The 72,089-nt window shown below is 30.6% G+C and overlaps 5 protein-coding genes across 5 annotated transcripts in view; 1 reads left to right on the top strand and 4 right to left on the bottom strand.

Moving 5' to 3' along the window:
• Positions 1 to 2,510: 2,510 nt before the first annotated feature.
• LOC133031948 (uncharacterized) lies at positions 2,511 to 3,341 on the bottom strand. Its single transcript, XM_061105744.1, has one exon. It carries the CDS (start codon positions 3,339 to 3,341, stop codon positions 2,511 to 2,513), a length of 831 nt encoding a protein of 276 aa, XP_060961727.1.
• Positions 3,342 to 4,254: 913 nt separating this feature from the next.
• On the bottom strand, positions 4,255 to 5,769 carry LOC115707536 (zinc finger protein CONSTANS-LIKE 4). The gene is made up of 2 exons (XM_030635543.2): positions 4,829 to 5,769; positions 4,255 to 4,739 (listed from the first exon to the last, which is right to left on the bottom strand). The coding sequence occupies exons 1-2, from the start codon at positions 5,537 to 5,539 to the stop codon at positions 4,437 to 4,439; spliced, it is 1,014 nt and encodes a 337-aa protein (XP_030491403.2). The 5' UTR covers positions 5,540 to 5,769; the 3' UTR covers positions 4,255 to 4,436.
• Positions 5,770 to 27,742: 21,973 nt separating this feature from the next.
• LOC115707529 (protein GLUTAMINE DUMPER 3) lies at positions 27,743 to 28,692 on the bottom strand. The gene has a single exon (XM_030635533.2). It carries the CDS (start codon positions 28,538 to 28,540, stop codon positions 28,052 to 28,054), a length of 489 nt encoding a protein of 162 aa, XP_030491393.1. The 5' UTR covers positions 28,541 to 28,692; the 3' UTR covers positions 27,743 to 28,051.
• Positions 28,693 to 30,491: 1,799 nt separating this feature from the next.
• Positions 30,492 to 32,471, top strand: LOC115718807 (uncharacterized). The gene is made up of 4 exons (XM_030647630.1): positions 30,492 to 30,864; positions 30,986 to 31,292; positions 31,350 to 31,764; positions 31,920 to 32,471. The coding sequence occupies exons 1-4, from the start codon at positions 30,492 to 30,494 to the stop codon at positions 32,469 to 32,471; spliced, it is 1,647 nt and encodes a 548-aa protein (XP_030503490.1).
• A 36,995-nt stretch (positions 32,472 to 69,466) lies between these two features.
• The window catches only part of LOC133031949 (uncharacterized), a 2,871-nt gene continuing 248 nt past the window's right edge, over positions 69,467 to 72,089 (bottom strand). The window contains exon 2 of the mRNA XM_061105745.1: positions 69,467 to 70,676. Coding sequence (XP_060961728.1) covers positions 69,467 to 70,676 — 1,210 coding nt within the window. The remainder of the gene's footprint in view (positions 70,677 to 72,089) is intronic.

Consider the following 72,089-nt stretch of genomic DNA (forward strand, 5'->3'; position numbering starts at 1 on the left):
AAGCATTTGCTTGATGTTGATAGCTGTGGTGGGATTTGCTTGACAAAAAAGATAACTATCATCAGCAAACAACATATGAGTTATGGGAGGAGCATTTCTAGCAACACGGCAACCTTGAATAATCTGATCTTCTTCAAACTTTCTGATCAAGGAAGAGAACCCTTCAGCACAAATGATGAACAAATAAGTAGATAAAGGATCTCCTTGGCGGATTCCACGAGAGGGAACAATCGGCCCCATGAGATGGCCATCATGGAAAACAGAATACTGAACAGAAGTAACACATTTCATAATAAGGCTGACCCATTTACCAGCAAACCCCATACGATGCATGACAGCAGACAGATAATCCCATTCAACACGATCATAAGCCTTACTCATATCAAGCTTCATGGCCATGAATCCTTTTTTACCTTTTGTTTTCCTCTTGAGATAGTGCATGATTTCAAAGGCTATCAGGATATTATCAGAGATGAGCCTGCCAGGAATAAATGCACTCTGAGTAGGAGAGATGATATGATCAATTAGCACCCTCATTCTATTGGCAAGGACCTTCGAAAGAATCTTGTAAGAGACATTACAGAGAGCAATAGGACGCAAGTCTCCCATAGAGGAAAAGTACTTCTTCTTTGGAATCAACACTAGATGAGTGTCATTTAGCCCAGGCGGCATGCATTCATTATTGAAGAACTCTATAACAAGCTTAACAATATCAGCGCCAACTGTATCACAATGTTTATGATAAAAACCGGGACTCATACAATCAGGACCAGGAGCTTTATCAGGATGCATTTGAAAGAGAGCTTGTTTAACTTCATCAGGTGTGATAGGGCAAAGTAAGGCATCATTTTGTTCAACAGTTACAGTACGCCGAATGCCATTAACAACAGAGCCACATATAGCATGATCAGTAGAATAGAGAACAGAGAAATAGTCAATAATTACCTGATCAAGGCCAGAATCCCAGCCTTTCCACACGCCATTGCTATCCTGAAGCTGAACTATTTGGTTATTCCGTTTGCGAGAGCTTGCAGTAGCATGAAAGTATTTACTGTTCTTGTCTCCTCCATTTAACCAGAATTGCTTAGACCTCTGCTTCCAATAGAGTTCTTGCTGAGCCAAAATCTCAAAATAGTTGCATTGCTCAATCAAGAAGTCTTCATGAGAATCAGGATTGTCACGGGACTTAAGACACGAAAGCTTCTTCTTACTAGTAGCCAACCGCTTCTTAAACTGACCAGTAAGATCACGGCCCCATTCAAGAAGAATATCAAGACAAAGTTTAGTTTTTTCAGCAAGGGAAAGAGTAGCATTGAGCTCCCAACAACTTCGAACAATTTCACTACATAGAGGCTCACGGCTCCAAGCATTTTCATATCGAAAAATGACCACAGGTTTACTCATCACACAAGGAGCAGGTTCAAGAAAAATAGGCGTATGATCGGAGGAAGAGAAATCAAAATTTGACAAACGAGCCTCATTAAAAATAGTTAGCCAAGACTGAGTAGCAAAAGCTTTGTCTAACCTTATTTCGATGTGGTTTTGAGTCCCTTTTCCACGCTCCCAAGTGTACTTATGACCACGCAGCTGAAGTTCACACAATCGGCAATCATGGAGAGCAGTGTTGAAACCGTGGATCAAAGATTGAGGATAAGGACGACCGCCCTTCTTATCATCATGCGTGGTGATGTTGTTGAAATCTCCAAGGATACACCATGGTAATGGTGAAGAATCGGCAAGCTCACGAAGGAGATTCCAAGTTGTATGTCTTCTCGAACGGTTTGGCTCACCATAGAACCCAGTAAGACGCCAATGAACAAAGCCAGGAACATGAATCTCTAAATCAATATGGTGGGCCGAAAACTTAAGCAAATGAGCATCAGTTGCAACTTTCCATAAAAAAGCAATACCACCTTTTCTACCTTGGGCCGGCACAGAAAAACTATTCTCAAAGCCCAACCGAACCTTGAGTCTATCCACAGTGTCATTGTTGCATAAAGTTTCACAAAGGAAAATAAAGTTGGGCTTCTTTTGTACACAGAGATCAATAAGGAATTGAATAGCCCGCGGGTTCCCAAGCCCACGGCAATTCCAACTAATGGCATTCATAATGATTGGTGGGCCTGAGCACCAGGACCCACCTGTTCCACGTTTTTTGGAAGCCCATTAGCATCACTATCATGAAAACTAGTTGCTTCAGAAATACACACCACCCCTTCATCAATCATCTTGGCCGAATGTGTAGGGAGAGAATCAATTCTCTTTCTCTTCAATTCATAAAGATCCATATTATCCTCTGACATAAATGTTGATTCATTTGCATGAATATGGAAAGTTGCCTCATTTGTATTTTCCATAATTGGATGACCCAAATGCCTAGAATCAAGGAGAGGATTTTGGAAGGAAACATTAGTGACAGGGAGTTGATTACTCTGCCTTGTTGGACTCGCAATCATAGGCTGCGATTGAGGCTGTGATTGAGTGTTCATGTTGAATGCAGTTGATTGTGGTTATTTGCTACCGTCGGCCATGGAAGGTTCGGGCTTGCCGGTCCGAAGCCAAGGAGAGGCCGTGAGGAAGTTCTGACGCCGTGACGGAGCTCTCATCTCTTTACTATATGGCTTCTTGATCAATTCCGGTGGTGTATCATAGAGTTGGCTACAAAAATTCTCTGAATGGCCCAAGATGCCACAGATAAAACAAAAGGTGGGAACATACTCATACTTGAAATTTGCATAGAACACATCACCATTCTTCTTCTTGAACTTCATACGCCTTTTGAGAGGTTTTTCAATATTCAGACGAACACGAACCCGTAAATATTCACGCCAAATACCTTGAAAGTTGTTAGGATCCGATTCAAGATACAAACCAATGTAGTTCCCGGCTTGACAAATGGCCCTCTCGGTTTTGAACCCGGGTTGTAGATCATGGACTTGCACCCAAATATCAAGGTTGTTTAGAGGAATAGTTCTCGGATTTTCACCTTGTTTGAGTCGCTCGATGATGAGTTGTTTACGGTCATATGTCCACGGACTGCCCGCCAAAACACGTTTGATATCTATTTCATGGTAGAACTGAAATAGAAATCGGTTTTGCTCAAGAATCTTGATATACATGCCTTTCCCGGGTTTCCATAAATCTGCTATCATATTTTGAAATATCTGAAAATCAGATTTTTTCCCAGTCAATAAGCGCCCAACAAGACACCAACGATCATCAAATTCAATCTCTTCCTCTTCCTCTTCTTCGAAAGCCACCTCGTTTTCCTCTTCCTCTTCCAAACAAATATCCTTCCATTGTTGTTCCAAACCGGTGGTAGATCGGCTACTAGACGCCATGATGAGAATCAAACAAAAATACTTTGACACAAAATAACAAAACTCTATAGGAATAGAGACAAATCACATGTCAGAGGACATGACTCTTTTTTAATGGAGATTATATACATTAATTAATTAATTAATTAATTAATTAATTAATTAGTACATTATCATACAATTTTGAACCAACATTGAAGTGGTATCGATTTGAATCGAATTTTCAAAATTTGTTCTTTATAAAGGGGTTTTTTTTTTGAGACATGTTAGAATTAGGGATATCATAAATTAGAATGTGTTAGTTAAAAAGAAAAAAGTACAGAACATACTAAGTTAATCCTAACTTTAATATTGATCCTTAAGACTAATATTGTCCACCATTATAAAGATATTTCAAGTACATTTGATGTTTTGCTCTTCAATGCTTCAAGCATATTCTTTAGTATAAACTCTTCAGTAAAAGTAATGTCCATTGTCCCAAAAAAAAAAAAAAAACTTGGATACACATTATAAAAAGAAAAAAAAAGATTTTTTTGCTTGTAAATATTTGCAAATTAGCATTAAATAAAGCTAAAATACCCAATAATATATTATAAATAAATTAAAAAGATTGTTCAAATTAAATCAAAAATAAATAAATTAAAGAAAGACTAAATAATCATATACTTACTCCTAAAGACAGAAGTGATATGTATCCTAAAATGTTGGAGATTTTCATTTTCATGTTTTCTTAATATAGATTATATTAAATAATATTCCAACAAGAAAAACAAACATTATTTAATTACTCAGCTAATAATCTAATCCAGTTCCCATAATTTTTCATTATAAAAATACACTAAAAATCCAATAAAATAATAACCCATAAACACAACAAACTTAATATAATAATTTATATATATACTAACCTTAACTGAACCAATAAAACTTCAGATTTAGATTACAAACTAATCATATTTTATTTTAGAAAATACAAAAATACATCCAAAAAAAAAAAAAGCTTGTTAAAAGATTCATAGCTTAAAAATTTGCTCATCGTAAAAAGCAAAATTCATTACTACACATTACATAATTAAAAAAAACTATATATACAAAATTAAAAAAAGAAATTAAAACCTAAAACATCGGAACGACGCCGTATCGTTCAGCTTCGATTTCAACTTCCGTACGTTTCGCGAACCTTCCTTTGATTCTGGGCCTTGTTTCGGCATAAGCCTTTCTAGAAGCATATCGAATCGTCTTCTCAAATTTCCTATTCTTTCTTTTCTCTCTGTACCTTAAAACTCTCGCTTCTCTATCCGCCGACGAGAATTGGGCCGCCTGAGGCCCATTTGAGCCCATGGGCTTATTATTCTCACATATTTCAACACCATTCGGCCCATCTGGTACTACTCCTACGTCTAGAGAAGAAGACGATACCTGAGAAAATTAAAAAAAAAAACAATGAATACGAATTTTCTTTCTCATTTTCTCGGTAACCGAAAAGTAAAAGAAAACATAAAACTTACACTGTGGCTTAGATTGTAGAGGAAGTGTTTATTAGATCCGGAGAAATCGATTTCGTAACACTGTTCGTTCGCCATGGGAGGTTGAGATTGAGAGCTTTTATTACTGTGTACGGGTACAACTCCATCGGTACCTGAACTGTTTTGTTCTTGAGCTTCAAGTTTCGGATCTAGATGACCGTAATCCAGATCTAGATACGGAACCATATCGGGGAAGACGTACTGACCTGAGTTCAGATCTGGACTTTCCATGGCTTTAGGGTTAGGAAGAAGCCATGAAGCAGCTTCAGCCTCTTCCGTACTTACTTCGGCTGTGGTTTGATTAGGTTCAGCTGCGTCTTCGGGGAAATAACGGTCGTTAAGGAAGTTAACAGCACCGCCACTATCGCCGCCGTTTCCGCCGTTAGATTTTGCCGTGTTGACGGATTCGTATAGGGGCGTGATGGGAACGCGCTCGTGACGACGGGCGAGTGGGTTAGCAGAGTGAATATCACGATCGCACGTGACGCAGAGTGCGGCGGCGTCGGCTTTGCACGTAACGTGAGCCGGAGCTTGTTCGCATACTTCGCAAACCCAGACGCGCGCGTGGAGAGAAGCCAGTTTGTTAGCGGCGTGGACGTTTGAGTCACACGTTACGCAGAGAAACGCCGCGTCTGCTCGGCAGTAGAGTGTGGCTGTAGCCGATTTGCACGAGTCGCATAGCTTCGACGCCATAGCTGATTTCTTTTTCTTCTTCTGAAGCTTTTTTTTTTTTTTTTGGAACACTTTGTTTAGTGTTTCTCTCTCTCTTTTCTTTCTTCTCTCTCTGATTTTGATTAAGTGCACGCGTTTTATCTGGTGGGGTCGAGGAGATCCAGGGATTAGCCAATGAAAGAGTAACACGTAGGATAGGCTTAGCCAGAATCAGAGGCTTGGAGCATGTTTGGTATTGTTTTCTGTTTTTTGTTTTAAAAAATTGTTTTTAGAAATGAGAACAAAAAATAGTTTTTGAAGTTTTTAAAACACAAGTCATGTTTGGTTAGTGATTTTTAAAAACAATATTAACCAAAGGTAAATTGGTTTTTAGAACAGAAAACAACATTTTGTTGTTTTCAAAATTCTTGTTTTTTGTAACTTTGTTTTCTGAAAGCTGTTTTTAAAAAATAAGGCCAAACAAGCCAAATTGTTTTTAAAAACAATTTTCTGTTTTTAAAAACAAAAAACTGTTTTTTAGTTATGATGCCAAACATGCACTTGGATTTTGAGTTTTATTTTTTCCACTTCCCAAAGGGGTAAGGAGAACCACAATAAATAATAAATAATTTAATAAATAAATAAATAAATAAATAATTGTAATAATGATATGTGAGTGGGACCCACATAAGTGAATTGGTAGCAGTTGGCAAGTTGGTGTGTATATGTGTATGTAGGGGACCTTAATCTTTGGGCTGTGGCTTACTATTTCGACATCTCCAAAGGGTAATAAAGAAGTATTAAGTACTCTTCTATAATCTAGCTACTATATATATATTGTGTGTATAAGATGTAATTTAAAAGAAAAGAAAAAAAAAAGAAGCCTTAAATTATATAGAGGAGGAAATTTTATTGAAAACTTTATAATAATTTACAACAATAAAAATAAGTTTAAAGTGTTTTGAATATGTATGGTAAATTAGAATAATAGAAATTTTGTTTTTAGTATTATAAATTATTTAAAAATTTATAAAAGTAATACTATAACTAAAACGAATATCACTAAAAAAATAGGGTATTTTTTACTTTTACATTTTAAAATAGTTTTTTTTTTTTTTTTTTGTATTTTTATGTAATTCTACATGGAAATCCATATTACAACTAGCGCTGCAACCACTTTAGAAATCCAAACTGTAAATTTGAAAAAAAAGTTAAAAAAAAATAGTATATGAAGTAATTCTTCAAAAAAATATTCTTACATGCGAAATTAGCTTAAGAGTTAACTAAGAAATTATAATAGGAATTTGCAATTAGCATTAATTATGTCCAAGACTACATAACATGTCGTGATATTATTAGAATAATTTAATTTTAAATACTACATATTTTAAATTAAAAATAATTATTGACGATAAGAACTCATCAATTAAATAATTAGAAAAACTTAAATATAAGAAACTTAGAAATAAGATGATTATGAAAACTCTTTGAAATCTTGATCCAATAATATGAAATTGTGTTGTTCTATTGATACTCAAAATTCTTCTTACAAAAATTTTCCTATCTCTTTACAATTTTTAAAATGAGCTATTTATACTTGAGCTACTGAGTCTTTTAAATACATGTAGTTCCAAATGTTAGGGCACAAAATTTCTTTTATACCATAAAAATCAGCGTATCAGATGGGTAGTGAAAAAATGGTGGTAATGTGTCAGCCTGTACCCCGAATGAGACAAGCTATGTCTCCACCACTAGTACTTGTCGTACTTCCACTCTTCCTTCAGTGGCGTGCATGCTTTATCAGTCATTTCCCTTATTGTGTGTCATTTTGGAGTTTCTCTTTTTACATCTCGTGTTCAAGATACGAGAATGGCACTTAGAAAATTCATTTAAGTGTTTAGCCTAGCCCATGTGAATCTTTCCACTTAGATGTCGAGCATAGGAGATGAGTAGGCACGAAGGGAAGCAAGATGTCCCTGCTTGGCGTATGGCAGTAGAGAGAATAGGAGGAAACTCTCGCTGGTGCGGGCGCACAAGGGAAGCGTGCGGGGAGCTTCTCCACGGCCAGTTGCTCCTCGTGTCAAGGGGCTCTTCGTTTATTTTGATGGGGTTGACCCATACATGATTTACTTACCTTTAAAAGTGTGTATTATGAGATTTTCTTTATGTTTAATCTTAAGATCTCCAAAATTATACTTAGCAATTTTTTAGGAGTCAACAATAATCAATACACATAAGATGTCATCAGGGCAATCCCTAGATTAAGGCAGGCTAGGCTCATGCCTAGAGCCAAAAAAATATTTTTCTTTTCAAAAATACACATAAATTTTTATTAATTTTAAATACCATATTTTTTTTAGATAACGGTCCAAAAGAATTATTTTTCCTAAGGCTCACTGAAATTCGTGACGGCCCTGGATGTCATAATATTATCATGTATAATCACTAAAGAAAAAAACTCAAAATTTAATAAAATGTTTCTTCAAGTTCAAACTACAAGGCCCATCTTGTTCTTTACTAGGTAATTGTTTTGTGACTGTTCTAAAGTCGTGGTTTTAGAGCAACTTTACCTTTGTTCTTCATTTTTCAACCTAAATTTCAGTTAATAAGGGTAAAAATTGGCCAACTATTATCCTAATGTTAGTATTTTTCTTACTCAACATTCATGTAATTTACTCATATAAAAAGTGAAGAAATAGTTTAGAACTTATATTCGAAGCACAACTATCTTATAGTAAATAATTTTTTTTCGTTCTTTTCTTCATACTACTAGTTTGTGCTTTTGGACTTTGGACCATTATAAATTGGGGTAAGTTGAAAAATGTCTCTTTTATTAATCAATTAACCAAATTTGCCTCTAATTTTATATTTATTTGAAACATACCTCTTTTTATATGTATTGTACCCAAAATACCCTGACATAAGAGAGTCACATGGAGAGTATCTTGAAATGACAGGGGCAAAATCGGTACAATGTTTAAAAAAAGAGGTAAAAATGATAGACTTTAAAAAAGAGGGTAAAAATAAAAGAGGACAATATAAAAAAGGTATAGAGTGTAATTTTCTCTTATAAATTTTCAGTTTATATGTACACAATGGTAAATTTCAAATCGGTTTCAGACTTTCAGTGTCAAAGCCCATTAGTAAAATGGATCCATATGTCCTAAAAGCCCAATATAGATGTGGGGTATATTAAAAAATGGGGAAATTAGACTCTATAAATATTGTCTTATTTTATTTTTACCCTCTTTTTTAAATCCTATCATTTTTACCTATTTTTTAAACACTTTACCGATTTTACCCCTGTCACTTCAATATAGTCTCTATGTGACTCTCTTATGTCAGGGTATTTTGAGTACAATACATATAAAAAGAGGTATATTTCAATTAAATATAAAATTAGAGGTAGATTTGACTAATTGATAAATAAAAGGAGTTTTTTTTAATATACTCCTTTTATTTATCAATTAGTCAAATCTACCTCTAATTTTATATTTAATTGAAATATACCTCTTTTTATATGTATTGTACCCAAAATACCCTGACATAAGAGAGTCACATGGAGACTATATTGAAGTGACAGGGGTAAAATCGGTAAAGTGTTTAAAAAAATAGGTAAAAATGATAGGATTTAAAAAAAATGGTAAAAATAAAATAAGACAATATAAAAAAGGGATAAAGTCTAATTTCCCTATATATAGAGATATTGTCTGCTTGGTGATCCACATTTTCTAAAGCCCAATAGTAAAATAGAATCGGTAGCCCAAAAGTAAAAGCCCGATTTTGAAAGGAAACAAACTTCTATAAAAGCCAAAGCAAATAAAATGTTAAAACTATCAGAAAAGAAAATTGTTTTTAGATAATTGATTTTTTTTCAATTATATTTACAGTTTGCGAAAAATATGAAAATTATACCTATGTAAAGTTTATGAGAAAATTTTAAAGGAGGAAATTACACTCTATACCCTTTTTATATTGTCCTCTTTTATTTTTATCTTCTTTTTTAAAATCTATCATTTTTACCTCTTTTTTTAAACATTGTACCAATTTTACCCCTGTCATTTCAAGATACTCTCCATGTGATTATCTTATGTAAGGGTATTTTGGGTACAATACATATAAAAAGAGGTATGTTTCAAATAAATATAGAATTAGAGGTAAATTTGATTAATTGATGAATAAAAGAGACATTTTTCAACTTACCCCATTTTAAAAATTACGAAAATTTTCACTTACAAAATTATGATTTAAACTAAAATTTGTACAAAAATATAAGAAATTTAAAACCATAGCTTTAGAAGTTTAATTGGCCCTTGACTAGAAAGATAGGGAATGATTGGTGGAACGAGAATAAGCATCCGACCTAGAGATTCTTTCTAGCTTCTAGATTCCTGATTTGTCCGAGCGATTTTGCGTCTTGCTTTCGGCTTAGTCCACAATCAACATTTCTCTATAGTTTTTGAGGTGTACAGGCTCGGGCATTAGGTGAAGGCAAATTAGGAATGAGGTCGTTCAACCAAAAGAAAAGCGCCAGCGATTGATTTGGGACCTATATAGGACAATTAGACAAAAGGGTGTTTATCAATCCGCTTAAACCGCCCGCACCGTAAAAAATAAGGGTGCGATTTACGATTTTGAATTGTTATTATGCGGTTCAAACTGCATTGCACCGCACATTATAAAAATACCAATTTTTATATTTATTTAGGTCCAATATGTGAATGTCCAACCCAAAGTCCACTAATTATTATATTATTGAAACTTAATTTTTATTTCATATTTATTTTCAAATCTTATGGTATTTTTGATAAGTGTTGCTCAAGCTTTGTTGTATTTGTGATAGTTTAATTATTGGTAATAATCCAAATCACAAAAATCGCACTGCACCGCACCATTTTTTGCGGTGCGATTTTCGCAGTTTTTTAGTTTCGCGATGCGAGTGCAAATTAGGAATTAAAAAAACTGCATGTGCAGGTTGATTTAAAAAAATAGTCAAAAACCTCACTACTCACACCGCAAACACCCTTAGTTAGACGATAAGCAGGGGCGGACATAGGTGTGTAGTTAGGGTGGCCTTGGCCCCCTCAAAATTTCTAAAAAATAAATGTATGTGTTCTTCTTAATGAACAAAAATTATACATATGCATTAATTGATAGTTCATCATTACAAACAAAAGTCCAAGAAAAAAGGTAAAAAGTAGTATATTGAATCATTAAATTATTTTATTTTTTATTTTTATAATAATTTATATAATAATATATTATTTATAAATTAATAATAACTTGTTACTATACAGAAAAAAATAATAATTAGAGTGGAAAATAAAATTAAGTATATTAGTTTTAAATTTTGCTACAAATATACAAGTATGTTATTTAAAAAAAAGTTATAGTACATTTCAAAAGATTGTTCAAGTAAATTTTTTATCTCTTTCGATATTCAGAAGAATTTTTTAATCTAATTTTTTTTTTTATATAATCATGTATATTATAATTATTTAAAATAATTTGTAAATTTTTAGAATAGTTTACATTGTTAAAAATAAGATTTAAATATTTTGTTGCACAAGAGACTATTTTTTCTTTTCCGGTAGAGAATAAGTAATTGTTTAAATCTTATTTTTTGGCAGTACAAACTATTTGGAATCTTTTAAAAATTTATAAGCGATCTTAAATAATTATAATCTACACAATTATAAAAAAAAAAAAAAAATTAAAAACTCTCTTAAATATCAAAACAAATAGGAAGATATCAAAACACCCTTTTTAAGAGGTATACGCATTATAAATTTATTGTATTATTTTTAAATAATTAATTAAGTATCCTAATTAAGTAGAATATTCCTAATAAAAACTTTGACCTTGATTTTCCTAGTTCTTCTCTTAAAATTTTGATTATGTGTTAATTGTACTCCTTTCAAAACTCTTTCTTATTTATGTGAATATGTCTTTTATTTAAAGTATCAACTTTTATTGTTGAAATAAATGTTAATTTTTTTTATCCATACTTATTTTTTAATAATTGGTCCCCCCAAGAACTTAATCTTGACTCCGCCCCTGACGATAAGTAGACCCAATGAAAAATATTGCACTATTTTACAGTCATCCAAAACTAGAAACCTTTTATTTTATTTCGTTCTTGTTCTTCAATTCTTCGTTCTTGCATTCAAAGGAAAATTTTTGTATTCAAAATTTGGCGAAAACTTTTTTGAATGAAGCATATTTTTTTTCCTGTAAATGCAATCTCAAATTTTGTTTGCTTCCTTATGAGTAGCTATAAAATTTATATTTTGCTTTTTTGATAATAACACCTGTTAAGAGTTAGTTAAGCAACTCTAATTCTGTTATAAGTTGTTAGTAGCTTAGAGTTATGTAAGTTAATTTTGTATAGATAATCTTTGTAAGTATTTTGTAAAATTAGCCTATGAAGTTTTCTATTAGCAAAATAACTTTATAAAAAAATTTATTAGCAAAATAATTCTTTATGATCGCAAGAACAACTATGTGTTACCTGTATGACTGTAAACGACTATTATAGTGGTAAAACGACCATAAATTTATACTGCGATTGTAACGCCCGTATTTTATAATAATAATAATAAACTCGAAAAATTAATTTTTTAATAATTTATATATTAATACTCACATGGATCGGGATCCCGAGTAACAAAATACTAGTTAAAATTATTTTACTAATATGTACATATATATATTTTTTTTAAACTTTAGCGGACAAGCATCCTCAAAATACAGACTCCAATATGCTAATAAACCGAAACCCTCCAGGTTGCACTGCCGCAATATGTACAATCATGCCGAGTTCCACCTCACTGTTCTTCCAGCTTTGCTTTTCCTTTACCTACACAAGGTAGCAAACTGATGAGTCAACAGACTTAGTAAGATATGCAAGAAATATATAAAAATAACACGCTGCCAGCTTTATGATTAAGCTGCCCTGAGCTTAACAACGAAGCTCACCAAATGGTTAAGAACGTTCTTAAGGGTAGTACGACTACTATACCAAATGCACTAAAGTACCAACTCTGTACTTGTGTTGGTAGAGTCCTAACTGTACTCCCAGGAATTACTAAGTGTTGTACCACGAACACGACGTACCCTGGGTACTCGTGTTGGTAACACCGTAACCACATTAATATTCAAAATAAACATATACATTCATATATATATTCTTACGCTATCTTACCTCGTTCCTTGCTCAAGTGTGCCGGTCAGCCTGAGTGGAAGTGCAACTCGACGTTTTACAGGGCCCTAAACCATAATGTTTAAAATCCAATGAGAGACTCGCTAAAACACTTATCGGGGATTTAAAATAGAAACTAAACTTAACCCTATCGATAAAAAGGATGCCAACACCCTAAAATACTTAAAAACGGGAAAAACTAGGGTTCGGGAAAAAGCCCCAACCTAAGAAAGCCGGCTTCCCAACCGAAGTCCGGTTTCGGGACCAACTGGTCGACCGGTTGCAACAGGGCCCCAGGAACCGGAATTCCGGTTCTGAGCTGGGAACCCAAAAATCCTTCCCCTTAATTCAAAACAATCCCAAATCTTTTCAAAACTTCCAGAATACCTGTATACACTAAAATAAACCAGTTCCAAGCAACAAATCTCAACAATTCACACAAAATCCAAAAACACCATTAAAGACCTAACTTAGGTTTTCTAAGCTCTAACTTGAATAATTCATAACCTAGGGCTTAAATCTAGCTTAGAACAGTAGGAATAACCATTATTCAACTTCAACAAATGAATCCAAACTGAATATACATATACAGCCCCCCAATTCAACCTAATTTCACCTAGTTCAACTCAAAATTCAACTAAAACTTCAATAAAAAGTTAAGAGGGTTTACCTTGATTCAAAATGTTCAATATCTAGCTGAGATTAGAGAACTTTAGCAGAGAAACAATCCTCTCCTTGCTGGGATGATGGTTCGAAAGAAAGAGAGGGAGAAATGAGGATTTGCTTGAAATTTTCTAACTTATTTCACCATAAACCTTTGCTCAAGCTTAATTTTTAATTCAACATAAACCTATGGCTGCTTCTAGTGCCCACTACAAGCCAAAATAAAAGAAGAAAGGACCTAAATGCCCCTTAACCCAAATAAAATAATTATAACCCCTCAAGGGCAAAATGGTCAAATACTAATCCCCGAAAATTCTAACGCCTCTACTATTTAACGATAATACCCCGATAATAATCTAAATTATAAAATGCAACTCTCTAGGCCCAACGTCGCTTTCCACAGCTTCCGAACACAATCACAGAAATTAGGTAATTAAATATAAAATAGCATAAAAACATATATGATATATAAAATATATTTCTAAAATATGCATTCCATAATTATTAATACATAAACCTTAAATAATTAATAATACAAAGTATTATTCATAGGCGGTCTTTAAAATTATCCCCCCGTTAAAAGGATTTCGCCCCCGAAATCTACCTGAATAACTCAGGATGTTGGGCCCTCATATCAGATTCCAATTCCCAAGTGGCTTCTTCCACTTTACTGTTTCTCCAAAGTACCTTGACCAATGATATGGTTTTGGTTCGAAGAACCTTTTCCTTTTTATCCAGAATTTGCACTGGTTGTTCGTCATATGATAAATCAGGTTGCAATTCCAATGCTTCGTAACTCAGAACATGCATTGGATCAGACACGTACTTCCTCAGCATGGAAACATGAAACACGTTATGCACTGCTGATAAGGAAGGAGGTAGGGTTAACCGATAAGCAACTTGTCCAACCTTCTCCAGAATTTCAAAAGGTCCAATAAACCTAGGGCTCAATTTACCTTTCTTTCCAAAGCGTTTGATTCCCTTCATCGGGGATACTCGTAGGAAGACATGATCACCAGGTTGGAATGTAACATCCCGTCGCTTAGGATCTGCATAACTTTTCTGCCTGCTTTGAGAAGCAAGCATTCGAGCTTTGATCTGGTCTATCGCTTCATTCGTCTTCTGGACTAATTCAGGGCCCAAGTATTTCCGTTCTCCTGTTTCGTCCCAATGAATTGGGGAACGACACTTTCTTCCATAGAGTAGCTCATAGGGAGCCATTCCTATGGTACTTTGATAGCTATTATTATAGGAGAATTCAATCAGAGGCAAATACTTACTCCATGATCCTCCAAAATCCATGACACAAGCTCGTAACAAGTCTTCAAGTATCTGAATGGTTCGTTCAGATTGCCCATCTGTTTGAGGATGAAAGGCTGTGCTGAATTTCAAATTAGTTCCCATAGCCTTTTGCAAACTCATCCAAAACTTTGAGGTAAATTTAGGGTCCCTATCTGAAACGATTGACTTCGGTACTCCATGAAGACGGACAATTTCTTTCACATACAAATCAGCATACTGATCCACTGAATAGGTTACCTTAACAGGTAAGAAATGTGCTGACTTTGTAAAGCGATCCACCACAACCCAAACTGAGTCGTACATTCCTGTGGTTCTAGGCAAGCCAACCACAAAGTTCATAGCAATGTCTTCCCACTTCCATTCTGGAAGTGTTAATGGCTGAAGTAACCCCGCCGGTCGTTGATGCTCAGCTTTGATTTGTTGACAGGTTAAGCATTTGGTGACATAGTCCACTACATCCCTCTTCATCCCATACCACCAGAAATAGGGCTTCAAATCTTGATACATTTTGGTGGTTCCTGGATGTAATGAGTAAGGGGTAGTATGAGCTTCTTCTAAAATTTCCTTTTTAAGTTCACTGAAATCAGGGACACACACCCGTGCTTTAAACAACAGCATCCCATTGTCAGAAATGGAGAAGTCCTTAGCTTTGCCTGCTAAGACATCTTCTCGAATTTTTACCAATTCAGAATCTTCTAACTGGGTCATTCTGATTCTTTCCAACAAATCTGACTGAAGTGTCAGATTAAATAATCTCTCAGTCACCAACTCAATGTTTGCTCTAGTCATTTCTGAGGCTAGCTGAGAGGAAATCATAACCATATTGGATATCTGATCAGGTCCTTTTCTGCTTAAGGCATCAGCCACCACATTTGCCTTTCCAGGATGATACAAGATTTCACAGTCATAGTCTTTTACCAATTCTAACCACCTCCTCTGTCTCATATTCAAATCCTTCTGAGTGAAGAAATACTTGAGACTCTTGTGGTCAGTATAAATCTCACACCTTTCACCATACAAGTAATGTCGCCAAATTTTCAAGGCGAACACCACTGCTGCAAGTTCTAGGTCGTGAGTTGGGTAACGCTGCTCATAATCTTTCAATTGTCGAGAAGCATAAGCTATGACTTTATCTGCTTGCATTAACACACAGCCTAAACCCTGCCTAGAAGCGTCACAATATACTACAAACTTTTCTTGATCAGATGGCAAGGCCAGGACAGGAGCTGTAATCAATCGTTGCTTCAGCTCTTGAAAACTCTTTTCACATTTATCTGACCATATAAATCGCTGATTTTTCCTAGTTAACTCGGATAACGGCATCGCAATTTTGGAAAATCCTTCCACAAAACGCCGATAATAACCCGCTAAACCGAGAAAGCTTCGAATTTCAGTGACTGTCTTAGGTCTAGGCCAATTCTTCACCGCTTCAATCTTCCCTGGATCAACCATAATTCTGTCTTTTCCAACAATATGCCCTAGAAAAGACACTTGTGACAGCCAGAACTCACACTTTTTGAACTTTTCATAAAGTTTATGATCTCTAAGTCGCTGTAGAACCATTCGAAGATGTTGCTCATGTTCTGCTTCTGATCGAGAGTACACAAGAATATCATCGATAAATACAATTACAAAATTATCGAGGAAATCCTTGAATACCCTATTCATGAGATCCATAAAAGCTGCCGGTGCATTTGTTAACCCAAAAGACATAACCAGGAATTCATAGTGACCGTATCTGGTTCGGAAAGCTGTCTTCGGGATATCCTCTTCTCGAATTCTCAATTGATGATATCCAGACCTCAAGTCAATCTTAGAGAACACTGTCTTGCCCTGAAGTTGGTCAAACAAATCGTCAATTCTGGGCAGAGGATATTTATTCTTAATGGTTAACTTATTCAACTCCCGATAATCGATACACATTCGAAGAGTTCCATCTTTCTTCTTCACAAATAGCACAGGGGCTCCCCAAGGTGACACACTAGGTCGAGTGAACCCTAGATCCAACATCCCTTGGAGTTGTATTTTCAGTTCTTTTAATTCAGCAGGTGCCATTCGGTAGGGTGCCTTTGAAACAGGTTCTGCTCCAGGAATTAAATCAATGATGAAATCTATCTCCCGCTGAGGTGGTAATCCCGGCAATTCCTCTGGAAATACATCCAGGAATTCCTTAACCACTTTAACTTCTTCTGGTCCAAGTAACACAGGTTTACTGGAATCCACCACCACTGCCAGAAATCCAACACATCCATCTCGTAATAAATCCCTAGCTTTCAACGCTGAGATTCTTGGGACACGAGAACCTTGGACCGAACCAACAAAAACAAAAGGTTCCTCACTTTCCGGTTCAAAAGTCACCATTTTCCGTTTACAATCAATACTAGCAGAGTATTTAGACAAAAAGTCCATACCAAGTATAATGTCAAATTCGGCCAATGGCAACTCCACGAGATCAGCACTCAATTCTCTATCTTCAATTCTAATTATTACTGACCTAATCCACTTTCTTGAAATAATTAATTCTCCATTAGGCAACAGGGTTCCAAACCCCGTCTCGAGAATATCACTAGGTCTATCAAACTGATCAAGAAGTCTTGATGACACATAAGACCGAGTAGCACCCGAATCAAATAAAACAGTATAAGCAAAACCATTGATTAGAAGCTGAATTCGTAACTACCGAAGGACCGCGCGCAAAGCATCTGCCTGAGTTATAGCAAAAACACGAGCAGAGCAGACACGGGTTTGACCTCGGGCTTCGGTTCCTCTTTCTTCAATCGAGGACAAGCCTTTTCCTGAGATGTCCCACCGAACCACACTGAAAACAGGCTCTCCGGTTACAAGCTCCGGGATGATGCTTCTTGCAACGCGGGCACTCAGGATAAGAATAAGTCTGACGTCCTCCTCTATTCTGGTTTCCTCGAAACCTTTTCCCTTGCCCTGAACTTCCCGAAGATGGAAAAGTTCTTTTCTTCTGTTCAAAGGTAGAACCCCCACTCTCTTTCTCAGGACCCGACATAGGAAGAGTAGTGATCCCACCGACACCAGAAGACTCTCGGGTTTCTTGTAAAAATTTAACTGCTCCTTCAGCTCGAAGAGCCTTATCAACCATTTCTGCATAAGTTGTGGTATCATTCGTTGTAATAACCAGATCATGTCTGATTTTGGCATTCAGCTTGACCAAATACTTTTCTTTCTTCTTTGAAGTACGGTTGGTACAATTCCGGAGGCTAACTTGGCCAAGCGATCAAACTTGGTTGTATATTCAGTTACTGACATACCCTCGCCTTGTACCAACTCAACAAATTCCTTCCGCTTTACACTGCGGACCGCCTCGTTGTAATACTTGGCATTGAACAATTCCCGGAACTCCTCCCAGGTCATTCTGGTCACATCTCTGGTGAGGGATACCATTTCCCACCAGATCAGGGCATCCTCTTGAAATTGAAATGTGGCACATGCCACCCTATCATTTCCGGCTACTCCCATAAAGTTCAATATTTTCTCAATGACGGTCAACCACTGCTCAGCTTTTAAAACATCAGGGCCTCCCAGAAATACTGGAGGCGCTTGCTTTCTAAACCTCTCATATAAAGGCTCCATGCGGTTACCAGCAACATGTTGCTCAGCTGGCACCGCAGGGGCTGCAGGAACTGCAATGCGGCTTGCGGGAGGCTCAACAGGGGCATCCCGTTGCCTGAGTCGTCGGATCTCTTCTTCTTGTTGCTCAATTCTAGTTTGCATCTCGGCAAACCTTTGTTCCCAATCAACAGGGGCCTGAGGTGGATTCTCCTGTCCACCTCTCGGGACTCGACCGCGGCCTCTACCGCGTCCACGGGGGTTTTGAGGATTTCTACCACCCCGACCACCTCCGGTCTCAACCAATTCACCCTGCCTTCTAACGTTTCGCTGGTCGTCCATTATTTAGGACTTAGCCTGCGAACCCACAAGGCACGTAGGTCAGACAGTGGTCAAAATACTTTCAAGACCGCAATTAAAATTTAAAACATCTTTTATTTAATCATATATACAACACAACATATCTTAAAATAGTTTGCAAAAAGAAATAAAGCTTACGGAACCGTGAGTTGAACTCGACATTGTCCTTGATTGTACATATCTTGACGGTCTTCAGTGGACAACCCAGTGGCTCTGATACCAAACTGTAACGCCCGTATTTTATAATAATAATAATAAACTCGAAAAATTAATTTTTTAATAATTTATATATTAATAATCACATGGATCGGGATCCCGAGTAACAAAATACTAGTTAAAAGTATTTTACTAATATGTACATATTTTTTTTTTTTTAAACTTTAGCGGACAAGCATCCTCAAAATACAGACTCCAATATGCTAATAAACCGAAACCCTCCAGGTTGCACTGCCGCAATATGTACAATCATGCCGAGTTCCACCTCACTGTTCTTCCAGCTTTGCTTTTCCTTTACCTACACAAGGTAGCAAACTGATGAGTCAACATACTCAGTATGATATGCAAGAAATATATAAAAATAACACGCTGCCAGCTTTATGATTAAGCTGCCCTGAGCTTAACAACGAAGCTCACCAAATGGTTAAGAACGTTCTTAAGGGTAGTACGACTACTATACCAAATGCACTAAAGTACCAACTCTGTACTTGTGTTGGTAGAGTCCTAACTGTACTCCCAGGAATTACTAAGTGTTGTACCACGAACACGACGTACCCTGGGTACTCGTGTTGGTAACACCGTAACCACATTAATATTCAAAATAAACATATACATTCATATATATATATATATTCTTACGCTATCTTACCTCGTTCCTTGCTCAAGTGTGCCGGTCAGCCTGAGTGGAAGTGCAACTCGACGTTTTACAGGGCCCTAAACCATAATGTTTAAAATCCAATGAGAGACTCGCTAAAACACTTATCGGGGATTTAAAATAGAAACTAAACTTAACCCTATCGATAAAAAGGATGCCAACACCCTAAAATACTTAAAAACGGGAAAAACTAGGGTTCGGGAAAAAGCCCCAACCCATAGCCGGTTCCCAACCGAAGTCGGTTCACGGGACCAACCTCCGATCGGTTGCAACAGGGCCCTGTGAACCGAATTCGGCTCGAGCTGGGAACCCAAAAATCCTTCCCCTTAATTCAAAACAATCCCAAATCTTTTCAAAACTTCCAGAATACCTGTATACACTAAAATAAACCAGTTCCAAGCAACAAATCTCAACAATTCACACAAAATCCAAAAACACCATTAAAGACCTAACTTAGGTTTTCTAAGCTCTAACTTGAATAATTCATAACCTAGGGCTTAAATCTAGCTTAGAACAGTAGGAATAACCATTATTCAACTTCAACAAATGAATCCAAACTGAATATACATATACAACCCCCCAATTCAACCTAATTTCACCTAGTTCAACTCAAAATTCAACTAAAACTTCAATAAAAAGTTAAGAGGGTTTACCTTGATTCAAAATGTTCAATATCTAGCTGAGATTAGAGAACTTTAGCGGAGAAACAATCCTCTCCTTGCTGGGATGATGGTTCGAAAGAAAGAGAGGGAGAAATGAGGATTTGCTTGAAATTTTCTAACTTATTTCACCATAAACCTTTGCTCAAGCTTAATTTTTAATTCAACATAAACCTATGGCTGCTTCTAGTGCCCACTACAAGCCAAAATAAAAGAAGAAAGGACCTAAATGCCCCTTAACCCAAATAAAATAATTATAACCCCTCAAGGGCAAAATGGTCAAATACTGATCCCCGAAAATTCTAACGCCTCTACTATTTAACGATAATATCCCGATAATAATCTAAATTATAAAATGCAACTCTCTAGGCCCAACGTCGCTTTCCACAGCTTCCGAACACAATCACAGAAATTAGGTAATTAAATATAAAATAGCATAAAAACATATATGATATATAAAATATATTTCTAAAATATGCATTCCATAATTATTAATACATAAACCTTAAATAATTAATAATACAAAGTATTATTCATAGGCGGTCTTTACAGCGATTATCATAGTCGCATAGAATAAATTAAGTGAGGTTATTTTATAAATTTTATTATTCATATTATTAGTTTGACAAATTTTACTCTATGTAAACTAGTCCTACGTACTATTTATAGCTTGTAATCTCTTTATTTAATTAAGAGTAATTTGCGGCATAAATACTTAAGTTTAACTCCATCAGTTGTAGGTGAATATTTTAGTTTAATTTTTATGGTAATAATATCTAAGTTATATTTTTAAAACTTCCGTAATTATAATCGTTTACTTTAAGTGTCAAGTCAATGACCACGTGATAATCATTGATTAGTCTAGGTCATTAAATTTTTGTTTTTATTTAAAATTAATATACCTACAGAAGAAGATTAATAAGAAAATGACACCTAAATAATGACTTGACAATTAACGGTCAGGTACTTACCGAAATTCAAGAAATATAACTTATGTATTATTACCACAAAAAAAATAAATTTCGGTATTTATCTGCACCCAAAAGTTAAACTTAAGTATTTACGATACGCCACAATAATTTATTTTTTCAAATCTCACTCCCTAATAACACTTCCAAAATATGAATAACACTAGAGAAGTGTGAAAAACTACTATGTAACTCGAAGTGAGTGTAATTCAAAGTAATTTATTTTTAGCTGATTAATATTATTAAACTAAGTCATTACAGGCCACATTTATTTGCCAAACATGAAAATAAAAATTCATATGCAATTACTAATTGATATTTAAATACAGTATATTTACTGTGATGTCTATTACTAAGGTAAAAATTACAGTAACTAATAATTATACAGTTACTTTCAAACACACACCCTATTTAAAAAGAAATATGTTAAAGAGAACTAAACACTAATTAAAAGTATCTTATTATTATTAGTATAATTTAATATCAAATTTATGTATTTTAATTTGACAATTATTTGCCCCTTGTACAATGTTATTTTCTAATGACGTTGGACACCACTAATATTTATTAGCAATGCTCATAACATTCTTATTAGTTTCTATAATTTATAATTTCAAAATATATCACTAAAATTTTATTTTCTTTATATCATATATTAATTTTTTTTATAATACATCACAAAAATTTTATCTTTTTTAATATTAATATACACATATTTACATATAAAAAGAAATGTGATAAACCCTAATAAAATAATTAATAAAAAAATATATTTTTAAATAAATATTATTCTATGAAGATAGAATATAAATAATAAATTTTTTTAAAAAAATTAGTTATCAATTCAGTTATTCAAATATTTTTAAAAAATAATTTACAGCATAAATACTTAAATTTAACTTCCGACTATAAATAAATACCTAAATTTAATTTTTGACCGTAATAATACATAAGTTATATATCTCGAACTTCTGTTTGTATGATCTGACTGTTAAGTATCAAGTCAATGTTCACACGGCACACTACAAGAAAAATGAGTATTAATGAGGACAAATTTCGTTGGTAAAAACCCCCATTTTCGTTAGTATTACTCATCAATGAGGACATTTCGTTGGTAAAAAGTCGTTGGGAATAGTTCGTTGGTAAAAACAATTATCAACAACGACTTTTAAAGTCGTTGGTAATAAAAATTATCAACAACGACATTGTCGTTGGGAATAATATTTTATTTTATTTATTTTTTCTAAACCTGAGTACATCAACAACGACATTGTCGTTATTGATACTATTATCAATGACGACAATGTCGTTATTGAAGAACTTTTTTTAAAAAAAATTAAATAATTATATTACAATTATTTCTCATTAATTATTAATATATAATATTATATTAAAATTATTAAATTAAATAATTATTTTAAATTTATATTTTTTTAATTATATAAAAATTATTTAATTAATTAATTAATATATAAAATTATTTACAATTAAGATATGAAATCATTTAACTAAAAGTAAATATTTAGAGTCACTAATATTGCAATAAAAAGTGAGTCACAAACATTACAATACTGCATACCTAAATATAAATTAGTGTTCATAAAATATTAATAAACATTAAACCGATAGTTCGTAAAATTAAAATAAATAATCTAAAAGAAGTTTGTAGTAGCATCGTCCTCATCACTAGCATCTCCAGGAACATCCGACCCAGGAATATCCGACATCTGTGGGTAGTATGGCGGCATTTACGAATTTGTCATCATCTGAGATGTCTGCTGCCCATGTAGTGTCGGCATCATTTGAGATGTCTGCTGCCCTTGTTGTGTCGGCAACATCTGAGATGTCTGCTGCCCTTGTTGTGTCGGCATCATTTGAGAAGTCTGTTGTCCTAAATATGTCGGCATCATTTGAGATGTCTGCTCCCATGGTTGTGTCGGCATCGTCTGCGATGTATTCTGATATTGCTGCCCTTGTGTCGACGTCTGAACATTTTGCGGCATCTGAACATTATACTCTACATAATAACAATTACTCTTAAATTGCTATTATGTAGAGTATAATTATAAATATTATATTAAACATAATATTTATTTATTTTTTTTATCAAAATTAATAAAATATCTAAAATTTTGTATTAAAGATGATCTTACTTGTGATTCAAAATGGTAATGTCATATCACATGATTTAATTATAGATATGCATATTTGATTATTGTATATTAAATAAAAATAAAAATGGTAATGGATATTTATTCAAACATTTGTTTTTAAAAATAATGTAAAAAAAAATAAAGAGGCATAAGGAAATAACTATTAATTTTCAGTCATTTGATATAGTTATAAACTACATTTGACAAAAAGTGAATTGAGAAAAAAGGTCTGAATTGGTGAGATGTGTTAATTTTGAAATGCTAAAAGTAAAGATCTACATGCATTGGTTTCCTTAATGCATGTATAGCAAATGAGATCATTTGAATGAGCCACGTTTTGATGGAAATAGTAGTATTGGAGTAATAAAAGTTAAATATCACATTTTAATTGGACACAGTCGTTAATATGGCTCTATGACATACTACTAACATATATTTATAATTAAACTTGCGTAGTTAACAAAAGCCACACTATTTCAGAATCCAACTCCCAACAATAAAGTAAATATTAATATAGTGTTGCAAATAAACCTTCAAGATACAGTTAAACATAGGATATATGTAAAATATATAATAACTATATAGGTTTAGAGGAATTGCTATATTGAAAATGACATGTTTTCTGACTATTCTCCACAAGTTTTGTTCATTGTCAACTTATTTTCTTATTAATTATTAAATTCTTTATATTTATTTATTAATTATCAACTTATTTATTTTTATTTTTTAAAAAAATATAAGAAAAATATCTAATTATCAACTATTCTCCACATTATATTATAATTATATTTATGATATGATTATAAATAAAAAGATATTTAATTTTTTAAATTAATTTTATGTGATTAAATAATTATTTAATTATCTATATATTTATTATTTGCTAATTACATAAATCTTTATTATTATTTTTTAAAAAATAAACAAAATTATTTTCTTATTTACATTATTCAATGTTAAACTTTATTCATTAAAATTTTAAAATAATTACTTATTTAAAAAATAATCAATTTTAATTTTAATTATAACTTTAGAATAATTTTATTATAAAGTTAGTAGTTAATTTTAAATTATCAAATTAGCATAATTGTTTTTATCTCAAAATTTTATTAAAATTTCCAACAGATAACATTTATTTTTTTAAATACCTAAAAATATAAAAATCTCCTCTAAATATTTCAAAAATTTCCAAATACATCACACTTACTATTTTTTACATAAACAAAAATTACATCACACTTTATAAACATTTACAAAAAAAAAAAAAAATTACAAAAATTTCTTAATGCATAATCAGATTTTTAAGTTTAAAAATTATAATAAATCTGTTTTTTAAAAAAATTATATGCAAAATTATTTTTATTTGTAAAACAATTTAACATGACAAATATTTGCAAGTGAACATGATAAGTATAAGCAAAAAAAAAAAACACTTACAGTGCGATTCCGATATAGAGATATAACTTTAGTTGTTTGTAGATATTAACACAACAATATCTACAAAAACTTCAACCAAAAAATAAAAACAAAATATTAAAACAAAACATATTCAAAAAATAATATATAAATATAACTAAAAATATACATATTACACATAAAATTTTAAAAAAATAAAAAGACATTACCTGGCGGCGGGGAGGTGGTCCGGCGGAGGTGAAGTGCTCCGGCAACGTTGAAGCGACGGTCAAAGGACCCCACAAGGTGGTGGTCCGATGGTTCGGGTGGTCAAAATGTGTTATTCAGATAGATGAAAAAACTGGGTTTGATTAAATGAAAGAAGAGAAGGAGAGGGTGACTTTGAGATGTGCTCAGGCGAGAGGAGAGGAGAAAAAATTAAAATGGAAATGCATTTCTGAAATGGGGGTAGGGTTTTTTAGAGGATATAAGAATTTATTCCCAACGACATCCCCCAACGACATTGTCGTTGGGAACTGGCTGACACACTGCAACGTGTCAGCCAGTTCCCAACGACAATGTCGTTGGGGGCTGTCTTTGGGGGGAAATTTTGCCGCTCAAACAACGGTTAAAATTCAAAATTATTCCCAACGACAATGTTGTTGGTGGATCTTAAACTCCCAACGACATTGTCGTTGGGAGTAATTTTGTCGTTGTTGATTGTATTTTTGAAAAAAAATAAAAAAAATAAAAAAAGTCCCAACGACATTGTAATGTCGTTATTGATAATTGTATTTTTAGTGAGGACTTTATGTCGTTAGTAATAGGGGCGTTGGTAATGCCCCTAATTCTTGTAGTGGCAGTCTCTATTTGGTCTACGTCATTAGTTATTTTTATTTGAAATTAAATTAAATATATTTATAAGAAAAGATTATAACTGTGACCTATACATTACTACAAAAAAAAGGCTATCTTTAGTGACAAATTTTTAATCACAACATAAATTTTTTGTGACTAAATGACTTTTAGTCACAATAAAAAGTTACTTGTGACTAAAACATAATATTTAGATACAAGTTGTCAATAATTTAGTTTTAGTCACAACAAATTGTAATATTTGTGACTAATACTTTATTCACGTACTTTTAAGTCACAACGTAGGAATGATATTTATAATTAGTCACATTTTTTTTACTTTTAGTCACAAAGTCTTATTGTGACTAAAAGTAAGATTTTTTGCAGTCCATTAATGTGTTCCTGAACTTTTTAGTCTGTTAAAAATTATCATTGAATTATTCACAATATTGTAAATTGTTCTTTCTTTTAAGTTTGATCACACATGAGAAATAAAATGATGACATAGCTGCTTAGTTAGTTATCACATGAGTGTTATGTCAAAACCACATGTGTAATTAATTTTTAAATTTATTTTTACATTATTTTTTTAATCATTAATTGATTTTTAGTTTAATAATTTTTTAAAATATATAATTTTTATCCCTAATGTGACAATTGATTAAGCAATTATGTTATTATTTTATTTGTAAACTAGACAAATGATCAATTTATAATACTATGAATAGTTTAAAAACTATTTGTAATAGGTTGAAAAGTTCATGAGTAAAATAATGCATATATTATAGTTTGGGGAACAAAAATCTTAAATAGCCATAAGAAAATAAAATGTGGATAATAACTTAACAATTAACTGTGAGGTATTCACATAAATTTTAAAAATATAACTTAAATATTATTACCGTAAAAAATTTAAATTTATATATTTATTGCAATAGAGAGTTAAATTTAAATATTTATGTGATAATTTTTTTTAATATTTAAATAGTTAAATTAATAACTATTATCTTTCTATTTTTTTTTTTATGGAAGTACTCTTTGTAATTATTGGCTCAATGTTACTAAAATTTCAAATTTGAGTATACAGAGACAGCTCTGTCTCTTTATTTTTTTCTTTTTAATTTTGAATTTATATTTTTTTAATTAAAAAGTTGTACGGAAACTGAATAAAAAATAAAATAAAACACCTGAGTTACTATTATTAATTAGTAAATAGTACATAGTGAAGTACTGAAGTACACACCAACAACAAAACTTATTTCCAATGTTCACTATTTATTATTTATTTATAGTAATAAAAATTTAAAACACATACGCGGCTCCGCGTCGCCGCACACCTCGGACAACTCGACAACACGTGGCACTTACTTGCCTGCCATCCAAACCAATCATATCTTTACACGTGTCAAAATCACCACTCCCAATAAAGAAAGAAAATTGTAAAACAAGCAAAGCTACCTCTCTCTCATCTTTCTTGTTCCCCAATCTCAAATCTCAGTCATCACACAAATTACAAAAAAAAATAATAATAATAATAATTAATTAATTAGTTTTAATTTTAATTTAATTTACTCGAGAATATAAAAATGTCGTCATTTTTTTTCTCATGCTTTATTCTTTTTCTTTCTCTTTGTTTTTTTTACTCTTTTTTAGAAATGAGTGACTCGACAAAATGTCCCCCTTAGAAATGATATAATATTCCAATATTATACTTAAAGCTTTAGTTTTAGTTTTATTTATTTTTTTTTTCTCAGAAGAAACTCCAATGACTACTTTAGTAAAAAAAAGAGATAATTACATTAATAGATATAGAATAAAAAAAGAGATAAATATAATAAAATTTAATAAAATTATGTCTAAAATCTACAAGGATTAAACTCTAGTTTATTATTACATTCAAACATTCAGATTTAAAAAAACACATTTCGAAAACTCTATAAATTTACATTTTTTAAAGCTAAAATTTCTGTTATTTAAAGAGAAAAAGTACTTAAATCAACAAAGTCATAATCTTACATGTGACTCACGAACCACCATACTCAAACCACATCAAATATCACATTTTGCTATTTTACTAATTTTGTTTCGTAATTAGCTTCTTTAATTTTACGTCCATATAATCATTATTCTTAATTTTCATTTTTTTTTCTTAATTAGAGAGAATTGTGATAATATAAGCCAACTGTAAAAAACTGCATGGCACAAAGTAAAGTGCAAAAATAAATAAATAAATAAAAATTAAAAGACATAATTTTGGCTGTAAATAGCTGGAAAGAGATGTTTATCTTCTCTCATTACCATAATATTAATACATATTTAATTAATAATAATAATTAATAACTATTCTTACTCTCTCAACAAAAATTTACATTTCCCGAAAATAAAATTACCAAAAACCCCTCCAAAACCCAAAAACAACAACAAAATGAGCTAAAAGAAAGAAAAGCCCTTGATGATCAGTTAGTTCACTCACTTCACCTGATCACGTGATCAAAAAGAAAGGTGAAAAGACATAAATGCCCTTTCTCTTGAAAAAGAAAGAAAAAACTCACTCTTCTTCTCTGTTTTCATCATCATCATGATCATGGTGATCATCCAAAGCTTGATGATGATCATGATCTTGTTTAACTTTCTCATCAGAATTTTCTCTCTCTTCCATTTTCTCAGTTTTTTCTTCATTAAAAATCGAAACTTTAGCAAAAACAGGAGTAGCCAAAAAACTTGGTTTTTCATCACCAGCCATAATCACCAAAAACTTTTCTTCATAAACCTTAACCCCTTTAACGGAATCTTTCTCTCCGTCACCGGAACCGTTCTCCAAGTCTCTGTTATCATCACGTTCGCCGTCATTATTGTTTTGACCGTTAAGTCTCCAATAAGAACAAGCCAATATCAATAACGCAAAAGCAATCAATCCCAACATCGCTGCCAATCCTCCGAACAGGTACGGAACCGGCGAGTGCCACGGTGATCTCTGACCCTCCACGGTGGCCGTCGCCGGAGAAGGTGATAAACCAGTGGAACTGATTGTTCTCATTTTTTTCCGTTTTGAAAACGGGTCTTTGTTTAGTTATGGCGTTTTTGAAAACGGTTTTGGGAAAGGAGAAAATGAGAGGAGATGGAGAACAAAAAATGGTGTTGAAGTTTAATTTATAGTGAGATTTTATGGGGTCTGTTTGTTTGTTTGTTTGGTTAATTGAATTCACGTGTTTGGCTCTGTTTTATGGTTGTGAGATATAATAATCCTCTGTTTGTTTTGGGACTGTTTGGTTACGGCCAATAGGGGTTCGTTGCGTGGTTATAAAGAAAAACCCGACCCGGTTGTGTTTGGATTTTTTGACCATGTATCACGTTAAAGGCTATATTATAGGTTAAAGATTTTATTTTTGGCTAATTAATATTTTTACCTCTAAGACTTTGACATGTATCAAATCATGTTTTTTGAGCTTTTAAAGTCGTTAAAAATGTCCTCTGAACTATTGTGATTTTTGGAATTAAAATTTTTTGTCCAATTTTAGTAAAAAAAAGTCTAATATAGATGAGGTATGATTTAGTACATGTCAAAGTTCGAGAGACATGATTTGGTAGATATCAAAGTTTGGGGAGCATGATTTAGTATATAAACAATTACTGAAATAGTAAAATTAAATAAAATGAGACAAAAGTCCTTAAATTTAACAATCTCAATAGTTCAGGGAGAATTTTTAACGGCCAGAAAAGTTTAGGGGGCATGATTTAGTACATGTTAAAGTTTAGGGAATAAAAATGTTAATTATCCTTTAATTTTATTTTTTTTTGTAAAAACTTTTTTAGACTTTGTGTTTTGTAAAAATTATTGATTGGACTATTTATTTTGTTAAATGATAATTTAGCCATTGTATTTTTTAAAATGTGTACAAAATAGACTCTGAACTCAATTTTTGGTAATTTATATTTCCAGTATAATTAACCTGAAGCCAATATCTAGTACGAACAAATGTGAAAATTGCAATCAATCTAGTACTAACACCTCCAGTTCAGATTACTATTAAGTTTTAATTTTACGAAAAATTAAACTCAGGGTCTATTTTGTACCATTTGATAAACACATGGTTTGAATTGTCAAATTTAACAAAATAGCAGAGGGTCTAATCAGTAATTTTTACAAAATACAGAGTCCAAAATGGTATTTAACTTTTTTTATTTTCTCAAATTTAAAAAAGACCACCGAGTGTGTGGTGTAGTTGGTTGGATGGCTTTACACTAAGTCTGTCATTTGGTTGTCTTTGAGAATTTGAGTTCCTATGGTAGCACTTATCCTCGATCTTAAAAGTGGCGCTCATTTGGGAGTAACAAATGTTTGTGTGCCCTATTGATAGACCATAGTATCTCTACGTAGGAGGGCCTCAGTTGGCAATCATCTTAATTAAGGACAATGTATAAGCCTCAGTTGACTTATCAGTGGTCTCTGACATTGCTATTAAAATGAAAGAGTGGAGATAGGATGTGCATCACCTGATCCCATTGTTGGTAGTGATGTGATCCATACAGTTAAACATTTCCTTGCAACCGAACAAATGCCGGTAGGGCTGAATAATAGGAATATTGTGCTAATCCCCAAAAAGAAGAACCCTGAGCAAATGAGTGAGTTACGCCCAATTTCTCTCTGCAATGTCATGGCTAAAGTTATTACTAAGGTTCTTGCTAACAGAATGAAGGGATTACTGTCTGAGGTTATCTCCAAGCATCAGAGCGCTTTTATCCCTGGCAGGTTGATTACTGATAATATTATGGTCTCTTTCGAAATTCTACATTATCTTAAGCAAAAGCAAGTGGGCAAGGATGGTTTTATGGCATTGAAGTTGAATTTGAGTAAGGCTTATGATCGAGTGGATTGGCATTTCTTATGTGCTATGCTTGCTCGGTTGTGATTCGCTGATAAATGGATTCGTCTTATTTTTGGATGCTTGTCCTCGGTACAGTACCAGATTGTGAGTAGTGGCCGAACTATGGGGCCTATTGTGCCTAGTAGAGGCCTACGACAAGGTGTCCCTATATCTCCTTATCTTTTTTTGGCATGTGCTGAAGCTTTTTCTGCTCTTATTCGCAAGTTTGAAGAGAGGAAGTGGCTGCATGGTTGTAAAGTGGCTAATGGAGCGCCTAGTGTCTCTCATATGCTCTTTGTGGATGACAGCTTTTTGTATTGTAAGGCGACCAATGGTGAGATGAATCGGGTTCTTCAATTGCTTAGGATGTTTGCTACTGCAATGGGACAACATGTTAATTTTGGGAAGTCTTCTGTCTTTTTTAGCACTAATACTTCATCTCATTTGCAGCAGGCCATCTGTGCTACTCTGGGCATCCATGAAGCGACTGAGCACAGTATGTATTTTGGGGCTCCCGAGTACTGTAGGCAAGAATAAAAATGTCATCTTCGGTTATTTGCGGGACAAAGTTCAGAAGCGGATCCAGTCTTGGGACAATAAATTTCTATCTCGTGCAGGAATGGAAGTTCTTATTAAATCAGTTGTTCAATCTCTTCCGGCCTATACAATGAATGTGTTTCTCATTCCTGTTGGAATTTGTCAGGACATTGAGCGAGCTATTACCAAGTTCTGGTGGAGGTCCAATAAGAATAAAGGCATACACTGGCTAAGCTGGGACAAGCTCACAAAACACAAGAGCAATGGTGGTATGGGATTTCGAGATTTAAGGGACTTCAACTTAGCTCTACTAGCTAAGCAAGGGTGGAGACTTTTGACTTGTGGGAATAGCTTGATGGGGAAAATTTACAAGGCTAGATACTTTTCGTAAGGGTCTTTTCTCACATCGACTTTGGGGTGTAATCCGAGTTATATTTGGAGAAGTGTGTTTGAGACCAAGGAGTTCGTTCGGGCTGGGGTTCGGCGATTGGTGGGTGATGGTTCTACCGTTAATATCTTGTCTGAGCCTTGGCTTCCTAATGAGATGAACCCTTACATTGAATCTGTCCATCCGAGGCTTGTGGGAAAGTCGGTCGACTCTTTAATGAAGGTCGGGCTGGTTGAATGGGATGGGGAAGTATTAGCTGATGTGCTCACTGCTAGAGATCAAGCTTTGGTGTGGAAAATTCCGCTAAGTAGTCATATGAATTTTGATTTGTGGTACTGGTTACATGATGCGTCAGGGGTTTTCACTGTTAAGAGTGCATATTCGCTACTTCAATCAATGAAATCCAACAGAGATATCCCAGATAGCCCTGGGTTCTGGCGGCTCTTGTGGCAGTTACAGCTCCCTCCAAAGGTTCTTAATTTTCTGTGGAGAGCTTCTACCAACAGTATCCCAACTTGGTTTCATCTTTCCATAAAACATGTTCCAATTGCTGCAACATGTCCGTTCTGTCTTGCTGCTCCTGAGACGACTCTGCATGTGCTGGTGCGGTGCTCTTTTGCTCAAAGTTGCTGGAGCAAGGTTCCAATTACTGCTTGGCGCCTGATGCAATATTGTTCTCAAGTTGGTTTGAAGCGGGTTTGGGATCGTGGAATACGGCTGAGGCTCTTGAGGCCGGTATGGTTTGTTGGTCAATTTGGACTCATCGTAACGAGTTGGTCTGGAACTCCAAACACCCTGATGCGAGGGAGGTGGTGGCAATGGCTCAGTTAAATTATGTTGATTGGTTTAATGTTCAAAAACTTAATGCCACGGATGTAAGCTTAAGCGGGCCAACTGCACTACCTGTGGAGCAATGGACAACACCTGATTTCCCTTTTGTCAAAGTTAATGTGGATGGTGCACTTTTTGCCGACCAAGGGCGGTATGGTCTGGGTTTGATTGCAAGGTCTGCTGCGGCTTGGGTTTTGGGGGCCAGAAGCTTATCTAGAGAAGGTGCTTTGCAACCTCATATTGTTGAAGCCATTGGAATCAAGGAAGCTCTCTCTTGGAGTAAAGCAAATGGATGGTCACATGTTGTCGTTGAGTCAGATTGTTTAAGGGTCATTAATGATTTGTAAAAGTTCAAAATTATGGCTTCTCCTTATGGCCATATTCTTTATGATTGTATGACTTTGGTTGCTGATTTTGATATTGTTTCTTTTATTTTTGCTAAACGGTCTGCTAATAAAGTTGCGCATGTTTTGGCGCAATCTTCTCTTTCTGAGGCTGACCGTACTTTCAGTAGAGACTCCTTACCTTTTGTTTTTGCATCCTTGGTTTTGGATGAATTAGTTTAATGAAATTTAACCATTATTTAAAAAAAAAAATGTAATAATAATTATTTTTTGATTATTAAATATTATAAAAAATTACACATTGAAAATAAATATATATTTTTTTTCAACAAGCATATTAGTAAGAATTTATACCAAAAGAAAATATGCTTTAAAAATATAATTAAAATTTATGAAGAAGGATAGGAACTTGGTAAAGCTACAATTAATGGTTTTTGTTTTAATTTTCTCAATATAGAAAAAAGGGTTTAATTAATTTAACAATATTTTAGATTTTTTTTTTCACTAAGTTTTTTAGTGGGAGATAAGTTAAATAATTTTGTGTATTATATGTAACATAGACAAATAAAACTAAATAATTACATGTAAAAATAAATCATTATGATTAGGTAAAATTTATAAAAGTGTATATGACATTGAAAATTATAAATAAGAGATGTATTGAATTTTCCAATGATTTTAGATGTAAGTTTAATTTTATAACATAATTAGTAGTAGATGAAGAATATAATTCAAGTTATAATTTTTTTTTTTTATTTATTAACTCATGTAAAAAACATAATATCACGAGGAATATATATTTATTCATGTAAAGCTATTTTTTTTTTCCTTTTATTTCGAATAATATATATTTATATATAAATATTATATGGCATAAGCACTAGAGATAGCGATATATAAATGGTTTATATATTAATAGTGAAATTTGCCAAAACATATCCAATCAATCTTTCTTTTTGAGTATGGATTTAAGGCTTTCTTTATTATAATAATTATTATTGTTTCCCACTAATAAGTAATTTGTATATAATATTATTTTATTTTCTATGAGGGAATGTTTTGTATGAGTGACGTACAACAATATGTATATATATTATTAATTAATTCACCTTAATAAATTGATTAAGAATATTAAGAAAGGACTTAATCAATCTCGAAGAGACACTTTGCTCTAGGTTGCTTTTGGGTCCATCAATTAATCTTTGTATCAAAATTAATTAAGACAGTAAAAACCTACTCTTATTCTTTTAATTAATATATATAATTATAAAAAAAATTCGACAATATGTGCCCTTTTAGTAGTTTAGTGATGCATTCCTATATATTTTGACATTTAAAAATTTTTAGTTTAATTTTTTTTATGGTTGTCAACACTGTATTTATTTAAGAGATTTGTAAAATTTTATTATTTTTTTTTAAAAAAATAACACGTCAAAAATACAGTTCAAATAGTCTATTTTACACGCGTATAAATAAAAGAGTCTCATACGTACAATAAATTTTATTTGAACCCTATTTTCAACAAATTAAATTTTTTCGAATCTTTTAAAATTGTATAGAATGTTTAAATTAAATAACTCAATATAACGATTAAAAAATTAGACTAATTTTTTTTTTCCAATTACGAAATAAATAATGTAGATCGATAAACTCTTTTTAAAAGTGCATTGTAAAAGTATTCATAATTATATATAATAATTAATGGTGACTAGATTTGTGTGCTCGTAGTTAGAGAGACCATAATTATTGAGAGAAGAACACTAAATAATTTTGTATTTTTGTAAATGGACTAACTATATCTTCCAACAATTCCTCTTGTGCTTTTCTCTTCATGTAAGAATATGATGGGTCCTCCATTCCCACTAATAATTAATTAAATAATCATTCCATTTTGTTTTGTTTTATATTTATAAGTTTAGCTGTAAAAAAATAAAAATAAAAGACAGTACATCTACTCATGTCATCCATTTATAATTATAGATACGATAGGGCATAGGTACAAATCAATAGTACAATCATATTGTATGAGGCATAAATATATAATAAACTCATATATATTATTGAGTAATTTGTAGCAATTAAGGTTAACTCTTAGATGTAAATGAGTTAAAAAAAAAAAACCTTTAAGTTGTTAATAAATATGTTTAAGTTTAATTTTTTGTATTAATAATACTTAAATTATAATTTTGGTTTTTCGTAAGTACTTAACTGTTAAATATCAAATCAAATCATTATTATACGTATTATTTTTTTATTAGTATATTTAAATTAATTTTATTTAAAAAAATTTAAATTTAATAACCTAGAGCAATCAATAATTATATTATACACAATAATTTACAATTAATATTTAACAGCATGTACTTACCAAATTAAACTTATAAATATTTATATCGAAAATTAGATACTATAATATTCATTCATATATATATAAATAAAAATATATAGATGGCATTTTTATTTTTTAGATTAATATACGTATATAAATGACATAGTTTGGAGTGTACGCGTTGTGTATAGTTTCGTAAAGCCAAAGATATTACTAATAATTTCCCAAAAGCTCGTATGAACAAAAGAAAAATAACTTCTTACTAATTCACAGTTGTATGCCACTATACATATATATATATATATATTATATAATTAAATACATACTTTTATGTAGTTAATTCAAAATCAAGATAAAATCACAGCATAATATATGTCACCTACATTGTTCTTTGTTGCTTGCATGTGTGAGTTGTGATTATGTTTTCTTCAATCTCACTATTTAATTAAATAAAAATATTGCTATTCACTAAAAAAAAAAAGAACAACTATGATAATTTTTTAGTTATAATATAAATTTTTTGTGATTAAATATAATTTTTAGTCACAACAAAAAGTTACTTGTGATTAAAACATAGTATTTAAATACAAGTTGTCACTAAATTAGTTTTAATCACAACCATTATTATAACTAAAAATACATTTAGTCATAACAAATTATAGTTTTTGTGACTAATACTTTTAGTCACGGATCTTTTAGTCACAACATAAGAATAATAATTTATAATTAATCTTAGTCACAAATTTTGTTGTGACTAAAAGTAAAATTTTTTTGTAGTGATTAACCACCTGCGGTGTTTAATTCACTATATAAGATGACACTTTGAGATTAATTATATATAATGGTTTTTATAATAGTCAGGTCTGACTCTATATTATTTTGGGCCTAAAGTAAAAATTAAAATTGGAGCATTTGTATAAAATAAGGTTATTTAAAATATTTCAACTTTTAAGTTTAACTTCCAAATTATTACTCTAAACAAATTAATGCAACATATATTATTAATTCTATTTTAATATTTTTTTTTTGTCAAAATGGGGTCTATAGTGGGGGGCCTAAAACGACTATTTCACTCGTTTCACGATCTCATGATTGAATCTGATATTTTATTATACTCATAACAATTTATATATCATATTGTGATAGTACTGAATATTACTAATGGCCTCTTTACTATCCTAAACAACTTATCAATACGAGAATAAGATACTCAAATTATGTAAAATTAAAATTACTTGATATTGTAAATTTACAAATTAAATAAAAATATTAAATAAACAAGAAGATAATAATCAAAGAAGAGATACAACTCAACTCAAAGGCATAATAACCTTTTAATGGTTGTTCTAAGCTAATTAAACATGGCTTTGGGAAATTTACATAAAGTATTATTTTTGGTAAATTTTTTTATATTTTTATAGTATTATATATAAACAATATACTAAAATAATAACAAAATTGTATAAAATTTACAAAAAAATAACATCAATATAACGTAAAATATAATATACAAAAAATAAAAAATTAACAAGAAAACAATATTATAATATAAAGATACATTAAAAAATTTGTATTTTCTTTAAATAAAATTTTAAAAATTATAAAAATATTTAAAATTCGGTACATTATAATTTTTTTACTAATATTTTTTTTTTACACAATTCCTATTATTATAATTTATATGTTTAGTGCGATTTATATTATTGTTATTATCATTATTATTTGTTGTTATTTCAAAGCAGTTATGATTATGGGTTTTTGTTTGGTGGTGTAGTACTCTTGTATTATTGTATATATATATGGACCATAATGGCCAAGCACACAACAAAGGGATAGGCTTCTAATTCGTCACTAATCACTATATAAATTTATATATATACATTTATATATCTATATATATATTATGACAGTGTACTCGACTACTTCAAATAATAGTAATCCTGAAAACGACAGCAGTTTCTTGGATGATATTCTCAATAATATTTCAACGACAAGGATATATATATATATATATATATATAGTGCTGAGATGAGTAGTATATATATAGTTTGATTAATTTATAATTAATTAATTATATATGATCAATTGATCTGAGAAGCATATATAATGATGATTTAATTATAATCACTAGTCATTGGATATTTTGTTGTAAGTAATCATGGTGATAATAATATTTATATACAATTAAAGTATATATTAACACTATAGCTAGGGTTTTATTTATTTCAATAGCATATAAATTAATGCCTCACGTACGTACGTACCATAATTTTGGGGTAATAAAATACGATATATATATCATAACATTGTTATGGTATTTATCATTTTGTAATAGGTTAATAATTTTTTATAATCTTATTTATTAAACTAATTAAATGCTCAATAACATTTATATATATATATATCATGATATAGACACATTCATCATATATTTCTTTCTTTCTTTCCCTTTTTTCTTAAAAAAATAATCGTCATCATATAGTTCATTACATTATGCTCTCCAAATAATAATGATAAATGCATGCCCCCACCACTTCCTAAAACTTATATAAAGTCCAAAACATATATTATAAAGGACAAAATACAAAACCCTATTATATTATATATATAATATAAATAAAGCAATATGTATATAATATAGGAGATTGGAAACTTATTGGGAGTTGTCAAGGATCATCAAACACTAACCATCTCCACTTTAAGTATAATATTATCCGCTTTGGGCTTAAGCTGATTTTGTTTTTAAGCACCTTCTCTAAAGACCTAATGCCAATAGAAATATATCCATCCTTATATACTCATGATTCTTATTATTTCTAGCAAATGTAAGATTTTGTTTACATTCCCAACAATCCTCTCCTCAAACACGGGACTACATAGCTTCCCCTCAAACGATCTTCCATCTTGTACCTCTGTTATCACAAACTGAACACGCTGCCTGACCTTCATTGTCAAGAAGACTTTCGACACAAGGCACCAAACAAGATCTCCAATCCGTCCACTCTCTACCAACTAGTATACTTTCCTCCAATGCGTTGGAGAGCACGCCTTACATGGAGCCCCACCACTACCTCGAGAGTTTCTTGCTTATTACTAGGCCAACTCTACCGGATCAAAGCACACCACCTAACTAAGCACATCCACGAACATCATGAGAGTATACCAAGGTATATCACCTTAAGATGATTCAAAGGATTGCATGACTAATGTTGGGATTTGGCGCTGATACCAATTTGTCAAGGATCATCGGACACTACATGCCATCTCCACTAGGTATGATATTGTTCGCTTTGGGCAAGCCTTCACGGTTTTATTTTTGGGCACCTTCCCAAAAGGCCTCATACCAATAGAGATATGTACATCCTTATATACCCATGATCCTTCCCATTTTTAGCCAATATGTAGAAATTTATTTGCATTCCTAACATGAGTGTCTTAAGTTATTGGGAGTGTTTGAAAATTATTTTTAAGATTCTGAGATTTTAAAAGCACTTTTACTGGCTGGTTAGGTAACAAATTAGTTTAGTTCTTAGCTCTAAAAAGTTTGTTAGTCAATTTTAGTAACTTTTTCAGGAAAACTTCTTGAGAAACTAAAAATAGGGGTGTTCATCCGATCCAATCCGCACTTTTTTGGTCAAACAACATCCAATCCGCACTAAGTGCGGATTTCATATTTTGGATCCAATCCGATCCGCATAAGAGTTTAAATCCAATCCAATCCAATCCGCAATAGTGCGGATTGGATCGGTTATTTTTTTAATAATAAATTATTTAATATTTCATAGAAAAAAAATTAAAAAAAGACTATTGGTTCTTAATCTCCAATAATAATCCATTTCCATCTCTATTTATATACAAATCAAACCAATATACATATATATATATATCAATATATATGTACTTATCTTTAGATTTACACTAAAATATATATGTATCTCTTACTAAAATAACTAAGCTAGTATACATATATTTAAATTTATGTGTATGTGTCTATGTGAATAAGAATTATTTTTCTTGTGTTTTTTATTATAAAATAAATAAAATGCACCAACTCAATATGTTACTAAAAGAAGTTTGTGTTTTTTTTTTATTAATATATATTATATATTATAATTTTTTAAAAATATGTATAATTAAGTGCGGATTGGATTGGATCGGTTACTTTTTGAGGTCAAACAACATCCAATCCGCACAAGTGCGGATTTTGGATTTTTCAATCCAATCCAATCCGCACAAGTGCGGATATCCGCATTTTGCGGATTGGATTGGATTGGATCGTGCGGATTGGATTGGATCGGATACTTTGTGAACACCCCTAACTAAAAATAAAAAGAAGAAACGTAGCCAAACATGATTTTAGTTTTTTGAAAGCTACTTCTAGGTTTCCGAAAGCTCCAATAATACTTTTACTAATAATTGATCAGTAACTTTCACCTTTAAGCTCCTAAAAAACTCTTTTAATTAATAGAAACAAACTTTAGTAACTTTTTCAGAAAGAGTTTCTTAAAAAGCTAAAATCAGTATTAGAAATACAACCAAACAGAGGTTGGTTGGTTGGACTTTGAAAGCTGTTTGGGCGTCTAAATTTCTTTTAGCTTTAAAATATTCTATTACAAGAGAAGTCAATTTTAGTAATTTTCTCAAAAATATAGCTTCTTAAATGTAACATCCCTGCTTCAAGCTTCTATTGGGTCCTTACACTCACGAAATGAATGGCTCTTATACACGAGTACGTCACTCTGGCTGCTTCATGGACTGACGACTGACCCTACAGACCAACACGAGTGTTTCCAGCGTGCTTTATCCTCACTCGCACGCTTCCTGGAAAAACTTCCCAAGAGATCACCCATCCTGAAATTGCCCCAAGTCAAGCACGCTTAACTGTGGAGTTCTTTCGTGATGGGCTACCGAAAAACAAGATACACCTTGTTGATATAGGTAGTACCAATCAATCCATTTAAGTCCTCTTCAACTGTGTAGTCCCATACCTACACAGTCTCAGGATCATCACACTTGACCTTCCCCAGGGGATGTGAGATTGCACAGCTTGCCCAATACTTTTCCTTACGGATCACGAGTCGACTACTGATTGTCACATTAAAAAAGCCAAAATTGTCATAACTAAAAGCTCAACCAAATTGAGCCTATATATATATCAATATCATTATGATGATCATCTTCATAAAATTGTTCATCAAGATCATAATTCATATATTATCCAATTAATATCCATTTGGCTTTATATACATATGTATGGTTTGTTTGCCACCCTATTTGCCCTGCAGGCCCCATTGCCTCCGGCATTTGTCTATACAAATTTACAATAAAAAGGTCACAAAGCACAATATGGTGGATGACTATATGAACCTATATGGGAAAGTGAACTCTATGAAAGGACCTCAATCCACTCATCTCACCCTCAACTATATCTATCTATACACACACAGATATATATTTATATATAAATATCTATAATTTACAAAATATCTCTTTTTTGAAGTTGTACTTTTGGCTTAATTTTGGTATAATTTATTTTGCCAAAAAAATAAACTCTATTTAAAAATTTGATCAAATATTGATTACAAAATGTTAGAGGCCATTTTGCAAAAAATTATCGAAATTAATCCATCGTAAAAAATAACCTAATTTTGCAGAACAACTCCTTATAAAATCTTAACTTTAATTTGTGAAATTGTATGGTTGTCAACCCTAATTTGTTTGTCTTTTATTTTTTAAGAAAATAAAATAAACTTATTTATATAAATCCAAAATAAATAACATTCTTCCTCTTCTTCTTTTTTCTTTCAAATAATATTTTTATATATATAATGCATGTACTATATGTATATATATCTTTATATATTAAAAGTGCCTATCTAACGGCATTTCTTGGTTTAACATTCTTGGTTTAACAGAATATACTTAAAAATAAAAGAATATTCTGTTAAATTTAACGATTAGGTTTGATCTCCCGTTAAAAAATAAACCCAATAATTAAACCAAAAAATTAAACAATATTTTAAATAAACAATCTTTTAAATATTAATAATTTCTTTTTAAATTAAAAAAATCATCTTAGCCACATATCTCTCTAACAAACCTATCTTGGGAGAATATTAATAATTTTTTTATTTATTTTTTAAAAAAGAAAAATATAGATAAAATATTTAGAAAAGATAATATAAAAGAAGATTGATTGTGTTGGCTTAGAGATTTTTGGGCTTGGCTTAAAAAAATAATAAAAAAAAAAAATAAAATGGGCTGTAATTAGTATTTACCTTATATGTTTGTGCTTATTTTTAGTTTTTTAATTTTACCACCAAGAGGAGAAGGTTAAAAAATATTAGAATATGAAAATATTATTGGTGCTTATTAGTAATTTGCAAAGAATGTGAAAATTCTGTTAAATTTAACGATTAGGTTTCATCTCCCGTTAAAAAATAAACCCAATAATTAAACCAAAAAATTAAACAATATTTTAAATAAACAATCTTTTAAATATTAATAATTTCTTTTTAAATTAAAAAAATCATCTTAGCCACATATCTCTCTAACAAACCTATCTTGGGAGAATATTAATAATTTTTTTATTTATTTTTTAAAAAAGAAAAATATAGATAAAATATTTAGAAAAGATAATATAAAAGAAGATTGATTGTGTTGGCTTAGAGATTTTTGGGCTTGGGCTTAAAAAAATAATAAAAAAAAAAAGATAAAATGGGCTGTAATTAGTATTTACCTTATATGTTTGTGCTTATTTTTAGTTTTTTAATTTTACCACCAAGAGGAGAAGGTTAAAAAATATTAGAATATGAAAATATTATTGGTGCTTATTAGTAATTTGCAAAGAATGTGAAAGTCTATAAATATATAGTTGTGTAGCTATTATTAGATATGAAATGAGGTAATAGAACTTTTTTCAATTAGAAGATTAATGTACATTTTACTATTAATAACATACATTATTATAACACAACTATATTTTACTTACTAAATATACTGACACATATTTTATTTTTATAAAACAAATCGTTCAAATAATTATACTATTTTAATTGTTAATTCAAATAAAAAACTAAAATATTAAATAAAACTAGCACTACGTGGCTTGGCACGTAACAATCACCTAGTAGAAGAATAAGTGCCAAACAAAAGCGATGACTCATCATAAAAATTTAATGGTAGTCCTTATTATATATTGATATTGTATGTGATAATATTTATGTGTTGTACTTTCGAATCTCTTAGCCTGAAATGAATTAGCCAAATTAATTATATAACTTAATTTGTAGCTAGTTATATATAAAGAATATACACACTAATTATATATATATATAAATATTTATATATATATAGGAAACTAAAGCCTTTGATTATTTTAAAATGCTATGTGATATGACTATAATGCTATAGAGACATACTTTTTCTTAAGATGACATAATTTTTAAGATCTTCTTATCTTAAATAGGATCAATATATATATATATATATGTATATTAATTTTAAAGCAGTGTAGTTGTATGTATATAGTTTAATAATTAAGTGCAACTTTTTGTGTGTGTAAAAAACAAGGGATTAATTGAGTAATTATTTCATTAAAATTTATTAATGTTCAAACAATATTGTTTAATATCGAAAAAATTCAGAGCCCTTTATAAATTTTTATAAATTATCCATGAAGTAGAAAAATATTTTATTGAGTACTCTTAGCTAGTGTGATGTATATACAAGCTTGTTTGATTAATTTCCACTTTTTAATTTTTAATTGATATTGCTGTCAAAGCTCACTAATATAGGTTATTAGTTTTAATTAATCTAATCTTGTATATTATATAATTATATCTTAAGGAAAATAAAAATAAAATAATGAAGCTTTTTTTTTATTATGTGTTAGCTAGTAATAATTAGTTTTTGTATTTATATTATGTTAATTCCATTTTTGGCATATTTAATTGACAAAAATATTTTATTATTTAATGTATATTTCGGCTGGCATATATTGATTTGGTTTCCATATTTGTGTAAATCAAACTTGAAAGGAAAGTTGTCTAGCTTTCCTATTTTTGGAAAAAAGGTAAAAATGGTAAGTTTGGTTACCCATTTCGTTTTTTATCTAACCAGCTGTTATTCTGATCTTGTGTTGAGTTTCCCATTTTCTTAGATCAGGTTTCTTGAAGAGAAAACCGGAGCTAGACTTTCCTTTTCTATAAAAGGAAAGTTGTAGTTATCCGCCCACGATTACGTATGTACAGAAACGGAAATTCTGGATCGATTGAAGAATTATTTTAGGGAAGTTTCTAGTGGGTTGAGGTCTTGTTCAGACCGAATGTAAGCTGTCTATGAGATGTATATTCATTATAAATACATCTTATAGTAGCTAGGTTTTGCATCTCTTTCACACACTTAGAATTGCTTTCATATCTTAAGGAAAGAGTGTCTTTGTTTAGTACCTCTCTTGGTACCTCTCTTGTATCTTTGAATTTCATTCATATCTTTAGAAAAGAGAGTCTTTGATTTGTAGAGAAGAGTTGTTCTACTCTTACTCTGTTTATTTGTTGTTTGTATTGTCTTGAGTCTGTATTCAAGTCTACAACGAAGAAGAACATCAGTGCACCTTCGGGAGAAGGGTATTTACAAGCTTTCGGGAGATTGCTTTTGAAGTCTTGCATCGGGAGGATACAAGCACACAGCCTTCGGGAGATGGTTGTATAGGCTTTCGGGAGATAGCCTTTAAGCCTTGAATCGGGAGGATTCAAGCACTCTTCAAGGTGATCGAAGGGAGTTCGAGATCTTGGAGTTTTATCAAGATTCGGTTAGTAGGTGGAATACATCAAGCTTGCGGCATACAATAAGAGGGAGTCTATTTATGCATAAGTCAATTACTTTGTATTTTTGATACCGATCTAATGAATCTTATCTCTGGGCGTGGCCCCGTGGACTAGTAACAATCTGAAAGGATTGTTGAAACCACGTACAAAAATCTTGTGTGTTTTTACTTTTATGCACTCGTTTGTTTTTCTACGGGTTTCTCTGGAGTTACGAGTTGCATTCGTAACTACGTAAAATCGTTTTCAATTTAGCTTTATTATTCCGCATTTAATTAATCATTTAATTAAATAATCAAACTGGGAATATTAAAATACGGAATTTCAATTGGTATCAGAGCAAGTCACTAAATTCTTAGTGAGATCTTGAGGTTTTTCCGTTTAACTTGTTTTGTGTGAGATGTCTTTGTTTGCAGAAGGAAGTTCCATCTCTAGACCTCCTCTATTGAATGAGTCGAATTATCCTTATTGGAAGGTTAGGATGAGAGCTTTCATCAAATCGCAAGATGAGAAAGCATGGAGAGCTATTCTTACAGGGTGGTCTCAACCTACTGAAAATGATGAAAAAGGTAATACTCAGGTAAAATCTGAACTCAGTTGGACCACTGAAGATGAAAAACTCGCGGTTATAATAATAAGGCTTTACATGCTATTTTTAATGGTGTTGGTGAAGGTTTTATTAAATTAATCTCATCTTGTGAATCTGCAAAAGAAGCATGGGAAATCCTTCAAATTCAATTTGAAGGAACTGCTGATGTAAAGAGATCACGATTTACCATGCTTCAAACTAGATTTGATGAATTGAGAATGTCAGATACTGAAACTTTAAATGATTTCTATGAAAGATTATCTGATATTTCTAATGAGTTTTTTGCCTTGGGAGAAAAACTAGATGAATCTGTCTTGGTTCGAAAAATTGTTCGAGTTCTTCCTGACAGGTTTGATACAAAATTGCTTGCAATGGAAGAGGCAAAAGATTTTGGCAAAATGAAGGTTGAGGAACTCATGGGATCTTTAAGAACCTTTGAGTTGAATCAACAAATCAAGAAAAAGAGTAAGCAAAATCTCTCGAATGAGAAAAGCAAAGGTATTGCCTTTAATGCTTCTGAAAATATTGTTTCTGATGATGAAAATGATGATGAAATGGTTCTATTGGCAAAAAATTTCCAAAAATTCATGAAATCTGGTGGAAATAAAAAGTTCTTTTCAAAGAACCCAAAAGGTAACATTTCTGGTAACAATCCCTCTAAACCTTTTCCATCTAACAATAAAAAAGGGATTGAATGTTACTTGGAGTGATGATTCTGAGAGTAGTGAGGATGAAAAAGAAAAAGTTGTCCTAACAAGTGTTTTGTCAAGAAATTTGCAGGAAAAAGGAAAAAGCATTTGCTTGAACAATATCCTGATCAATGACAACAAGGAAGAATCCGCATCCGAATCGATGAGTCGAGAAATTGATGAGGATTCCATGATTGAATCCTACAAGGTAATGTTTGGTAAGTGGTTGGAAACTAGTGCTGAAAATCGCTCCCTGGTTAAAGATAATAAAATTTTGTGTAACAACATTAATGAGTTGGAAGATAAACTCAAATGTTGTGAATCTGAATTGTCTTTAAAAGAGTCAAAAATTATTTCTTTAACCAAGGAAATTGATAACATTAAAAAGAATGTTAAAATGCTAAATCCAGGTTCCACCATCTTTGAAAAAATTCAAAAATCTGGCCAAACCAATCATGCTGGGCTGGGTTATGTTCCAAATCAACCTGTGTCTAATACCACTAATAGTTTTGTTTCTGGAAGAACTGTTTCTACCTCGCAGGGTTCGTCTCGCCAAAGAAAGCACTCGTCTTTATTAAAAGAAGCAAGACGGTAAGTTTGACAATTTCAAAGGGAAAGGAAGACGTTTCATTCCTATTTGCCATTTTTGTGGAGTAAAAGGTCACATTCGACCTAAATGCATAACCATGCATAACATGTTTAAATCTAATTACATTGGAAATAAACATGTTTTACAAAAACAAAAATGGGTTGTCAAAAACAAATGCTTGGTAGGTTCTACTTGTTTTAAAACTGTTGCTTCTAACATGTGGTATTTTGATAGTGGTTGTTCCAAACACATGACAGGTGAAAAAGAATTTCTTGTGAACATAAGACCAATGCACTGTGGAGAAGTTACATTTGGTAACGGTCTTACTGGTAAAGTCATAGGAATGGGAACTCTCAAGTTCGAAGGGCTTCCTAAACTAAAAAATGTCATGTTGGTTGAAGGACTAAAAGCTAATCTACTTAGCATTAGTCAGATTTGTGATCGTGGTTATACCGTGAGCTTTGATAGCAATCATTGCTATGTATATAATATTCTTGATGAAATTGTGTTACAAGGGCTGCGATCTAGTGATAATTGTTATACTCTCACTACGCATGCCACTTGTCATTCCGTCATTGAAAATGTTACCGACCTATGGCATGAAAAACTTGGTCACATTCACTTTAAAAATCCGAAAAAATTATCTCGTTTCGGGGATTGTTCGAGGATTGCCTAAATTAGGTAAAGAGTCATTGGGAAAATGTGGTCCATGCCGGTTAGGTAAGCAATCGAAAATTTCTCACAAGAGTGTCCCAGATGTGAATACTTCTAGAGTTCTCGAACTCTTGCACATGGACTTAATGGGTCCAATCCAGGTAGAAAGCTTAAATGGTAAAAGGTATATTTTTGTTTGTGTTGATGATTTTTCACGATTCTCATGGGTGGATTTTTTGAGAGAAAAATCTCGATACTTTTGAAGCTTTCCAAACTACGTGTTTGAAATTACGAGTTGAAAAAGATTGTAACATTGGCAAAATTGTTAGGATTAGGAGTGATCATGGTAAGGAATTTGAAAATACCGTATATGATGAATTTTGTAAAGCTAACGGTATTTCTCATGAATTTTCTCGCTCCTAAAACTCCTCCACAAAATGGAGTGGTTGAAAGAAAGAATCGTACTCTAGCGAGAAATGGCTAGAGTAATGTTGAATAGCAAGAAGCTCACAAAGCGCCTTTGGGCCGAAGCCATTAACACCGCTTGCTATACCATCACCGTAGTATTCTTGCGCCTGTGTACTCACAAAACACCATATGAAATCCGGAAAGGTAAGAAACCAAATGTAAGTCACTTTCATGTGTTCGGATGTATGTGTTATATTTTACGAGATCGTGATTACATTGGTAAATTTGATTCTAAAAGTGATGAAGGTGTTTTCTTAGGATATTCCACAAATAGTAGGGCATATCGTGTGTATAACATGAGAACCCAAAATGTTATGGAATGCGCTAATGTTGTTGTTGATGATCTAAAAGATTTTTCCGAGTTTTCCACGAGAAGAACATTGAAGATTTGATTGAAAAACCCGCCGTCGAGGAAAAGGAACCCGACGAAGCTTCGTGCTAAGCCGTCGAGGTTACCGTGCAGGAATGCCGTTGCTACGTAAAATCCAACAACAAAAGAATCCGAGTATCCTTTAAATTCAATCACCGATCCAATACGAGGGAACCATCCTCCAGTGGGTTAAAAAGAATCATCCTTCGCATCTCATCCTTGGAAACTTGGATGAGAGCATGGTTACAAGAAGAAAATATGCCAATATAATTCAATTTTTATGTTTTATTTCTTCTTTAGAACCTAAATCCGTAAAAGAAGCTTTAATGGATGAAGATTGGTTTTTAGCTATGCGGGATGAGCTTCATCCGCCTTGTTCGAAACAAAGTCCGGAAAATGATTCCAAGACCACCGTTTGTGAACATCATTGGAACCAAGTGGATCTTCAAAAATAAGAGTGATGAGTTTGGCACTATCATTCGAAACAAGGCAAGGTTGGTTGCCCAAGGATACACTCAAGTTGAGGGTGTTGACTTTGATGAAACATTTGCTCCAAAGAGCTAGACTGGAATCGATCAGGTTACTTCTTTCCATAGCTTGCATTCTTGGTATTAAATTGTATCAAATGGATGTCAAATCCGCTTTTTTGAATGGGCTGTTAAAAGAAGAAGTGTATGTGGAACAACCTAAAGGGTTTGAGGATCCACATTTTCCTGATCATGTTTATAAGTTAGACAAGGCTTTGTATGGTCTAAAACAAGCACCACGTGCTTGGTATGAGCGTCTAACTGAATTCTTGCTTTCTCATGATTACAAGAGAGGAAATGTTGATAAAACACTTTTCATCAAAAACATTAATTCTGATGTGATTGTTGCTCAAATATATGTTGATGATATTGTGTTTGGCTCTACTTCTAACACTGAAGTGCAGGTTTTTGTTTCCCAAATGCAAAAGGAGTTCGAAATGAGTATGGTAGGTGAACTCACTTATTTTCTCGGTCTTCAAGTGAAGCAATCAGATGAGGGAACTTTTGTCACTCAAAGCAAGTATGCAAAGAATTTGGTGAAAAAATTTGGCCTTGAAAAAGCCAAACATACCAACACTCCCATGAGCACAACTTTGAAATTAAGCAAAGATGAACAAGGAGTAAAGGTAGATCAAACTTTGTATCGAAGTATGATAGGAAGTTTGCTTTATCTTACTGCTAGTCGTCCTGATATTTGCTATAGTGTTGGTGTTTGTGCACGTTATCAGGCTAATCCCATGGAATCCCATCTTTCTCGCCGTGAAAAGAATCATTCGCTATGTAAATAGCACTATTGATTTTGGGATTTGGTTTTCAAAAGACACTAATTCTAACCTTGTTTGCTTTAGTGATGCCGATTGGGCAAGTGTAATGCCGATGATAGAAAAAGTACTAGTGGTGGATGTTTCTATCTTGGAAACAATTTGGTTTCATGGCATAGCAAGAAGCAAAACTCAATCTCTTCCGTCCACCGCAGAGGCCGAGTACATTGCGGGTAGTTGTTGTACCCAATTGTTATGGATGAAACAAATGATGGCAGATTATGGGTTTGATTTGAAAACTTTAACCATTTTTTGTGATAACACTAGTGCTATAAACATTTCTAAGAATCCTGTTCAACACTCTCGCACTAAGCACATAGACATTCGTCATCACTTTATTAGAGAGCTTGTGGAAAATAAAATTCTTGTCTTAGAATATGTTGAAACTAGCAAACAAATTGAGTATATTTTTACTAAAGCTCTTGACTCGGTCCGATTTATTTCTCTAAGGAAATCCTTAGGGGTTTGTACTGTTTAATGCTTTTATTTTTCCATAATCCTTGATATTTGAGTTGTCTTAGAGTTCATAATGTCTTGTCCTTGTCCTAGAAGAAAATTTCAACCTTGTAAGAATTTCAGTCACTATTTTATTGCTAATGTTGTAATATTATGATGTCATACAGGTTTGTCAGGAAAATTGTCCACTCCTCACAGGAATATTCAGGTTCATCAAACAGTGTTATGTAAGCTACCATTTTCGAATTTTGTTGTTCAAAAACTGTGTATTCAAGCTCCATTGGATGAATAGAGCTACCTATCTCAATGTGTGAAAGCCATCTCTGAGTAAGTTGGAACTATGTAATTAGGAGTTATGTAGAAGATACGCTACCATTGAAAAGGGCTACCATTGAGGTAGTGTGACAGCGTCTCCTATGGGTACAATTTATCAGAAAAAGTCTTTTTGACAAATTGGGCAATGTTCCCTGCTTACACTTTCACACACTAATGCTTGACACAGTTTGTGGTAAAATTTGTTTATTCTCGAAAATGGTGTTATAAAGCTATTACATACTGTTTGATGTGCTTTAATATTCTTGGTGATGGAGTCAATTTTTCCTGTGAACCGGTATGACCTCATTCTATTACTTCATTAGTTTGATAAAATAATTTCTGATTATTCTTATGAGTTTGATTTTTTCATCAGGGACAAAGACAAATGGACATTGTGAATTCTAGTTGCAAAAATATCAAGGTTATTTTATTTTTCTGTCTTTTAATCAAAAAATGAAAAAAAAAACAATAAAAAAGGTTCGTGATCGAGTTGTCAAGTGAGCTTTGTTAAAAATTTTGTTATTTTTTTGTTATGTTTCATTATATTCTTAGACACAATTTTTGCTCTTAAGTGGTGATTAGTGCTTTTGTGTCTTGGTGTGTTCTCTTGTTCCTTATTTGCAATTTTTTTTCTTTGGGGGGCATTTTCTGAAAAAATAAAAGAAAAAGGGGGGCATATTTTTTTCGAATTCTTCTTCGAATCCTTGTATATATTTTTTCTTTTATTTTTTTTATTTTATGGAAACATGTTTTAATTGTATTTATTTATTTAGAATGTTTCCTTTATTTGTGGAGATTTGGTCTTTTTGGTGTATATAGGAAACTTGTTCTTAAATAATTAATTTTATTTTTGGTTTCCTTGTTGGTGGCATTTTCGGATTTGGTGGGGTTATTATTTCTTAGATTTTGTGGGAATAATTGGTTTCCTTTTTCCATTTAAGGAAACATTGACTATGTTTGAAAATCTTTTTTGGTTTCCTCTTTTTCTCTCCACACGTGGGTCAAAGGTAAGGAAGTTACCTTCCTTTTCAGTTTTTTTTTTTAATTTGGGCATTTAAAATTGGAAGTTATATATTCTCAACTTCCCATTATCCCACGATCACATCTCTCTCTTCTCTTTTTATTGTTTTCTCTCAAAAGTCTAACATTGTTCAAAGTAAGAGGGTTTGTGTTCTAGGGTTTCAAAGAAAAAATGGCCAAAACTAAGAATGCCCAACCATCCAAGAAGCCCATTCGTGGCTCTGCTTCTGCTTCACCGGTGTCTCCGCCTGCGCCGCCTGCTCCAAAGAACCGGAGCTTCTGGTTCGTCCTCTGCTCCGACGAAGTCTGCCAAGAAATCGAAGACCCAAGCTCGAAAATCAGTGGCAAAATTTTCATCTCCTCTTGTTGGTGCCTCGCCTATTGCTTCTCCAACACCTGGGTTGGGTGATCATGATGAATCCCATTCATCCGATCACACATTGTCGAAGTCCTCTTCTTCGAATGGTGCTCCTAATGTCGATCAAGCTTTGGTGACTTTGCCCACGGTGAGTTCTCGAACAAGGTCCAAGGTTTCCACTCCTTCAAAGCCTCAAGTGGTTAAACCTAAAATTGCTTCCAAAGGGAAAAAGGTGGTTTCTTCATCTTCAAAGGGCAAAAATCTCAAGGAGAATCCCCTTCTGCCTCTCTTCCTCGGATTACGAACCGAAGAAAGTGAGGAGGATCATGATTCGCAGGGCTTGTCCGATTCAAGTGAAGAATTTGTGCCCAAAGATCTTCCCGTTGTTGATGATTCTCGGGTCCGAGAGTGAAGAACCGTAAACCGAACCCGTCACTTCTGAGAATGCACTCCGAGTGCCTCCCGCCGTTCCAAAGAAGGACAAAGGAAAAAGGCCCATTGTCTCTAATCCTGTTCTTCCACAGAAAAGAAAGAGGCCCTCTGGTATTTCTCTTGATAACTTCAAGCCTCACTCTCATTATTTTTGTTATAATGATCATGCTAGAGATATGAAATTCTATGAGAATAGGAATTTTACTGTGGAGAAAAATTTTAATGTTATTGCTCATAAGCCTTTTGGAGTGTATAACATGTTGAAAGAAAGACAATGGGTAGATACCTTGATCGGTTTTGATGGGTATGTGGATAGAATTGTGAAGGAATTTTATGCTAACATCACTGATGAGTTTCTCGATGAGGACTCTTTCATGTTTGGCAAAGTTTTTGTCAGAGGACACTGGTATTCCTTCACTGTGAAGGATGTTGCTGAGGCTCTCAATTTGCCTATGGGAATTGAGCCAACTGATGTGGAGTTTGATCGTCAAAAGGTGTTCGGTTATCTCTCCGGTGATAATGAAATTGAACTCTCCGACACCATGCATATGTCTCAACTCACCTATCAACATGCTGCTCTCATGAGGTTTGCCCTATCCAATTGGTTTCCTTGCTCCAATCCGGTAAATGTTTCAAATGAACTTGCTTTCTTTTTATATAAAGTTTCAATTGGTGCTAAAATTGATTTGGCTGACATGATTTGGGAGCAAATTGTCTCTCTTCGAAAGGGTAAGAAACCTAGGCTCAATCTCATTTTTCCTCACTTAATCTATAAAATTTTATCTGATCAAGAGGAATTGATTCTTGAGAATGAATCAATTGAGATGCCTGCTGTTGGAACCACTTTCAAAATTCCTGAGAAGCCTCCTCAAGGAAAAGCTGCTCAAAGAAAGGCTCGTCCGCTTCCCCGGTCTTACAAATGATCCCGTCGTCGGATCTGCTTCCACTTCTGCTCCTACAGAAATGGCAGAATTCAACTTGCGTTTGGGAAGAATGGAGACAAGTCAGGCCCTGCTTCTTAGGAAAATGGACAGCATCATGAAATACTTCCGACCCAATGATGATGAATAAGTGGTTCAATCTTTTATCTTTTGCTTTTTATTAATGTTTATTTGAATTTATGACTTTGTTCTTGATTGTTTTTGTTATCTTTGGCTCCTTGATAGACAAAAAGGGGAAGTAGTCATATTTTTTTGGATTCATTGAACTCTTTGTTACAACTCTGGACCCTTGGTTTTAGGGGGAGTTGCTTGTTTGTGGTTTAACACTTTTCCATTTAAAAAGTTGTGTTCTTCGGTTTGCAAGCTTTTCCGTCCAAAAAAAGTTATTTGTTTTATGTGTTAGAGAGCTTTCATGCAGGGGGAGTATTTTCTATACTCTTGTATCTTTAAAAAGCTATTTGCTTTGGTTTCTAACACTTGATGCAGGTTTTCTCATAATAAAATGTTTTGTCAATCAAAGTGCCAAAGGGGGAGATTGTTAATTCCATTTTTGGCATATTTAATTGACAAAAATATTTTATTATTTAATGTATATTTCGGCTGGCATATATTGATTTGGTTTCCATATTTGTGTAAATCAAACTTGAAAGGAAAGTTGTCTACCTTTCCTATTTTTGGAAAAAAGGTAAAAATGGTAAGTTTGGTTACCCATTTCGTTTTTTATCTAACCAGCTGTTATTCTGATCTTGTGTTGAGTTTCCCATTTTCTTAGATCAGGTTTCTTGAAGAGAAAACCGGAGCTAGACTTTCCTTTTCTATAAAAGGAAAGTTGTAGTTACTGCCCACGATTCTGTATGTACAGAAACGGAAATTCCTGGACTGATTGAAAAATTATTTTAGGGAAGTTTCTAGTGGGTTGAGGTCTTGTTCAGACCGAATGTAAGCTGTCTATGAGATGTATATTCATTATAAATACATCTTATAGTAGCTAGGTTTTGCATCTCTTTCACACACTTAGAATTGCTTTCATATCTTAAGGAAAGAGTGTCTTTGTTTAGTACCTCTCTTGGTACCTCTCTTGTATCTTTGAATTTCATTCATATCTTTAGAAAAGAGAGTCTTTGATTTGTAGAGAAGAGTTGTTCTACTCTTACTCTGTTTATTTGTTGTTTGTATTGTCTTGAGTCTGTATTCAAGTCTACAACGAAGAAGAACATCAGTGCACCTTCGGGAGAAGGGTATTTACAAGCTTTCGGGAGATTGCTTTTGAAGTCTTGCATCGGGAGGATACAAGCACACAGCCTTCGGGAGATGGTTGTATAGGCTTTCGGGAGATAGCCTTTAAGCCTTGAATCGGGAGGATTCAAGCACTCTTCAAGGTGATCGAAGGGAGTTCGAGATCTTGGAGTTTTATCAAGATTCGGTTAGTAGGTGGAATACATCAAGCTTGCGGCATACAATAAGAGGGAGTCTATTTATGCATAAGTCAATTACTTTGTATTTTTGATACCGATCTAATGAATCTTATCTCTGGGCGTGGCCCCGTGGACTAGTAACAATCTGAAAGGATTGTTGAAACCACGTACAAAAATCTTGTGTGTTTTTACTTTTATGCACTGTTTGTTTTTAAGGTTTCTCTGGAGTTACAGAGTTGCATTCTGTAACTACAGAAAACTGTTTTCAGTACCAGTTTTATTATTCCGCATTTAATTAATCATTTAATTAAATAATCAAACTGGGAATATTAAAATACGGAATTTCATATTATATTATTATTATTATTTTATTTTTATCAAGACATAGTTTCGATGCTAAAGTTGCTTTTTTTCACGTCAATTAATTAATATTCCATTTGTAAAGAGTTGAAATGCTCTTCTCTTGTCCCATATTTTTCACAATTCATCTTAAGTATATATGTGTTATGTATATGTATATCTATATATGTATATTAGATAATAGATATTTCATGATTTCCGATATAGGAATAAGAAATTAATTAAGGACACACTCTTAATTTGTTTATTTAATTAGTGACTATAATTAATATATAGTTGGTAATCATTGATATAATACTCATAGTCACACACATTATATGTTAATTTATTAAAATAATTGTTCTTTTATTATTACGATCGAAGTGGATAATTAAAAAAATATATATATGAATACCAAAACAAAACAAAAATAGGATATGTTTTTGAGTATATATATTATAATAAGCAATTAATTTAAATTTATTATAGTTTAATGTCCAAAAAATATCAAAAAATATTTTTTAGTGCATGTATATTATATGTCTAAATATAATACAAATTATTCACGATATACTTATTAAGCTATTTTTTTTTTTTTTTTGCTAGAAATGTATAAAGCTATTTAATTACTCTACATATATAAATGTAATTTATATATAGTATTATTGACGCAGCCTATAGGAATAAAATTATTAAACAATAATCTTAATTATATAGGTATATATTAAATCATGCAAATCAACAACCAAAGAAACAAATTAATAATAATAAAATAAAATAAAGGTTATTTTGGTATAGCTTATATATTGAAAAAAATTGGATTTTATTACACTATAAGGAAAATTGATGAGAGATTATTAGTACTAATAATTTTCATGTGATGGCTAGCTAAAAAGTAAGAGAATATAATATATATCTTTATATATTAAAAGTGCCTATCTAACGGCATTTCTTGGTTTAACATTCTTGGTTTAACAGAATATACTTAAAAATAAAAGAATATTCTGTTAAATTTAACGATTAGGTTTGATCTCCCGTTAAAAAATAAACCCAATAATTAAACCTAAAAAATTAAACAATCTTTTAAATAAACAATCTTTTAAATATTAATAATCTCTTTTTAAATTAAAAAAATCATCTTAGCCACATATCTCTCTAACAAACGGAGAATATTAATAATTTTTTTATTTATTTTTTAAAAAAGAAAAATATAGATAAAATATTTAGAAAAGATAATATAAAAGAAGATTGATTGTGTTGGCTTAAAGATTTTTGGGCTTGGGCTTAAAAAAGTAATAAAAAAAATGATAAAATGGGCTGTAATTAGTATTTACCTTATATGTTTGTGCTTATTTTTAGTTTTATTTTTAATTTTACCACCAAGAGGAGAAGGTTGAAAAATATTAGAATATGAAAATATTATTAGTGCTTATTAGTAATTTGCAAAGAATGTGAAAGTCTATAAATATATAGTTGTGTAGCTATTATTAGATATGAAATGAGATAATAGAACTTTTTTCAATTAGAAGATTAATGTACATTTTACTATTAATAACATACATTATTATAACACAACTATATTTTACTTACTAAATATACTGACACATATTTTATTTTTATAAAACAAATCGTTCAAATAATTATACTATTTTAATTATTAATTCAAATAAAAAACTAAAATATTAAATAAAACTAACACTACGTGGCTTGGCACGTAACAATCACCTAGTATATTTATATATATATATCGTATAATAAAATGTAAATCTATCAAACTATATATTTATTCTATATAAAATCTGACTATATAATAGAATTTTTGGTTTATGAAAAATTATTGGGTGACTTTTTTTTAAAATAAACAAATTATTAGATGTTGCCACGTAAAAGATCAGCATTCATGTAGTTAGTTAAACCTAAATATAATTAATTCACTTGCAATTAATAATAAATTTGTTCATATTGGTTATTTTTTCTATTAAATAGTATTTTAAAATTTTGATATATTAGAATTGATAATTTAAGACGAATAATATTTTTTTTAATTACTATTACAAAGTATAATAGCAATTTTTGTTTTTATTTAAATCAATATTATGCTTTCAAATTTCAATGATTATTATTACATTGAATATTATTAATTTTAAAATTATTATATTAAATAAAATTAAAAACTAAAATAAAATTAACATACGTTATTAATTTGACACGTAACATCTATCTAATATAAGATATATATATAACAGTGGATCATGAAATATAATCATTTTTTTTTAATTATTAATTATTATATATATAATCCATATATAGATCACAAAAATAAGATTAATAAACTTAATATTATTAATTAGCGTCCAAACTAATCTATTCAATTAATAATAACAACAAACCATAATTAAGATTAGTGTATTGGAATATTTTGCCACTTATTCAGTTGTTATAATATATATATGTGTGACGTATTTATATCTTTATATTATATTTTACACTTAATTATATTTCAACAAATATTATATGATTCTTCTTCTTTCAATATCTACAGAGATAAGGGACCTAGCTAGCTATAGCACTAAGCTATATATATATATATAAATATAAATATAGGTTTGCCACATTAGTACACATATTTTGGTACTTCCACCAAAATCTTATATACCTTTAAGTAGGCCATGTTAGCTTTATCACATTATATATTTATTCTTAATTAAAAATATGAAAGTTATTAGTGTTATTTCTTATTATATAATTATTATTAGCTATAGTGGGAATCTTCAATGTTTGTAAAATTTCGTATATGTCATCACATTAAATATATTATTATTATTATTATTATTATTATTATTATTATTATTATTATTATTAAAAGTTTCCACTTATAAAACAATTTGTTAATATGGATAAGAGCATATATATTATTATTGTAGTTGTACTAATTAATAATTAATTAACCAATGTCAAATTATACTTGCAAGAGTACTACAAGATTAAACCCTAGAATTATTTATTTATATTAACTTCTAGAATAAAATAATTATGTTATTAATTAATTTATTTATTATATATATAGAATTGTAAATTTTTAAAGCCCATATATGTAATATTAACTGTATATATATATAAAAGAAATAAAATTAGAAAAAGTTTTAATAGTTATATTAAATATGTAACCATGATAGTTATATTTACTTTTACCTGCGGTTAGATATATTATTAATTTAAAAATTTATTAAAATGATTAATAAATTACTTGTAACTAGATATAATAACTTGATTTATTTATTTCCTCAAAATAAAAAAAATTATATATATTAATTTTTGAAAATGTTTTAATTAAAAAATAAATTTATTTTAAATATATAATTATTTTAGTTAATTAAAAATAAAAATTTTATCCATTAGTAATCTGTTACAGTGTTATAGCATGTCATAAAAAAAATATAACTATAACAATTACATTTTCATTATAACTATTCAAAACTCACTTATATATATAAATATATATACTTATATAAACAACTAAAAAAGTCAACAATAATATTTAATCGTAAATAATATTGAATTAATGGAATGATCGAATATCATGCATGTAACTACTTTTCCACTCATGTCACATACCATATATAATCTCATTTTTTTTCAATTAATATAAATATATTTAGACACAAATGAGATTTGAATTTGATCTCATGTCGTTTTCTCATGTATATATAATAATAATAATAATAATAATAATAATAATAATAATAATAATAATAATAATAATAATAATAATAATAATAATAATAATAATAATAATAATAATTAATAACAAGAAATTAAAAAAAAATTATTCTTCATGAAGAATCAAATGTTTTTTTTTTTGCCTTACTTTTTACAACAAATTGTAGTAATAATGTTGCTTTCGGAATAAAATAATATGATCCATCGTCCCAACCTATTTGCCAATACGTATAATACATAACAAAAAAATTATTCTACAAAAGTACCTATGATTTTTGATTAGGTATACGATTTCGACTATTCATCAATAGTATATATATAGTCAAGTGATACGTATCATTTTTACAAATAATATGCGCTATTACAATTAATATATAATAGATACGCGTATTATCTTCAATGTTGACGTTTGACCTTTTTGAAAAACGACATAAAAAACTAACTAATAATAACAAAGCTATATATATAGCACAAAACCCTAATTTGTAGTTAAACGCTAAAAACTATTACATATTATTTTTATCTCATAATATGTTCTCTTTTTTATTGTGTTATTGTTTTTCTTTTATCATTTCTCACTATTAAGCATGGAAATTTTCTCAATGGGACCACTTGTGATAGATAGGGCTGGCCTAGTTTGGAGGTCTTAAACGAAAAATTAAAATTGAGTATTTTATTAAAAAAATTAATAATTAATCAATATATTATAAATTAAGTTTCCATATATCATAAATTAAGTTTTTTTTTCTTAAAGAAATAATACTTCATAAATTTTAAAATAGGAAAAATTTTAAAATCATGTGTACTGTGACAATTTTATCAAATTTTTTATGTAATGCATATTTACTTTTACGAATATTTATGATGTATACACACTACAAGAAATATCACTTTTGTCAGCACATTTTTGTGTTGGCAAAAGTTAGTATTACGTTGGTAAAATAAAATTTACTTGTGATGCGTTGACAAATCAATGTTGGTATTAGAACTTTTGCCAGCATAAAATAAAAAGCGCTAGCAAAGATGACTTTTCCTAGCACGTAAATCCGTTGGTAAAAGTTAGATTTTAGCCACTGCAAATGTACACTGGTAAAACTTTGACCTCTTTGCCAGCGCAGTTTGCGAAATGCGCTGGTAAAAGTGACATTTCTTGTAGTGATACTATATATACATTATCAAAATAATATTTATTATATTATACATATAAAGGGATGATAAAAAAAATTAATCCTTTTAATATAAGGGACTTTGTGCAATGACCCAAAACTGTCATATGCTTGGGTCGACCCTGATAATAGGGTATGGACATTCCTCCAAACGTAAAACAGGACGAAAACTTTTCATCTCTGAATGCTAAAGGAGGCATTTGCCACTAATTTTTTTATTTAAAATAAATTATAATTTTTGTAATTAATATTTTTAACTAAATGTAGTGATAACATAATAAGAGTAATGATGAACTTTTAATTACAAATCTTTACATTTTTAATTAGTCACAAATTTAACTTGTTGCAACTAAAAAAGTTCAGATTATTTGCATCACCATTGATAGGATACCTAATAGATATCTTATTATGAATAAATTATGTACATATTATATACCGACAAGAATTATAGGATTTCAATCTCAAAATTAACTATGATGAGTGGACTAATTCATGTTGTTATATATAATTTAATGTTTTTACATTTAATTCATGTTTACATTAATTTTTTTTACATATATACACTTTTTTTAAGACACCATTAAATTTAAATAAATTAATTATATTTTCCTAAAAGAAGGAATTATATACAATTGTGAGCCATATAAAAATTCTATATTTTATAGCTATATCCGTGGAGAAAATTTTTGCCACAAAAATAAATTATATAAAATTATAAATCATATGTATATATAGTATTGGATATCCAATATTATGATTCCTTTGATTATATGATCAAATTTCAGAATTTCAACTTGGTAGATAACTTGGCCTAACTATGGAATATATATTTATATGATGAATATATATATAGACCAAATGAATAGTAATGCATATATATAGAATAACGAAAGTCAATATCAAATTAATTCTAAAAAGATAAAAATATCACTATATAAATGTGTATATATTCAAATTCTTTAATTTATGGATTCATATTCTCTCAAGATTTTGGAATAATACTTGATATATATATATATATATGATATATATATTCAGTTCAAATTAATATTTTTCCATCTGTATGAAAATTATGATTGAAAATGGAAATATGTATATTATTTTGGTACTTAATTAGGTGTAAGTAAGCATATTCCTAAACATGTTGGATATTTTCTCCCTAAGGTGCAGTCATTTCGATGAAAACCCTATTTGCCCTAACACTTGTACATCAAGATTTGTTATATAATATATATAAATATATATATATAAATATATATATTATATAATATACATATATATAGGGCCGACTTAAACAGTTTGAGAGCTTTGAGTGAAAAATTGAATTAATTGATATTTTATTAAAAAAAAACTTCATAAATTCTAATATAGATAAAAAAAATTTAAATCATATGTATTGAGACCAAAAGAATATATTATTTTTTATAAGTACATATTTATAAAAATATATATGTTTTGTATTATGAACATTTATATATGTATTCATTATTAAAAAAATATTTATTATGTTAAATATATAAAGGGATAATAAAAAAAAATCTTATGCAATAGTCCAAGCTCCCTAATGTTTGGGCCGACCATGTATACATGGATCCGACCCACTGGTACTAATAGCCCCCACTAATAAAAATATTGTTTTCTAAAAAATTAAATGTAATTTTTTTTAATTTGATAATTATAGACCAAAATAGTAGAAAAGCCCCCATAAAATTAAATAAATTTAGTAAAAGTAAATCTAATATAAGTATAAATATTTTCTTAATGATAAATAAGCCACCACACAAAATAAATATTCTAGATTTGTAATAAATTTAAAATATTTATTATAATTTATATGCATGTTAATTATTTTTAATTCTCGGTCCATAATTGTAATAATCATTTCTTAGCTTATATTAATAGTAAAATCCTAATCCTATAAGTCACATTATAATAAATTATAGTACATATTTTAAATTTATTACATATTCTACCATAAAAACAAAAGAATTACAACACATAAAATTGCCATCATTTCAGACTTAGAGATGAAAATTGGGTAGGTAATAAGTAGGTAATCCACCTCCCAATCCCATCCCCCGTTTCTCATTTATGCCCTCCATTACCGCCCCCGCCCTGCTTAATTCCCGATGGATTAGGGGTAGGGAATCTCTAATGGGTACGTATGGATACCCATTAAGATTAAAACAATAATAATAATAAGAAGAAAAGAATGTAATGTAATTCAAAATGAAAATAATAAACAAGATATTCACTTTAAAGTAAACAAACATTCTACTTATTAAAAATTACACAGTAAATTAAGAAGATTAATAGTCGACTTTATAAGTATATATAGTCAATAATTTTAATATGTAATAATTAGAAAATTATATAGAAAGTTTAGAAACTATATATCTTAGTCGAATATGAGGTGGGTAGTACCATCCCCAACCCTACCCAAAACCCGCTTCGGGTATATAAAATTGCACCCTACCACTACAACAAATATCATTATTACCGGCGGAAGCATCCGCCGGTAATAAGTAATAGTACCGCCGGTAATAATTAATACCGGCGGAATCCGCCGGTAATTATCCGCCGGCATTAATTGGTCGATAAAAATGGTTATTACCGACGAAAAGAGGAATCCGCCGGTAATAATATTAATACCGGCGGATTAATAGCGGTGGGGTCCGCCGGTATTAATATTTTTAAATATTTAAAAAAATATATTATAATGATAAATACCGGCGGACCCATCCGCCGGTAATAATAATTTTAAACATTAAAAAAAATAATATTCTGATTATTTAATATAATTAAATTAATTATAATAATTATTTTATAAATAAATATATTAATTAGAAATAAAATATCAAAATTAAGAAATTAAACATTAAACATTAATTAAGAAATTAAGTATTAAAGTTAATTTGTCCATTACAATAAAAATTATATTATCTTAAATAAAATTAGGAAATTGTCTTTAAATAAACTTTAAAACATAACACATAATTAAAAAAAACCTAACTATCATTGTTCAAATCAGTAAATTCTAAAAATTCGTCTGCATTTGAGCTAAGTCTTGAACCATTAATATTCTCACGGGATTGAGCCGGCGGGGCAGGGTAATAAGGTTGTCCAGTCTGCGGCGTAGGCAAGATCTCCACATATTGTCGAGGGTGGGGGCGAACCAAAATTGGTTGTTGCTGACTCTGAGCACTGAAAAAGCCTCCATACATAGGCTGTTGTGGAGATCCTCCCATTTGACCATACACAGGTTGTTGCTGCAACAATGACCCAAATTGAAATAAACATTCTTTATTAAATAAATTTTCTATTTTTAATTTTTAAAGAAATATTATTTAATATTATTTAAAAAATATTTTCCTATATTGAATCTTTTTCTTAATAAAATTATAATTAAAATTGTGAAAGAAATTTTAATATATTACATCTAAATATTATTTTTTTTTGAGTTTATATTTTTTTCAAGTATATATTACAATAAAATTTTTATTTATTAATTTTTTTTATATTAAAAAAATTATTATTTTATTAATATTTTCTTTTATATATTTTAATGTTAAAATTATATTATTTATTTAATTTTTTAAAGAAATATTATTTAAAAATATTTTTCTATATTAAATCATTTTTTTAAAAAAAACTTATAATTAAAATCATAAAAAAGTTTAATTCTTTGCATTAAAATATTTTTTTTTTGTTTTTTATATTTATTTTTCAAGTATATATTATATTTGTTTTTAAAATCTTATTTAATATTTACATGAAAAAGTTTATTTTTTATGTTATAAAATATTTAACTTATGAGTATTTTTTTTTCAAAAATATAGATTTATCTTAATTTTTTTATTACATTTTTTAAAAATAGTCAATTATATATAAATTTTATACATATTTAAAAGTTGTTTATTATTGTAAAATATTAATGACACAAAATTTTTACAAAAAATTTAATACAAAACTCTATAAATTACATTTATTTTTTACATAATATATATAACACTATATTAACTATACAGTATATACAGTGTATATACACTGTATAAAACAGTATATACCGTGTATATACTGTGTATATTATATATACAGTGTATACACTGTACTATATACACAGTATATACACTGTATATACCGTATATAATGTATACACTGTGTACAAATTGACAATATCTACAAATTTTTCATTCACAACACACAGCATATATACAAAATATATAATTTACAGTACACAGTATACACAAAACAGCAATTAAAAATACACTAAACTAAAATTTTTCAAATATAACACATTTTCCATTCACAATACACAGTATACATACATATATAATATTTTTTACAGAAAAAAAATTATTTTTATGAGATATATATACACAAATATTGTAAGAACTAACCTCCAAATATTTAGTACACCAACCGATCCCGGCGTTTTACTCAGAAATTTCTTCCCCACAGATTATTTATCCCAAACTTTAAAGATGGAGAAAAAAATTAGATATTAAGAAAAAAAATAATATATGTAAAACAGAGAAAAAAGAAAAACGAAATCATTACCGTTGCACTGGCGGTGGTAGACGGGCGGCGCACTGGCGGTGTCGGGGAAATGATGCCGGAGAACGGGGCGGATTGTGTTTGAAAACGGAGAGGGGAGGTGGAATGGAGAAGATGGGGGGGAGTGAAAATGGAAAAATGGTATTCTGAAATGGGGAGGGGTTTATATAGATTTTTAATACCGGCGGGACCCGCCGGTATTAATTGGGTTCCGCCGGTATTAATAAAAACGGTCAGAATCCCAGATTAATACCGGCGGGTCCCGCCGGTATTAATCCGCCGGTAAAACTAATTTCAAAAAATTGGGCGGTAAAAATCCCGCCCACTTTTTTCGAGGCGGGATTCCGCCGGTATTAATACAAACCCGCCGGTAATAATAAATTTAAAATAATTTTTTTTATTTATTCAATATAATATTAATTATATAGTTATTACCGGCGGATGGCTATTTCCGCCGGTAATACCCCTATTAATACCGGCGGGTGAGTTCCGCCGGCAATAAACCCGCCGGTAATAACTATATTTGTTGTAGTGTACTCCCGTCCCATTACCCATTAAGGTAAGTAATTCTTGCCCCATTTAAGGTGGGTACTTATGGGTATTCATTCCCACGGGTTAAATTTCCACATGCTATTTCTTATAAAGTATAGAATTATAATTTAGAATTTTTGCGTGGAATTAAGTATTGTCGAGGAACTGAAAGAAATTTTCTTATAAAAGGTTATATTTTAAAAGTTTTGGGTGGGAGAGAGGAGAGTATATATAGTCGGGAAACTAGAGGGAAATTTCTGGGGAGAATTATATTTTAGGGTTTATAAATGTTGTGGACTTTTTATTTATTTGGCAATAGTTTGTTATGTTTTGACATCAATACTCTATTAACATCAAATTAAACATGTTAACAATCATTATTATTGATGCGTATTGATCGACACGATTAATCCATCAAAATAATGTATTGACGTTGTTTTTTTTTAGACACATCAATAACGCCAATAATTATTACATCGTTGATCGACGAAAAAATCTGTCTTAACAGTTCTAAATAATATAAAAAGAAACATTAATCCATCCATTATTTTTTTATCAAATAATAAGAGAATAATATCGTATCAATATCTATCACCTATAAACATATAATTAATTAAACTAAAAATCTCATTATAGTGCATACATACATATATAGAACATAGAAAAGAGGAGCATTTGTTCCTTTCCACTTGAGTGGATATATATATGTATGATATAAATATATATTTATATAATTCTTATTTAGACATGATTCTTCTCTCATCAACAGATAAGGGACATAGCACTATAAGATTAGGTTTCCACATTAGTATCAATATTGGCCATTTCAAAATAAAATAAAATGTTGACCATTCTTGTGGGGCCATCTCATTATAGCTTAGCTTCATCACACCATAGATTGATGACAAGTGGCACAAATGACTCTAGATTGATTTTTTTTTTTTTAAATCTAAAAAATGAGTTATATATATATATATATGTATTTAAAATTTTAAAAATTTGTAGTACCCTATATTTTTAATAATTTTTATTTTATAAAAACAATATTTTACTTATACTAATTTTGTTTGCCACAAAAAATAAAAATTATGCTAGTTTTTTAATTTTTTTTCTTTCTCTCCAAATTCTTAAAAATATACCTATAAAATAAAAATAAAAATAAAAAATATTTTAAATATCACAATATTTTTTTAAAAAAATACACATAATTTAAAAAAAAATATCTAAAATAAAATTAAAATAATTATTTAAATTAACACAAAATAATATAAAAATAAAAATATAAAAAAAGTCGTGAGTAATTTTTTAAAATTAATTAAACTTTATCTATATATAAAGTGTATTCATAATTTTTGGAAGTGCAAATAAAATACCTCTTAAAATTTAGTCCATTTTAATTATACAAGTTTATTTGTACCTCTCCATTTTAATATAAATTATTTTTGTATTTATGTATTTCTAAATATTTTTTCTTAACTTTACTTTGCTCTACAATGAGCAGATTTTTCAGGTCTATTACTGTTGTACAATATATTTATTTATATATAATATTATAGTGGGAATCCTTAATATTATAGTTAGTGATAGTTAATTACTACTATATAATATACAAATCTTAGTTAGTGGGAAATCTTTAATGTTTTGTAAAATATGTACATATATGTCATCACATAATTATATTATATAATAATTAGCTCCACTTTAACAATTTGTGAATGGATAAATGAACTATAATGGTACTTATTGTTTTATTAATTAATCAATACTTGTAAGTAATTAACAAATTAATCTCATTACTAGAGATTCCTAGAACTTTTTAATTATATATATATGTTTCGATATATCTTGGCCACAAAATTAGATTGCAAGAGAACTAATGAAACTAAAGTTGTTTAATTAGCTAAAGTTGTTTGTGGCTAATCTTAAAGCCTTAAATCAAATTATTAGTATATATATAGAACAAGTACTTATTAATTAATTATAACAACTAATTAAATTAATTAATTAGTAGTGGAATGATCGAATCATGCATCTATAAATTTAGTACAAACTTTTCCACTCATGTTATTTATATTTATATGATCGAATCTCATATTTTCCAAATATAAGATTTGAATTTGATCTCTTATAATTAAAATGTCGTTTTCTCATGTTTTTATGCAATTATATAGGGTTGAAACTATTTTAAGTGTAGTCTCACTTTTCAAGTCCAGTCTTTGTAAATACTTACTAAACAACTCGTATTTCGCGGTGAATATTTTAAAAAAAATTAAATTATATATATAAAATTAATTATATCTTTTAATTAATAATTTTATAAATAATTTTTGAGTCCAGTCTTTATAAATAATTTTTTTATGTATCTATATGCTTATTAAGAGGGATGAGTCTGGAGAAAAAAAAATTAATCCCTTATTATATAAGAATAAATAGAAATTTAAAAAAATAATAAAAAAAATATATATTTTTAAAAAGATTTTTTTTTATTTAGGTCCTAATCACAGGTCTAGTCCGTCTTAATCTAAGGCCGGTATGCTTAATATAATTATATATAATTTATTAATTAATTCACGTAATAATTATGTAATTTATTATTCTATTTATTTTTTTTGTTTGAAAGCTATTATCCTACGTTTTAGTTTTTACTACAAACTGTAACGTTGCTTTCATATATATTTTGTCAATAATAATAATAATAATTAATATATATTTATATGATAATGTCAATAAATTCGAATTTCTCTTACAAAAACAAACTAAATCTCTTTGCCTATACATATATATACTTGTATATAAATATTTACATATCGAATTTAAGAATTTCTACTTTGGTAGGGTTGATTTTGCATTAGAATATTTGATGTATATAATTAATTATATATTAACAAAAGTAAAATTATATGAATTCAATGATCAATTCCAAACATAAAACGGCTGCGCACTAAGTTGTCATCATATATTCTTTCTTTGGAAGCTATTCTCTATTCTCTATAAATATATACATCATATAATATATATTTATAGTGTGGTCTAATCATGGCTGGGCTGTAAGTTTACAAACATGACTATGGAGGATCCATTTATCTCATGCATGTGTATATATTCGGATTCACATTCATTCATGTTTCTCATTCTCTCTCTCAACATTTTGGATTAGACTATATAAATATATATGTATATTATATCAACTTGATATATATCTTTAAAAGGGTGTGTTCAGTATATTCTGTTTTGGTACACAAGAAATTTTTTTAATCTAATTATATCATCGTATATATTATAGTTATTTAAAATTATTTATAAATTTTAAGAAAATTCTGAATAGCTTTCAATATCAAAAATAAAATTTACATATTTTATTATAAGTGTAATTGTTTTTTTATGCATATGATAATTTGTAATTGTTTAAGTCTTATTTTTAGTATTATAAATTATTGAAAATCTTCTAAAAATTTATAAATAATCTTAAATAGTTTCAATATATACGATCGTAAAAAAAAAATAAATAAATAAAATTTTTTTAAATACCAAAAGAAATATATAAAAAATCTAGAACAATCGAACAATTAAATTTTTCTATATTATATTTATTAGTTGTCAAACTTATTAAAAAAAATTCTTTCTAGATATAATTATGAATTCCTATAAATAATTATGTAATCATTTATACATGCATGAATGAAGAAAAGAAAAGAAGTGGATATATATAATATGATCATATGTGTAATAAGCATATATATATCCCTAAACATGTTGGAATTTTCTTTCCCTAAGGTGAAGTCATTTCGATATGAGAACCCATTTACTCAAAATACTTTCATATCTTATTTAATATATATATAAGATTACTTGTAATGATTTCATCATGAGTGGGGTATATTATCTAATTACTTTCTCTAAATACTTTCATATCTATATAAAAAAAAAATATCTATATATATTTATTGGTGGAATTACGATATTTTTGTGTGTGTATATCTTGATCTATATATAGAAAGGTCTATAAAAAATTAAGAAAAGAGATATTTAGAAATAAAATGAAGAGAGGTGTCAAAGTAAACAAGACAAAAATGTAGGAAAAAAAATATCATCACTATTTTTTTTAATGGTTTTTTTTTTTCAACAACAATGTAAACTAAATTGAAACTTATTATTATTTTACATCAAATTTTTTATTAGATATTAATTTCAAAAAAATATTTAATTAAAACTTTTTATAATGTTAAGTTTGATGTATGTGTGTGTCTCTTTTTAAGCAACTCGTAGGTTGTCAGGCGAATTTGACCAAGTTTAGAATTTTTTGGGTTTGGGTTAGCAGGGTTTACAAAACATCAAATCGAATTCGTCCGATTTAGCTCAAATTTTCCTCGTACGGGTTTGGGTTTTGGGATGGGCAAAACATACTATGTTGAAGAAAAAGAAAAAAAAGCTAACTTTAGTGTATGCCTTTTGGTTTCCTTTCGAGAATCAATCTCTCATGGGGTAAGACTGTACATCAGGGGGGATTGACTGGATTCGGGCTTTATAAAACATTAGGGTCGGCTCAGGGTGGGGCACGCCCAAGATCTCCTACCAAGGCCCAAAAAATTCATTAACAAAAAGACTCTAATTTTATTTTTTAAAAATATAAATATGTATTTTTACTATAATTTATTAAAAAATATAACTATTTAAGATACTACCATTATATTTTATTAAGAAAAAAAAGCCCAATTATATTTCAAAATATTATCTTTTAAATTTGTACCACTATATATATAAAAAAAAAAACAAAAAAACATAATTTTTTTCATACAAAAAAGCCAAATTAAATCTTTTGCTTCAAAGACTCCAATTGGCTTAAGAAGAGCCTGTAAAACATCAAACCAAACTCGTCCAATATAGGGTTGGTTTTGCAGATACAGGTTCGGATTTTAGGGCCGGGCAAGGACGATAAAATAAATTATATTAAATAATATATAATTATATAATATAATATGTTTAATGTGTTTGTAATATATATTAGGGATATTTTACAACGAAACTCTCATAATCTTTTCAATTGCTACACATATGATCTCAATTAGAAAAAGTAGTGGCAGAATTCCCTTTACTTATCATGATTTTGTTGCACCTAGAAACTTAACAGCCAAAAAGGCTAGCTGCAACAAAATCATAAGTAAAAAAAATTTCCCGATATTTTTTTATGGGAAATTTGATTTTTTATACTTACATATACTTAATATTTTATCCCTAAACTAATACATATCACCATTGAAAATATATGACCACTTTATCTAAAACCCAAAAATACCCCTCTCATAACTCAACCACATCTCTCTCGCATTTCAGCATATGCATCGGACCCGTCAGACCCACAAATTTTTTAGTGCAAAAACATTAAAAAAAAAAAAAAAATTGGTAGTCCGATGGGGTCCGATGGTCACCTAATGCTACTTTTTTTATGTACAAAAACATAAAAAAAAAATGGTAGCAGATCTGGTCCGATGGTCACCTGATGCTATTTTTATTATGTATAAAAACATAAAAAAAATTGGTAGCATATATGGTCCGATGGTGGTCCGATGGATTCGATATGGGGTCCGATTGTGTCTGATGTGATGTAAATGGAAGGTATTTTAGGAATATCATAAAAGTTGTCATATCCTACAAATATTAATTATTATTTGTTTAGGAAAATTTTTTTAACGCATAAAAAATCAAATTTCTCTTTTTTATTGGGTCATATGTGTAACAATTGAAAATATTAAAAGGGTTTCACCATAAATATTTCTATATATTATACATTATTAAAAAAAATAGTATATACTATTTTTTTTTTTTTGAAAAACTTTTATTGCAAGCAGAGGAGAAAATACAAAGAAAACGTAAAAGGTTACAATAAAGTTACATAAACTCTGGAATTGAACCATTCCAAAGGCCCTCACTCTCAAGCCTAACACCAGCTTTAGCCAAATTATGGGTAGGCACGTTGTGATTCCTTGAAACATGGATCAAAGCTGCATTAGGAAATGTAGAGAGACAGGGGAGAATTTGCTGCACCAAGTCTGAAAAGGAAGAGTTATCTTTCCATCGATTCTTCAACCTGTTCACCAGAATCAAGCAGTCACTTGCAACACAATCTAGAGAAAACCTGACTGCTGCACACCAACGCAAGGCTATGAGCAAAGCCTTTGCTTCAGCTAACAAAGGGGTTAAGGTACCATTCAGGGAAGAAGACAATGCTGCCACAACTTCCCCATTACTATTAGAGACTGTTGCACAAATACCAATTTTCTGCATATGATTATTCAAAGCAGCATCAACATTTAGTTTGAAATACCCCGGCTTAGGCCAAATCTGAGATGAAGTGCCACTACTGGAAGAAGAACCCAAATGGACAGCAGGTGCCCCATGAAGAGTTTGAGCATCATCATAATCTTGGAGCAAACAAGAGACCTGAAAATCAGCAGAAGAAAAAGAGACCTTATGCTTGTTAAATAAACTGATATTTCGACGGTTCCAAATCTCCCAAGTGATACCAAGAAAGAAACGGAGGTCATCTCTTGAGAACTCATGGAAACCCTTCAACAAGAACTCCTGAATGTCACCACACCTATTATGCATGTAAAAACTTTTAAAACGAGATACTTGCCACTCAGTTGAAGCTCTGGGACACTCTATTAGAGCATGGGAAACAGTTTCAGAACACCTAGAGCAAGAAGAACACAAAGCAGTGGGAACAATTTTTTTATGGAAAAGGTTCAAAGCTGTAGGAAGAGTATGGTGGAAAGCTCTCCAAACAAAATGTTTGATTTTTTTAGGAAGCTTTAAATTCCAAAGGTTTTTCCACCACCTAAGAAGGGGACCAGAAGTAGAGGAGGTAGGCAAAGAATTGGAAGAATTGGCTAAGTGATAGGCTGAACTGACAGTGAGAGAACCTGAAGGATGAGGCTCCCAAATGAGGGTATCATCTAAGGAACTATCACTAATGGGAACAGACAAAATGGCATGTATTACCTCCTCATCAAAATAGGTAGATAACTTATCCTTATCCCAGCACCCATCAGAAGTAATAAAAAAGGAAACAGTAGGATCAGGGGGTGTCTGATTATCCCTGAAAGAGATAAATCTCCAACCAGGGATCCAATAAGATTTAATGGTAGAGATGGATCGACCATTTCCAACCTTCCACAGAAGACCTCTTTTAAGCAGGTCCCGACCCCAAAGTAAGCTACGCCAAGTAAAGGAAGGACAATGACCCTTAGCAGCTTCCAGAAATAAGTTATGCTTAAAATATCTGGCTTTTAAAAGGCGAGTGTTTAACGCCCAAATGTGACTTCCACTAGCGGTGGTTGTAGTATAGATCGGGCGGTCGATTCCACAGGGAGGTGATTATGGACAAAAGCGTTAGTAGAAAAATAAAAACAAAAGGTTAATAATAAGTGATAATAGTAACCAATGATTTTGTGATTTTTAATTTGATAATAAATATTAAAAGAAAGCAAATAAATGTATAATCAATAGTAAAAGAGAGAAAGGCTTTAAGAATAATCCATATGCTTGTTTAGCTATTTTGTACCTTTGACTCACAAAGTTGACACAAATGATGTAACATTAAAGTTCATTATATTTTGAGTATACAAGTTCTTAAAAATAAAAGAAATAATTTAATCTTATGTAGAACCTAGAAATGACATTATACATCAAGCAATAATGCAATAAAAGATTAAATATAAAACTAAACATCAATATTATTTTTACTAAATAGTAACACATAGAAAGAGCATGACTAATTCTATATATCTTTAGTAAAAATAATGACAAAGAGATAGAGACGGAAATGGAGGTGATAGTGAAGGAAATGAACATTAATATTACTTTTATTAATTTTTAGACACATAGGGAGAGCATGACTAAACCTATATATCATTTAACAAAAAGTAAATAAAAATGAACATAAAAGATAGAAATGAGCAATACTGCCATTACTATAATCACTAAATAAAAATATATAGAAAGAGCATGACTAAGTCTATATATATATTTGGTGTATAATAGCATAGATAGTATAGATGGAAGAAGAACATAAAAAATAAAAGTGAAATAAAAACTTGCATTACTCAAATAAATATTACATGTGAATCAAAGATACAAAATAACCTCACTTTGCATATGGAATCATCCCTAACCTTCCAAGGAAGATTAGGCCATTATGCTAATCATTCTCATAAAATTTCTAAAGAGAAAAGATGAGAAGAAAAGATGAGAGAATTTTGCTATAGTTTTTCTACACTAAAAATTACACTACCAATTACACTATAAAACAATAAAAGTGGACTCCTATTTATAGAGTCTTAAAATGGACTAAAATTCAAAATACTAATAATTTTAGGTTACAAAAGAAATAATAATAATAATAATAATAATAATAAAATCTGATAGTTTTTGAATTTAATATTTCCTATTATTATATATTATTATTATTATTATTGTTGTTGTCTTTGTTGTTAATTGATGAATCTTTGGA

Source organism: Cannabis sativa, chromosome X, assembly GCF_029168945.1.
Source record: "Cannabis sativa cultivar Pink pepper isolate KNU-18-1 chromosome X, ASM2916894v1, whole genome shotgun sequence".
Lineage (NCBI taxonomy): Eukaryota > Viridiplantae > Streptophyta > Magnoliopsida > Rosales > Cannabaceae > Cannabis > Cannabis sativa.

Excerpts from the sequence above, each read along its gene's own strand:
- LOC133031948 (XM_061105744.1), bottom strand. The coding sequence starts at position 3,341 with ATGGCGTCTAGTAGCCGATCTACCACCGGTTTGGAACAACAATGGAAG.
- LOC115707536 (XM_030635543.2), bottom strand. The coding sequence starts at position 5,539 with ATGGCGTCGAAGCTATGCGACTCGTGCAAATCGGCTACAGCCACACTC. Across the intron at positions 4,740-4,828 it reads TCTACAATCTAAGCCACAGT|GTATCGTCTTCTTCTCTAGA; the intron begins GTAAGTTTTATG and ends TAATTTTCTCAG.
- LOC115707529 (XM_030635533.2), bottom strand. The coding sequence starts at position 28,540 with ATGAGAACAATCAGTTCCACTGGTTTATCACCTTCTCCGGCGACGGCC.
- LOC115718807 (XM_030647630.1), top strand. The coding sequence starts at position 30,492 with ATGGGGCCTATTGTGCCTAGTAGAGGCCTACGACAAGGTGTCCCTATA. Across the intron at positions 30,865-30,985 it reads CCATGAAGCGACTGAGCACA|GAATGGAAGTTCTTATTAAA; the intron begins GTATGTATTTTG and ends TATCTCGTGCAG. Across the intron at positions 31,293-31,349 it reads TACAAGGCTAGATACTTTTC|TGTGTTTGAGACCAAGGAGT; the intron begins GTAAGGGTCTTT and ends TATTTGGAGAAG.